The 72,089-nt window shown below is 41.4% G+C and overlaps 2 protein-coding genes across 3 annotated transcripts; both read left to right on the top strand.

The window, feature by feature from the left end:
• Positions 1-32,486: 32,486 nt before the first annotated feature.
• Positions 32,487-54,761, top strand: LOC137287313 (transmembrane protein 50A-like). Of its 2 annotated transcripts, XM_067819552.1 has the most exons (7): positions 32,505-32,822; positions 38,827-38,908; positions 39,068-39,092; positions 45,622-45,695; positions 46,272-46,364; positions 46,582-46,642; positions 52,399-54,755. In XM_067819552.1, exons 1-7 carry the CDS (start codon positions 32,724-32,726, stop codon positions 52,442-52,444), a joined length of 480 nt encoding a protein of 159 aa, XP_067675653.1. In that variant the 5' UTR covers positions 32,505-32,723; the 3' UTR covers positions 52,445-54,755. The 2 variants fall into 2 exon arrangements, with proteins under 2 accessions (XP_067675654.1, XP_067675653.1); XM_067819553.1 differs by lacking the exon at positions 39,068-39,092 and having other exon boundaries at positions 32,487-32,822; positions 38,827-38,939; positions 45,628-45,695; positions 52,399-54,761.
• A 10,376-nt stretch (positions 54,762-65,137) lies between these two features.
• LOC137286148 (oligodendrocyte transcription factor 2-like) lies at positions 65,138-65,803 on the top strand. The gene has a single exon (XM_067817823.1). It carries the CDS (start codon positions 65,138-65,140, stop codon positions 65,801-65,803), a length of 666 nt encoding a protein of 221 aa, XP_067673924.1.
• The last annotated feature ends 6,286 nt before the right edge of the window (positions 65,804-72,089 follow it).

Below are 72,089 nucleotides of genomic sequence, written 5' to 3'. Positions count from 1 at the left end.
TTCTCTATGACCGGTAAAGCTACATCTCCGTAATCACATACCGTGACGCACTCCATCCTCTTTGACCGGTAAAGCTACATCTCCGTAATCACATACCTTGAGGCACCCCATCCTCTATGACCGGTAAAGCTACATCTCCGTAATCACATACCGTGACGCACTCCATCCTCTATGACCGGTAAAGCTACATCTCCGTAATCACATACCGTGACGCACTCCATCCTCTATGACCGGTAAAGCTACATCTCCGTAATCACATACCGTGACGCACTCCATCCTCTATGACCGGTAAAGCTACATCTCCGTAATCACATACCGTGACGCACTCCATCCTCTATGACCGGTAAAGCTACATCTCCGTAATCACATACCGTGACGCACTCCATCCTCTATGACCGGTAAAGCTACATCTCCGTAATCACATACCGTGACGCACTCCATCCTCTTTGACCGGTAAAGCTACATCTCCGTAATCACATACCTTGAGGCACCCCATCCTCTATGACCGGTAAAGCTACATCTCCGTAATCACATACCGTGACGCACTCCATCCTCTATGACCGGTAAAGCTACATCTCCGTAATCACATACCGTGACGCACTCCATCCTCTATGACCGGTAAAGCTACATCTCCGTAATCACATACCGTGACGCACTCCATCCTCTATGACCGGTAAAGCTACATCTCCGTAATCACATACCGTGACGCACTCCATCCTCTATGACCGGTAAAGCTACATCTCCGTAATCACATACCGTGACGCACTCCATCCTCTTTGACCGGTAAAGCTACATCTCCGTAATCACATACCTTGAGGCACCCCATCCTCTATGACCGGTAAAGCTACATCTCCGTAATCACATACCGTGACGCACTCCATCCTCTATGACCGGTAAAGCTACATCTCCGTAATCACATACCGTGACGCACTCCATCCTCTATGACCGGTAAAGCTACATCTCCGTAATCACATACCGTGACGCACTCCATCCTCTATGACCGGTAAAGCTACATCTCCGTAATCACATACCGTGACGCACTCCATCCTCTATGACCGGTAAAGCTACATCTCCGTAATCACATACCGTGACGCACTCCATCCTCTATGACCGGTAAAGCTACATCCCCGTAATCACATACCGTGACGCACCCCATCCTCTATGACCGGTAAAGCTACCCCTACTTTCCTCTATATAATTAAGAAAGTAGCTTTCTCGACCCATAACCTCTAGAGTACTGTGTATTGTATCTAGTGTATAGTGTATTGTTTAAAGTATATTGTTTATTGTCTATATAGTGTTTAGTGAAATAGTTCAGTGTCTAATGTATTGTGTATTGTGTCTAGTGTATGGTGTGTTATGCATTGTGTCTAGTGTATTGTGTCTAGTGTATGCTGCGAACTGTTTAGTGTATAGTGCAATAGTTCAGTGCCTAGTGTATTGTTGTTAGTGTCTAGTGTATTGTGTCTAGTTTAATTTATAGTGTATTGCGCATAGCGTAATAGTAGCGTGTCTAGTTTATTGTGTATAGTGTGTAGCACGGCATGTTATAGTTTATAGTGATACAGAGCATCACATTAGATGGTGTTGTAATACATCGTGTTATTGTTGAAAGTGTTATGGTGCAGCATGTTGGAGTAAGTTGTAGTTTATACTGAATAGGGTCGAGTAAATTATGATCAGAGCAGCATGTTGTTTCGTTGCTGTGTAAAGTGTCTAGTGTACAGCGTACATTGTGCGTACAGGGGATGATTCAGACAATAAGGATGACGCAGACACCTCTAGACTTTATAGCCAGTGGTGCGATTCATGCGACAGTAGTGGTTTGGTGCTATGAACACTGGTAGAGAAGTTCTGTGAACAGTGGTGGTTTGGTTCTGTCAACACTGGTGGAGTGGTTCTGTCAGCAGTGGTGGTTTGGTTCTGTCAACACTCGTGTAATGGTTCTATCAACACTGGTGGAGTGGTTATAACAGCAATGGCGGTTTGGTTGTGTCAAAACTGGTACAGTTGTTCTTTCAACAAGGGTTGTTTGGTTCTGTCAAAACTGGTAGAGTGGTTCTGTCATCAGTGCTGGTTTGTTTCTGACAACAGTGCAGGTTTGGTTCTATCAACGCTGGTGGTGCGGTTCTGTCAACAGTGGTGGTTTGGTTATGTCAACACCCATGTAGTGGTTTTATCAATACTGGTGGAAAGGTTCTGTCAACACTGGTAGTTTGGTTCTGTCAACAGTGGTGGTGTGCTTTTCTCAACACCGTTGGCTTGGTTCTGTCAACAGTGCTGGTTTGGTTCTGTCAACACTGATAGGGTTGTTATGTCAACAAAGATGGGTTGGTTCTGTTAAGAATGGTAGAGTGGTTCTATCAACACTGGTGGAGTGGTTCTGTCAACAATGGTGTAGTGGTTCTGTCAACACTGGTAGATGTTTTCTGTCAATAGTGGTGGTTTGGTTCTATCAACACCGGTGGAGCGGTTATGTCAACACCGGTGGAGTGGTTCTGTCAATAGTGGTGGTTTGATTCTGTCAACACCAGTGGAGCGGTTCTGTCGACAGTGGTGGTTTGGTTCCGTCTACAATGGTGTAGTGGTTCTGTTAACACTGGTAGTTTGTTTCTGTCAACAGTGCTGGTTTGGTTCTGTCAACAGTGGTGGTCTGGTTCTGTCAACGCTGGTGGAGTGGTTCTGTCAACAGTGTTCACTTGGTTCTGTCAACAATGGTGTAGTGGTTCTGTCAACAGTGGTGGTTTGGTTGTGTCAACACTGATGGAGTGGTTCTGTGAGCAATGGTGGTATGGTTCTGTTGACAGTAGAGGTATGATTCAGACAGCATGGTAGTGTGATCAGGCAGCACGGTGGTGAGGTTCAACCCATACTTGTATGGTTCAGTCATCATGCCACAAACCTATCTCCAACTCAATGAGTTGAAAGAAGCGGCAGTAAAATAAATGTGCGTGTCCGTCAAAAAAGGGCGATAATTAATCATAGCAGGGTAAAGGAACACATTTTTGTAAGAAATGTAATCATTGATCGCGATGGAACAGTTCCTGGTGAACATCTTATTTGATACTTTTTGAGTGACGCATATACACCACAGTAGTTACAGTTACTGTACATACCTACACAGAGCGTGTAGCCACTGTCACACATAAAAAGAATATGAATGGAGGCAATGCATACAGACATTGTAAGAGAATACAACCGTACACGCAGATCACCTACATAGGGCGTGTAACCTCTGTCACACATAAACAGAATATGTATGGAGGCAATGCATACAGACATTGTAAGAGAATACAACCGTACACGCAGATCACCTACATAGAGCATGTAGCCACTGTCACACATAAACAGAATATGTATGGAGGCAATGCATACAGACATTGTGAGAGAATACAACCGTACACGCAGATCACCTACATAGAGCATGTAGCCACTGTCACACATAAACAGAATATGTATGGAGGCAATGCATACAGACATTGTAAGAGAATACAACCGTACACGCAGATCACCTACATAGAGCATGTAGCCACTGTCACACATAAACAGAATATGTATGGAGGCAATGCATACAGACATTGTAAGAGAATACAACCGTACACGCAGATCACCTACATAGAGCATGTAGCCACTGTCACACATAAACAGAATATGTATGGAGGCAATGCATACAGACATTGTGAGAGAATACAACCGTACACGCAGATCACCTACATAGAGCGTGTAGCCACTGTCACACATAAACAGAATATGTATGGAGGCAATGCATGCAGACATTGAAAGAGAATACAACCGTACACGCAGATCACCTACATAGAGCATGTAGCCACTGTCACACATAAACAGAATATGTATGGAGGCAATGCATGCAGACATTGTGAGAGAATACAACCGTACACGCAGATCACCTACACAGAGCGTGTAGCCACTGTCACACATAAACAGAATATGTATGGAGGCAATGCATACAGACATTGTGAGAGAATACAACCGTACACGCAGATCACCTACATAGAGCGTGTAGCCACTGTCACACACAAACAGAATATGTATGGAGGCAATGCATACAGACATTGTTAGAGAATACAACCGTACACGCAGATCACCTACATAGAGCGTGTAGCCACTGTCACACACAAACAGAATATGTATGGAGGCAATGCATACAGACATTGCAAGAGAATACAACCGTACACGCAGATCACCTACATAGAGCATGTAGCCACTGTCACACATAAACAGAATATGTATGGAGGCAATGCATACAGACATTGTAAGAGAATACAACCGTACACGCAGATCACCTACACAGAGCGTGTAGCCTCTGTCACACACAAACAGGAGGCAATGCATACAGACATTGTAAGAGAATACAACCGTACACGCAGATCACCTACACAGAGCGTGTAGCCTCTGTCACACACAAACAGGAGGCAATGCATACAGACATTGTAAGAGAATACAACCGTACACGCAGATCACCTACACAGAGCGTGTAGCCACTGTCACACATAAACAGAATATGTATGGAGGCAATGCATACAGACATTGTAAGAGAATACAACCGTACACGCAGATCACCTACACAGAGCGTGTAGCCACTGTCACACATAAACAGAATGTGTATGGAGGCAATGCATACAGACATTGAAAGAGAATACAACCGTACACGCAGATCACCTACACAGAGCGTGTAGCCTCTGTCACACACAAACAGGAGGCAATGCATACAGACATTGTAAGAGAATACAACCGTACACGCAGATCACCTACACAGAGCGTGTAGCCTCTGTCACACACAAAAAGGAGGCAATGCATACAGACATTGTAAGAGAATACAACCGTACACGCAGATCACCTACACAGAGCGTGTAGCCTCTGTCACACACAAACAGGAGGCAATGCATACAGACATTGTAAGAGAATACAACCGTACACGCAGATCACCTACACAGAGCGTGTAGCCTCTGTCACACACAAACAGGAGGCAATGCATACAGACATTGTAAGAGAATACAACCGTACACGCAGATCACCTACACAGAGCGTGTAGCCTCTGTCACACACAAACAGGAGGCAATGCATACAGACATTGTAAGAGAATACAACCGTACACGGAGATCACCTACACAGAGCGTGTAGCCTCTGTCACACACAAACAGGAGGCAATGCATACAGACATTGTAAGAGAATACAACCGTACACGCAGATCACGTAAGCTGCACAGGCAGAACAGAAGTATAGGTAGAATACCCCACACAGTATAGGTGGAATAGCCATAGCAGTATATTTACAATATCTGCTGCAGTACAGGGTGAATATCTACACTAACATAGGTAGAATATATACAGTAGTATAGGTAGAATATCTACAGCAGTGCAGGTTGAGTATCTACAGCAGTATAGGTAGAATATCTACAGCAGTATAGGTAGAATATCTACAGCAGTATAGGTAGAACATCTACGGAAGTACATGTAAAACATCTACAACAACATAGGTTGAATATCTACAGCAGTATAGGTAGAATCTCCACGGCAGTATGGGTGGAACATCTGTAGAAGTATATTTCGAATACCTACAGCACTACATGTTATACGTAGCAGTATAGGTAGAATATCTACGGCAGTACATGTAGAATATCTACAGCAGTATAGGTAGAATATCTACGGCAGTACATGTACAATATCTACAACAATATAGGTTGAATATCTACAGCTGTATAGGTTCAATATCTACAGCAGTATAGGTAGAATATCTACAATAGTATAGGTAGAATATCTACAGCAGTATAGGTAGAATATCTACAGAAATATAGGTAGAATATCTACAGCAGTACATGTTGAATATCTACAGCAGTATAGGTAGAATATCTACAGTAGTATAGGTAGAATATCTACAGCAGTACATGTTGAATATCTACAGTAGTATAGGTAGAATATCTACAGGAGTATAGGTAGAATATCTACGGCAGTACATGTTGAATATCTACAGCAGTATAGGTAGAATATCTACAGCAGTACATGTTGAATATCTACGGCAGTACACGTTGAATATCTACAGCAGTATAGGTAGAATATCTACAATAGTATAGGTAGAACATCTACAGCAGTATAGGTAGAATATCTACGGCAGTACACGTTGAATATCTACAGCAGTATAGGTTGAATATCTACAGCAGTACATGTTGAATATCTACAGCAGTATAGGTAGAATATCTGAAGCAGTATACGTAGAATATCTACAGCAGTATAGGTAGAATATCTACAGCAGTACATGTTGAATATCTACAGCAGTATAGGTAGAATATCTACGGCAGTACATGTAGAATATCTACAGCAATACATGTAGAATATCTACAGCAGTACATCTTAAATATCTACAGCAGTATAGGTAGAATATCTACGGCAGTATAGGTAGAATATCTACAGCAGTATAGGTAGAATATCTACAGTAGTACATGTTGAATATCTACAGCAGTATAGGTAGAATATCTACAGTAGTACATTTAGAATATCTACAGCAGTATAGGTAGAATGTCTACGGCAGTGCAGGTTGAGTATCTACAGGAGTATAGGTAGAACATCTACGGCAGTATAGGTAGAATATCTACAACAGTATAGGTAGAACATCTACAACAGTATAGGTAGAACATCTACAGCAGTATAGGTAGAATATCTACAGGAGTATAGGTTGAATATCTACAGCAGTATAGGTTCTAGATCTACAACACTATAGGTTGAATATCTACAACAGTATAGGTAGAACATCTACAACAGTATAGGTAGAACATCTACAACACTATAGGTAGAATATCTACAGCAGTATAAGTTGAAAATCTACAGCAGTATAGGTTGAATATCTACAGCAGTATAGGTAGAACATCTACAGCAGTATAGGTAGAATATCTACAGCAGTATAGGTAGAATATCTACAGCAGTATAGGTAGAATATCTATAACAGTATAGGTTGAGTATCTACAGCAGTATGGGTAGAATATCTACGGCAGTACATGTAGAATATCTACAGCAGTATAGGTAGAATATCTACAGTAGTATAGGTAGAATATCTACAGCAGTACATGTTGAATATCTACAGTAGTATAGGTAGAATATCTACAGGAGTATAGGTAGAATATCTACGGCAGTACATGTTGAATATCTACAGCAGTATAGGTAGAATATCTACAGCAGTACATGTTGAATATCTACGGCAGTACACGTTGAATATCTACAGCAGTATAGGTAGAATATCTACAATAGTATAGGTAGAACATCTACAGCAGTATAGGTAGAATATCTACGGCAGTACACGTTGAATATCTACAGCAGTATAGGTTGAATATCTACAGCAGTACATGTTGAATATCTACAGCAGTATAGGTAGAATATCTGAAGCAGTATACGTAGAATATCTACAGCAGTATAGGTAGAATATCTACAGCAGTACATGTTGAATATCTACAGCAGTATAGGTAGAATATCTACGGCAGTACATGTAGAATATCTACAGCAATACATGTAGAATATCTACAGCAGTACATCTTAAATATCTACAGCAGTATAGGTAGAATATCTACGGCAGTATAGGTAGAATATCTACAGCAGTATAGGTAGAATATCTACAGTAGTACATGTTGAATATCTACAGCAGTATAGGTAGAATATCTACAGCAGTACATTTAGAATATCTACAGCAGTATAGGTAGAATGTCTACGGCAGTGCAGGTTGAGTATCTACAGGAGTATAGGTAGAACATCTACGGCAGTATAGGTAGAATATCTACAACAGTATAGGTAGAACATCTACAACAGTATAGGTAGAACATCTACAGCAGTATAGGTAGAATATCTACAGGAGTATAGGTTGAATATCTACAGCAGTATAGGTTCTAGATCTACAACACTATAGGTTGAATATCTACAACAGTATAGGTAGAACATCTACAACAGTATAGGTAGAACATCTACAACACTATAGGTAGAATATCTACAGCAGTATAAGTTGAAAATCTACAGCAGTATAGGTTGAATATCTACAGCAGTATAGGTAGAACATCTACAGCACTATAGGTAGAATATCTACAGCAGTATAGGTAGAATATCTACAGCAGTATAGGTAGAATATCTATAACAGTATAGGTTGAGTATCTACAGCAGTATGGGTAGAATATCTACGGCAGTACATGTAGAATATCTACAGCAGTATAGGTAGAATATCTACAGTAGTATAGGTAGAATATCTACAGCAGTACATGTTGAATATCTACAGTAGTATAGGTAGAATATCTACAGGAGTATAGGTAGAATATCTACGGCAGTACATGTTGAATATCTACAGCAGTATAGGTAGAATATCTACAGCAGTACATGTTGAATATCTACGGCAGTACACGTTGAATATCTACAGCAGTATAGGTAGAATATCTACAATAGTATAGGTAGAACATCTACAGCAGTATAGGTAGAATATCTACGGCAGTACACGTTGAATATCTACAGCAGTATAGGTTGAATATCTACAGCAGTACATGTTGAATATCTACAGCAGTATAGGTAGAATATCTGAAGCAGTATACGTAGAATATCTACAGCAGTATAGGTAGAATATCTACAGCAGTACATGTTGAATATCTACAGCAGTATAGGTAGAATATCTACGGCAGTACATGTAGAATATCTACAGCAATACATGTAGAATATCTACAGCAGTACATCTTAAATATCTACAGCAGTATAGGTAGAATATCTACGGCAGTATAGGTAGAATATCTACAGTAGTATAGGTAGAATATCTACAGTAGTACATGTTGAATATCTACAGCAGTATAGGTAGAATATCTACAGCAGTACATTTAGAATATCTACAGCAGTATAGGTAGAATGTCTACGGCAGTGCAGGTTGAGTATCTACAGGAGTATAGGTAGAACATCTACGGCAGTATAGGTAGAATATCTACAACAGTATAGGTAGAACATCTACAACAGTATAGGTAGAACATCTACAGCAGTATAGGTAGAATATCTACAGGAGTATAGGTTGAATATCTACAGCAGTATAGGTTCTAGATCTACAACACTATAGGTTGAATATCTACAACAGTATAGGTAGAACATCTACAACAGTATAGGTAGAACATCTACAACACTATAGGTAGAATATCTACAGCAGTATAAGTTGAAAATCTACAGCAGTATAGGTTGAATATCTACAGCAGTATAGGTAGAACATCTACAGCAGTATAGGTAGAATATCTACAGCAGTATAGGTAGAATATCTACAGCAGTATAGGTAGAATATCTATAACAGTATAGGTTGAGTATCTACAGCAGTATGGGTAGAATATCTACGGCAGTACATGTAGAATATCTACAGCAGTATAGGTAGAATATCTACAGCAGTATAGGTAGAACATCTACGGCAGTATAGGTAGAATATCTACGGGAGTACATGTAGAATATCTACAGCAGTATAGGTAGAACATCTACGGCAGTATAGGTAGAACATCTACGGCAGTACATGTAGAATATCTACAGCAGTATAGGTAGAATATCTACAGCAGTATAAGTAGAATATCTACAGTAGTGCAGGTTGTATATCTACAGTAGTATAGGTAGAACATCTACAGCAGTATAAGTAGAATATCTACAGTAGTATAAATTGAACATCTAGAGCAGTATAGGTAGAATATCTACAGCAGTATAGGTAGAACATCTACAGCAGTATAGGTTGAATATCTACAGCAGTATAAGTAGAATATCTACAGCAGTGCAGGTTGAATATCTACAGTAGTATAGGTAGAACATCTACAGCAGTATAGGTAGAATATCTACAGCAGTATATGTTGAATATCTACAGCAGTATAGGTAGAATATCTACAGCAGTATAGGTAGAATATCTACAGCAGTACATGTTGAATATCTACTGCAGTATAGGTAGAATATCTACAGCAGTATATGTTGAATATCTACAGCAGTATAAGTAGAATATCTACAGTAGTGCAGGTTGTATATCTACAGTAGTATAGGTAGAACATCTACAGCAGTATAAGTAGAAGATCTACAGTAGTATAGGTAGAACATCTACAGCAGTATAGGTGGAATATCTACAGCAGTATAAGTAGAATGTCTACAGCAGTGCAGGTTGAATATCTACAGTAGTATAGGTAGAACATCTACAGCAGTATAGGTAGAATATCTACAGTAGTATAGGTAGAACATTTACAGCAGTATTGGTTGAATATCTACAGCAGTATAGGTAGAACATCTACAGCAGTATAGGTTGAATATCTACAGCAGTATAAGTAGAATATCTACAGCAGTATATGGAGAACATCTACAGCAGTATAGGTAGAATCTCCACGGCAACAAAGGTGGAACATCTATAGGAGTACATTTATACATATGGAAATTAATTAAGCAACACCAAATTCAAAGACACATAAAAACTTAACAAAGTTTAACGAAGTAATTTTGATGATTGATTATTCAATTTTGATGTATTGACATACAGCATGAGCTTTTCATGGGTTGATATGACGCGCGTGAAGCTTGCACAGCGCACGTGCATTGCTTTAACCTCAACTTTCGAAAAATGCACTTTTTCCCTGGGGTGTTTACAAGCGCAGGTTGTCGATTGCATTCGGTTTTTCATTCATTTCAATGTCATGGCACGTAGGAAATTATCAGAGGCCACTCGTTGGCAAATAATCGGCATGAGGAATGCTGGTATGTCTCTAAGACAAATCGGGACTCAAATCGGACGACATCATTCCATAATTTCAAAACTTTTGAAAAAATACCGGGCCACTAATGAAGTTAAAGACCTGCCTAGACCAGGAAGACCCAGGAAGACCACAGTCCGGGAGGACAGAGCTTTACTGAGACTTGTACGGCGCAGGTCCTTCGACTCGAGCTCTCGGTTGAGACAGGAGTGGCTTCCAGGGAGACCCATCTCGAACAGGACTGTTCGGAATCGTCTGAAAGCTGCAGGATACCGGGCAAGGAGGCCAATCAAGCGACCCAGACTGTCCCCAGCCCATAAGGCAGCCCGACTGGCCTGGTGTAATGACCGTTTGCACTGGAACATTGCCTCTTGGAGGAAGGTTCATTTCTCAGATGAGAGCCGGTTCTTGCTGCACATGGTGGACGGTCGTACTCGGGTCTGGAGGCAGAGGAACACAGCAATGGCTCCACGGAACATCCAGGAGACTGTGGCCTTTGGGGGAGGTTCCGTTATGGTATGGGGGTGCATTTCCATGAACTGCAAGTTGGATATCATTACCATCCGTGGCAACCTTAACGGTGTTCGTTACCAACAGGAGGTTCTTGACAGGGCTGTGGTACCTCATTTTGAGAACCATCCTCTGGCAACGAGACCCATATTTATGGACGACAATGCTAGACCTCACAGGGCGCATGCTGTAAATGATGTTTTGCGGCAAAATGCAATTGACAGAATTCCATGGCCTGCCATGAGCCCTGACCTCAACCCCATTGAACATTTGTGGGACTTTATTGGCCGTCGTGTGAGGCAGAGAGACCCACCAGTCCATAATCTCAACGAATTGACGGCTGCCCTGCATGAGGAGTGGAACAGGATCCCCCAGAATCAGATCCGGAGACTCATCCAAGGAATGAGGAGGCGTCTGGAATCGGTGGTGCGTGCGGGAGGGAGGACACACTAGATATTGATGAAAGTCGGTGTGCAGACTCTCAGATGACTGTTCTTTCTTTCCATGTGACATTTGTGTTAATACACCTGACAACAACGTCTGTGGATGAATAGTAAATTGTGTCCATTTTTTCATGAATTTAAGACAGTTTTAAGAATTTGGATTTCGTTGCAATAAAGCAAAGTCTTGATACTTTTTCCCTTTAAGTTGTTTGTCAGAGATCGTCTGTTGAATAAAAAAGTGTCAAACTATATCAACCCGGCATATTTTGATTGTCAGAACACTTCAAAGTTGCTCCAATAGAAAAAATTGGGGTGTTGCTTGATTAATTTCCAGGTGTATAGAATATCTACACCATTATGGGTAGAATATGTACAGCAGTAGAGGTAGCATATCTATATTAGTATGAGTAGAACATCTAGGGGAGGATAGGTCGAATACCTACAGAAACGCATGCAGAGCAACTGTACAGGCAGAACCTATACAATTGTTGTACAGGTATAGCATCTCCAGCAATACACGCAGAGCCTCTACGGCAGTACACGCTGAACATGTACAGCAGACGTGAGACGTACCGGATGACGTGAGCAAGACCCCTGTTCCATAAGTCAAAGAGAGCCTGTTGAAGTTCCTGTCGGTTCCTTGGTGATGGTACACGCTGATTACTTTAATCCCAGAGTTGTTCAATGAGATTCATGTTTTATTAAATGGCTGACCAAGTCAATGTGTGGATGTTAACGTTGTGAAGGCATTCTCGAACTATTCTGGCAGTGTGAGTCCTTTCACGATGATTGCTCTAGGCACCTTAAAAGGTATCCACTCTTCAGGGCTTTCAGATTTCCTCGGATGATAGATAACCAGTCTTGTTGTTCTCTGTCCACAGATGACGCCCTAAGCCTAACGTCTCCTCTGGATGAACTTGAACCAAGTTTGGCGCCAGTAGCTCTCCTCCACACTGAAAACCACATGCCCTTGTTTCCGGCCAGATTGAACCGAGTTTCACTTGTCAAGAGCACTTCCCCCGTTCACGTCGCTGTCCATTGCAGCTTGCGTTGATGGTTTAAATGAATCAAGGCCATTTCATGGAAGAGGCGATGGGTTCGTATACCAACCGTAACAAGTCATCGAAGGATTCGTCTGTTGATGACGTGTCCTAATCGCCTTCACGAATCCGTGGATCTGCCAGATGTGGCGATCTTCGCTCAGTAGCCCTCCCGATTTTTAAAGTTCTCTAGTCTGGATTGTTGGAAGCTATCAGTTTATCAGTTTTCTAAAAGCGACCTGGTTGAAGGTAAAGGTTAGAAGCCAGCTGACGCTGCGAAGCCTCCATGTTAGTCACACCGATCGCCCTCTCTCGTTGCGCTTGCGACCCGGACGAACTTTTCGGCCAGCTGGTTTTATCGGGACCTTGTTGGGTTTTGGCGAATGTTTTCTACATGCGTTCAAGCCTGTGCCAGCGTGTTTAAGTTTCGAACAATTACTTTAAATGTGATAACTTTCAGGTGCCCATGGCTTTCCGTGCTTGACGTAAAAATGTACAACCACATGCTACCGCTTTAATAAATACATTTTCTACAGGTTTTTGATAATTTTAAAGACGACGCATCACAATAGCGGCGCACTTACCCCAAGGGGAACACATCTTTGGACAAAAAATAGTGTTGGTTTTTCCAGTGAAATCGAAAGAGAAATCGAACAACGTAACCAGACTAACAGCTGACACATTTGGCTGATACGTAGAAAAAACATGGCTGAGAATCAATCCAACATACACTGGAAGCACAGTCTGCTGAGTAAAGCACTTGATACAGTTCCAACACCTGTGGAACATCAGACAGAGCCTATAGATGCACTACAGTTAGTGGGTGACACATCAAGGAGCAACACACAGCGCTAAGAGATCAGGAGGTAACAAACCAAGTGCACCGAAAACAATGGGAAGTGTGTCGACAGTGTAGTTGGGATGCAAGCAAGATATTTCAAAGGCAAGTTTCACATACTTAGCTTGCTTTTCCCGAATCTTGCCAGTTACATTGCCATTAATATTATTATTTAGTGGAATGACTTTGACGAGATGCACCAGACCTAATACAAGCATAGTGGACAGGGGTGGCAAGGCAGCATTCGGGATTGCGTTACATAAATACCCTGAATCAGAGGAATCGTATGCTACCAGGGTGACGTCATCAGTCAAGACAATCCTAAAGTCGGGTGCTGTCTCATTGACAGGAGACGCCTGATTTCAACCTTTCTGGAAGGATGGAAACAATTAGGTTTACCATTTTCTCTCGCTCCTCTTTCTCGATCTCTCTGACTCTGTATTTCACTCTCTTTTTCTCTCTTTCTCTCTTCTCTCTTTCTCTCTCTCTCTTCCTCTCTCTCTTTCTCTCTCCATCTCTCTCCCTCTTTCTCCAGTGATGAAACGAAGTGTCCAAGGAAACAAAAGCGCATCGTGTTTCAATGTAGGCACAGTCACAAACACATGCAAAGGCAAGCCAGTGGTTTCACCCACATAACGCTAGGGCTCTGGTGGGGATGGTGGTATATAACACAAAGACACATACATATATGGTGTAGGGGTGCACGTATGATGCAATGGGACATATGATGCAAGGGTAAATATATGATGCCTCGTGACGTAAAATGCAAGGGGACATAGATCTATATCCTTCCCATAAAAATTTAGACTCACTAATATAAAATAGCCAGTTGCTTCAGGCAACTTTTCTAAACTAAATTTGGCTAAATATTCTATATTGTTTACACATGAACTGGTGTATTGTAAAACAAATACGATACGTTGAAAAAAATATTGTCATGTTTTCAATTATGTACCAAGGGCGTCTGTTCACATGCAAAATATTTGCATATGCTTCTATGCAGTATGATGCATGATTCTCATGCACTCATCGGCATACGGTTTGCAGTTTGTTCTCCTTAGTCAGTGGAGAAATCAATCTTCGTTGTGTCCATCTATATATACTCGTACATAGCATATAGTGAGTGCTTAAAGTGAGTCTTTGCATGTATGATGCAAGGGGGTGTATATATGATGCAAGGGGGTGTATATATAATGCAGGGGGGGGGGTATATATGATGCAAGGGGGTGTATATGGTGCAGGGGAAAAATGATGCATGGAACATAATGCATGGTAACATATGACGTTGTTCGACAGGATGCATGTTTTATCCTTTTTATGAACGAGCTACCAACAGAATTCGAACCGATCAAGCTGAGGATATTTGTTTAGAAAAACTTCAGTTTGTCGATGACCATGCTTTGGCCGATGATACATTTTAAGGATTACAAAGGAAATAAGAATATTTTGGAAAGCTGGGATAAAACTGGAGTAAATTTGAATAAGTCAAATGTAGTAACATTTAGACACGGTGTCTCCTTTGAAAAGGATAGATCAGAGGTTTTAGGCTGGAACAGAACTGAAGTGTGTTCCATATTATAAATATTTTGGGCTTCTATATTCCTCAAGACTCTGTATATCCAGGATAAGACGGCGATGTTTCCTATTTACAGATTAATGATAATCTCACCCTTCGTTGCCATCGTATTCTGTTACTAAAGTATTTGAAACAACTCAGAAATATGGGGTCATACATTCAGACACTGAGTAGAAAAGGTTCAAACCGATTTTTCAAAAAAGTGTCTGGGGTCTCCAGACGAACATCAAGCAATGCAATTATGGTGATACGGGCAGAAGTTATTTGTGTGATATTTGTTATACTCGTTGTACTAGATACTGGTGCAAACGTATTCCAATGGATAGATCATGGTATCACAGCGTTGGTTATGAAGTGATGAAACATTTTGATGAAGGGATAAAGTATGTCGGTTTTCCCGTATTGGAATATTATCATTTGAAACTTGTGTTTCGTATGTATGGTCCATTCAGGAATGCTGTGGTATTAACAAAGATGTAGGGACATACAATTTCCAAAACGGCACTGAAAGATCTCAGGGTCATCATTTTTAAACAAAACATTATTGTGGTTTTCAATCTGCTTTGTATTTTGAAACGTATATCCTTGAATTGTTTCCCGAAAAGGGCCTGCCGTGTATATTGTATGTTTCACCGTGCATCTCAGAAATTGAAAGCTTAGTTAGATAGTATAAAATGTTACGATGACCCAATGCATCGTCATTTACATAATGTGTCATAGGCTATATTGATGACAAGTTTCACTTTTACATTTATTTGCCCATGAATAGTATTATAAGAATCAGTCTGCTTCAAATATGTATCAACTGCTACCATCCACTGGCACAAAAACGTATTAAATCTTTATCGTTGTATTTGAAACGAAACTTACCAATCGTTGACATCGTTGTGCACCTGTTCCTGATACCAGTATGTTAACGGCGTGCAGCTGTTTTTCGTATTGGCAATATGTGCCACATGGTCCCAAATACTAATAAACTTGCTACTTGTCACTTCTCATGTGATGGCAAGTAGCATATTTGATGCAAGGGGACATATAACAAGAGCGACATATATGATACAGCGGGACATTTGTGATGCAAGAGATCATATGTGATGCAAGGGGCATAGGCTGTAAGGATACACGTGGTTTATGATACAAGGGGACATGCATATTGTAAGGGACTATATATGATGCCTGAAAATATATATGGCAACGGGGCATTTTTGATGCAACGGTATATATATGATGCAAGGGGACATGTATGATACAAGGGACATATCTGATACAAGGGACATATATGATACAAGGACACACGGGGTACCACATGGTATGTTAGACCTCCATGTACACCTATATGTTTTGGTGCCCGGTTACATGGGCCAGGCCCATCAACATGTTGATGATGTGGGCTGTATGTTCAAGGTATTGAAATTGGTCACATCAATCAGCTGGTGTATTCAGCTCCATCCTTCGTCATATTTCCGCAGGATTGCCTTCTAAATACATTCTCAATAGCAAAGAAGGCGATTTGTGTCCAGGTACAAAAGCGTGCAGGCCGAGTCTTTGTCAGTACATAAACATGTGCTATGGCCTATTGCCTCTATACACGGGGCTGGTTACATGTAGTTAACTTTCCCCGAGTTAATATTCTGTGAAATATGATATCAAGATGAAAAGTCAGCGGTCTTTCATTTCTTCCCGATATTAGCCAGGGACATATTTGATCCTCCTTTAAATGTCCCCTGATCCGATACGGCATTTTCCTAATCAGTTGGCTGGTTAATGCTGAATGAAACGTGTACAGCAACATCACCACGACTTGAAAGAGCGATCCTTCTCGGCGGGGCACCCTGAAAACGCCGCATAATTTCACGTCCTGTCGAATCCTATGAAAAGCTTATTGGATTGTTGGGTAGCTGCCTCGATGGTGTCCGCAGGGGAATGGGGCTGGTGTGGCCAGCTGGGGGGACGGGGAGACTGAGAGGGAGAGGCTTTACCTCAGTAGGGACGCTCGTCTAGGAGCATGCTTCATTACGCTTCTCGACTTTTCAAGGGGAAAGTGAAACAATCTATCAGAGAAGTCGACTGGGAGTCAGCTTAATGTGCCGTCAGTCAGGGCCACAACGAGGTGAGCAATTGTTTGCGTGGACCTAAGAAAGCTCTGCTTGATAGTTTTATGTTGATACCTGCCATGAATTGTAATTGAGAGAAAATTGAAATGAGAAGAAATCAGTGTTAAATTAGACACCTTCCCCCCAGTGAGGGCTGTCAGAGTCATTCTCTACTGATCTAATTATCATCAACCTTTTACAGGCCCTGTTGCACTCTCGCCATGGGACAACGTGCTTCCAGTTGCTAATACAACACCTCCCTACTTGTGTCGTCACCGTATAGCTTAGGTGATGGGGCAGAGGTCATTTCTCATTTACTGAAGGTTAAACCTGACGGCCATCAGTGTCAAATATCGTCACAATCTGTCGACTCGTGTGTTTCATCACGTCCAGTTGTTGAACCAGCTGTTTTCTCCTCTATCACAAGGTTGCGTCTACCCATGAACGACCAGCGGCTCGTCACGTGGATGTACGTCATACACGTGTCGTGGTCAAGGACGCGTCGGTCACCGGGAACGGTTATCTTCCTCGATAAAAACCAAACTATCCACCTAACTTTGTACGTTTTACACAAGTAAACACAGGGATCACATTTCTAACTGGTGATCGGCTGACACACTGGTTACACATTGCATAACGACTAACTGGTGATAGGCTGACACACTGGTTACACATTGCATAACGACTAACTGGTGATAGGCTGACACACTGGTTACACATTGCATAACGACTAACTGGTGATAGGCTGACACACTGGTTACACATTGCATAACGAGTAACTGGTGATAGACTGTGTGTTTGTGTGCGTGCCCGTGTCAACCTCTAATGAAACTCATTTTTCGCGAGGCTGTCAATCCTGTTAGTACAAAATTTCAATGACATGAGTAAACAATATGATTTAAATAAACTGCAAACCCCAAACACGCACACGCACACGCACACACACACACACACAGAGAGAGAGAGAGAGAGAGAGAGAGAGAGAGAGAGAGAGAAAGATATGTGTGAATGTATGCATGCATGCATGCATGTGTGTATGTATATATTATATTTGAAGCATGGGTATCGGATCGTACACTTTATCCAACCTGTGTGAATCAAACGATTCAAATCTTGCATATTGCTGTTTTTCCCACAGGTAAGTCGCCGCTATGTAATTCACTTTCAAAATATTCCCAGGGACTACATTAGTACGTTTTGTCAAAATTTATTTATTGGAAAGAGAGTTTCCGTAGACATCGCGGGCGACACAAGAAAAAAAATGATTTAGAGTTACCTCCCTTCCATCGATTTCATTCGCAAAACATCGGTAATTTCCGTGTGAAAAAAGCCAAAAAAAAGTACCGAATGAACTGCTACTCGCAGCGGGATATATTGCAATGTAACTCGTGTGTAAGCGGAATACGTTGGAAATAACAGAAGAGCGCTAAGCCAATCAGAAATGTGTGAGGTAAGATATATAGAGAGAATCTCTCCCAAGTGTCTACTGATATCAGATATATCAACACGAGTGGATAAAGTAACAAATATCCGAGGCTTACCCAGGAAACTTTTACCTTTTCAACGAGTGTTGATATAACCGATATCAGTAGACACAAGGGCAAGATTCTATTTATCCTCCACAATCATTCTTTATTAGTTTTCAGTGAAAAATGTACATCTCTGAACACAGCACTGGCATTGGATTTTCGGTGCAGCGATGTCACAGCATTGAGGCATCATGAAGTTCATTGTGCATTGTGCAAAATCTGCTGTCAAAGCAATATCTTCTAGGAGATATCGTCTGATCTCCCACAAGCGATATCTCCTGTGGAACACAGTGTTGGGTGTTACAGGTTCAGTCGAGTGGTGTCAAGATATCGGACAGCGGAGAAAGAAAATGACACAGTAAAGATTCATACAGACAGTGGTATCCCATTATATATGTATGTATGATATAGTGGATAGTGGTCGCCATGAGGCTTCGAATGGACAGTGTCAGGAGATAGTAACTATATGAAGTAGTGGGGAAGGTTTAACAAAGTTTGTGCTACGTATTATCTATATGCGATACGCATGTTCGTGTGTATTCGCGATTGTCGTGTGTGACGTGTTTCTGCACGTGTCTGAGTGACACTTAATATGTTCAACTATGTGAGAGGCGATGTGAGGGTAGCATTAGTATGGATAGTTTGATGGAAGGTGATTTTACTCTGTTCTTACGTGTGAGCTATGCAGGCGCTTACTGAGGCAGTAACAGTTAGCATAAAACTACCTGGGGACGAGCTGTGACCAATAGTTGATTCCAAACACCCTGTCACTTCAAAAAAGAACAGCTGACAGATGGAATGTCCTCATCAAGGGAGAGTACTCGCCACTTACGAACTCCCATTTCTCTACGCACTGTCCAAGAGTAAATGGCACGTAACAATGTTCAGCCCATGCCAAACACGGTCTAAATAGGACACGTGACCTTTGTTTTGTCATTGTCAGGACAGCCATGGCCACGTATATAGATACACTTGTACAGATATTTAATGTCAATCCTACCGATGCCCAGCCCTGCCTGTAATGACTGTAGTCCATGCTCCAGCTTACAGGTAACATATCCCGCAGCCTTGTGTTGTCCCACGTCCAATGTTTCTCACTGCAGAAACATCCGGTGTGGTTTGCCATTACTGATCCACGGACAAGACATATCCCCCACGAACATGCCGCGGTGTTTCAGGAGATAAAAGCTACTTTTATCGAGATAAAGATAATGTTTTTAGATGAAATGACATCGTGTCGATCATGATACGTGATGATATCTGAGGGGTGAAATACTGTCGCACCAATATTCATCATCATCATCATCATCATCATCATCGCGTTATCATCATGTTAGCTTACCGAACATCATTGGCTGATTAATGTGATAATGAATTACCTTACCGAACATGCATGTGTCATTAAAGAGTTACCCTACCACATTACAGAACATCATTGGCCGATTAATGAGACATTATACTAACTTGCCAAACATACTTGGTTGATTATTTATATAATATGCCAGCTTACCGAACATCCTTGGGTGATTAATGGGGTAATGTACGAGCTTACCAAACATACTTGGGAGATACTAGCTTACCGAACACCCGTGGGTGGTTAAAAGAGATAACATACCAACTCACCGACCTAATTACAATTAATGAGATAATATGCTAGTTTATGGAACATGGTAAAGTCAGGCATGACATGGTATGCTACAGTCATTGATCAAGGATATGTAACCTGTCCATATATATATATATATATATATATATATATATATATATATATATATATATATATATATATATATATATATGTGTGTGTGTGTGTGTGTCAATCTGTATCTAGTTATCTATATTCATCCATGTAGTGTTGATCCCTCCCATTCAACCGTCACTTCAAAGTGGAAAATAAAATAATACTGTCTTTGACAGGGACATTTTGAAGATTTTGTTTTTTTGAATTCAGCTTAGGTTTCAAAAGTGTCATGAACATATGTTCCTGGTGAAGTGAAACTGCCGTTCAAGCACATGGGGATCTGGAATTTGTATATTGGCTCAGTCCTTTAGCTACATTTCCCCAATGTCATGCTTACCACATGCGGCGCAAGCTGAAACACAGATAACATCACTGGCAGTACATAGTGTGTTTTCTCAAAAAGTAACTTCGTATTTTGTTAGACAAAAGATTTCTCAGAGATTTCAGGCAGCCTGGGGTTGTATACATTTATATATCTCGTTTCTTAGCTAAACGAGATACCTCCTGGGATGGAAGAAGGTACATTTTGATACATGAAGGAAGATGGAATCAAGACAGTCCAGTAAGTCAGCCTCTCGTCTCTCTACCACTGTCCTACTATGGACATTAGCACGGGAACAGGTCAGCTATACCGACGTAGCTTTAGTTCCCTTGATAAATTTAAATTTTAAATTTTCTTTCAGAGAGACATTTAACCGTATTTTATATCCAAATCTCTCTAATTCCAATTATTCACGGCCCACGTAAGCGAAGCGCTGAAAGTGATATATTTCCGTTTTATTAATGAGGCGTATGGCAAGTTTCCCTACTTCAGATGATTGCGATCCAGGCCCCATGCGGCGCCCATACATAGCTGTACTCGTGAGTTTACATAGAATGTCACTTGTGCCTGACCAGGTTGACCAGTATTAACTATGCATGCCCTATACTGCTTTTATACGTCAATGGTATATTGTGACGATATGCGTCATTTACTTAATGTGCCTGCAATACACTGTGTGACTAGTGGGACAATTAAAGTATAAAGACTAACACAGGAACGACACCTCATGTATCCCTGGCTACACAGGAAGAGCAATGTCGCTATCATAAACACCATCTGAACAATCTGGTCAGAGACGACTTACATACAAAGGGGACATCACCTTAATCCACAGAGCCGGCCCATTAACAGCAGACTTACACAAGTGAAATGTAGAGGTATTCGTGAATCACAAAGGAATGCAGGCCTCGTGATGTTGTTAGTATAATAGGCCTGAAATAGCAGAGTTGTTTACAAGTTGTATCGCACAGCCGACAGAGCGTATAAATAGCTGATTCCCTTGTGGAAACTAAAATGTAGACCTGAATCGTTCCGTAAAATAACTAAGGTTGAAATCAACAAACAACTGTAATTAAGGAGTGTGTTCTAAATTTAAGCAATGTCACAAATCTCTATACAGGTCTTACTATTGCAGTCCAATAGAGAGCTGTGGGACAAATTTAAGTAAGGGTACAAATCACTATACAAGTCTTCCTATTGTAGTCCAATAGAGAGCTGTGGGACAAATTTAAGTAAGGGTACAAATCACTATACAGGTCTTCCTATTGTAGTCCAATAGAGAGCTGTGGGACAAATTTAAGTAAGGGTACAAATCACTATACAGGTCTTCCTATTGCAGTCCAATAGAGAGCTGCAGGACAAATTTAAGTAAGGGCACAAATCACTATACAGGTCTTCCTATTGCAGTCCAATAGATAGCTGCAGGACAAATTTAAGTAAGGGCACAAATCACTATACAGGTCTTCCTATTGCAGTCCAATAGAGAGCTGCAGGACAAATTTAAGTAAGGGCACAAATCACTATACAGGTCTTCCTATTGCAGTCCAATAGAGAGCTGCAGGACAAATTTAAGTAAGGGCACAAATCACTATACAGGTCTTACTATTGCAGTCCAGTAGATAGCTGCAGGACAAATTTAAGTAAGGGCACAAATCACTATACAGGTCTTCCTATTGCAGTCCAATAGAGAGCTGCAGGACAAATTTAAGTAAGGGCACAAATCACTATACAGGTCTTCCTATTGCAGTCCAATAGAGAGCTGCAGGACAAATTCATAGTTAATAAAACACGAGTAGTGATTATAACAACAAACCCAGTGATGTAAGATTTAGCTCTCCGCAGCATGTCCAGCTTGCTGGAGGGGAGGGGGGGGGGGTGCTTGGAAATCCTCGTCCGCATTGTAGTACATTGCAAAACAGTTTCTAAATGTAGCACAAGTCTACACACTAACAATACCACTGCCCCCACTGAGTGTCAACTGCCCTACTGTATAGAACAAAGGACAGGAACAGCAAAACAGTAAGTGCATGAGACATGGAAACACGATAGGCGATATGATATAGACAAACAGTAAGACATGACAACAAGATATGGAAAACAGTAAGACGTGACAACAAGATATGGAAAACAGTAAGACATGACAACACAGTATGACCATACTGTAGGACGCATCAACACCATGTGGATAAACAGTAGGACATGACAACAGAATATGGACAAACAGTAGGACATGACAACAGAATACGAACAAACAGTAGGACATGACAACAGAATAGGGACAACCAGTAGGACATGACAACAGAATACGGACAAACAGTAGGACATGACAACAGAATATGAACAAACAGTAGGACATGACAACAGAATACGGACAAACAGTAGGACATGACAACAGAATATGAACAAACAGTAGGACATGACAACAGAATACGGACAAACAGTGGGACATGACAGCAGAATATGGACAAACAGTAGGACATGACAACAGAATATGGACAAACAGTAGAACATGACAACACCATATGGACATAGTAGGATAGTAGGACACTATATGGGCATACAGTACGACACGTGCACGTGTACATCAATATAATCAAGGTGTTTAACGTCTGGGGATGGCTGGCCGAACAGATAGTACGAGTCAGACAGTAGATCGTCCACATGATTACTTGAGAGCTCGTAAGGTAATAACTTGTACATTTATCAGCGATTAATTCGTGGCTGGCCCCAGTGGGCTGACGCATCCTACACTTGGGTAGGTAGCAGTAACTACAGCAACCACACCGGAAGTAAAATGACATCAGAACATGTATTCTTGCGAGAAACAATAGAAACGTGACTACAGACACACCCCATCCAAAATCCCCTCTACTATCACCAATCTAGACCGCTGACTTAGTGTCCTGGCAGTTAGGCGCCTGACTCTGAGAGCGTGGATCCGAATCCTGGATTGGGTAAGAGTTTGTACTTTTTGAGAAAGTGTAATCCCAGAATATAACATGTATTACAAAGAAGGCTGCAGGATATTGTCCGTGTTGCCTCCACTACCAGTGTGGTTGCTGAATAGTGCCCCCGTTGTAATTGTGTCTTTACCACAACTGGGACTGCAGAATAGTGCCCCGTTTCTCCACTACCCGTGAGGTTGCTGAATAGTGCCCCCGTTGTAATTGTGTCTTTACCACAACTGGGACTGCAGAATAGTGCCCCGTTTCTCCACTACCCGTGAGGTTGCAGAATAGTGCCCCGTTTCTCCACTACCCGTGAGGTTGCTAAATATGACCGTTGCTGTGTCTCCACTACCAGTGAGATTGCAGAATATGATCCCTGTTTTTGTGTGTGTTTTCACTATCAGTTGGGTTGCTGAATATGCCCCCCATTGTGTGTCCTCCATCAATAAGGTTGTGGGTTAACTGGCCTTTTACAGAGTTGAGGAAAACAGGACTCAATACAGCTTTTCAACAGGTGTTTAATTCTGTACCACTGAATGAGTAACAAAGTCCTTAATGCCACATCGATTTCTCCTAAATCCGGTTACTGAATACCCACAACAAGTGTCTGGGCCATTAACTTTGCATGAAGGATGTAGGCGGGCCCTTGACAGCACCTTTTCCAACAATACAGCTCCAGTTGAGTGTCCAAGTGTAGGCAGTATATCACACCCTCTCGTAGGTTATACAACCACACACACTCGCTCCTCTTTCACTAACTCCTGCTTGTCGTCAGCAGATTAAAAACAGATCACTGGATCATCGCGGAGGGAGCACGTTAATCCCCAGCCTCTACTCCCTCTTTATCACTTTGTCCGACATGGACTGCTAGTCGATAGCTACATGGTCTAATTGTTGTGGTGCTCTCACTTGCCTTCACTTAACTTGCTCACGCAGAACCCGGTAACAGCCTTCTGGTGTGTGCGTTTGCTTGTGCGCGAATGCATGCGCGCGTGCATGCGTGCGTACGTGTGTGTCTGCATCAAGTTCCATGAAACGTGCATTGACACCGCGTGCATGTAAGATGTAGCTGTGACATCTCACAGTGAGCATGCGTGTTTCTGAAGCCCAAGGACATGGTAGTATGCCTTTAACCGTGAGACAAGCGTTGGCTGAGGTCTTCGGGATGGTCAGCAGTAACTGAGGCTATACAATCAGCCCGCACGTTGTCGACTGGTGTAAGGAACACAACACGTTATCAGCTGGTATAAGGAACACGACACGTTGACCATATGTTTAGGAAACGTGACACGTTGTCGACTGGTATAGGAAACACAAACACGTTGAGCACTTGCTTAGGAAACACAAGACGTTGTCGACTGGTATAAGGAAGACAACGCGTTGACTACTGGCATTCAAAACAACACGTTGATTACTGGTGTAGAGTGAGTGGGTTTGGTTTGGCGCCGCTTTTAGCAACATTCCCGCAATGTCAGGGCGGCTTGACACATTGTAACTATACGGAGAATCGAATCTTCGGCGTGGTGACCAATAAATTAACCCACCGCCACTAGATATAGTCTGGTTCATAATTATTGAGAATTTTTCTTCTTACTTTGAGCTATCCTAACACCTCAACTGATTCACTGATACTTAAAACTAAGTAATGGTATAAGGGAGGTAACTCATCTTGGCCTACTGAGTATAGTACAATTAGAGTTACCTCCCCTGAATGTGTAGCAGACGTCATTTTCCTCAGCACTGTCAACAATGTCTGCTGAAGATAAAAGAAGGTTGATTTTTGAGTTGTGTAATCAAGGAATTGATGATGTAAATACATTGGCAGAGAGAACAGGAACTCCTCTTTCTACTGTGTATAGGATTAGGAAGAATTCTAAAGAGGGAAAGGATTTGGGGCACCAGAAAGGAGCAGGGAGACCCAGAAAATTGGACTTCTCAGATCGCGTCCGGCTGGGAATTTTAGCGTCTAAAAAGCAAAGGGCAAGCATCTCCAACATCAGGTATGAAATGATAGAAAGGGGATCAACAGTTGTATCAAAATCTACAGTTAGAAGAAATTTGATTGATCTTGGGTGGGAGAAACAGACTGGAATTCCTTCTCCTCTCATGAAACAAGAACATAAAGACAGGCGTGTTGAGTGGTGTTTGGCACATGAAAACTTTGACTGGGAAAATGTGATTTTTACTGATGAAAGCTCAATATGGGTATATCCCAATAATGTGAAAATATGGACAAAGTCTGCGTCAGCACCGTTGTATCACGACCTAAATACAGCCCAAAGTTTCATGTATGGAGAGGGATATCCTTATTAGGAACGACCCTGCTGTGTGTGTTTGAGGGAAATCTGAGAAGTCAACGCTACACTAACATATTAGATAATTTTCTCCTTCCAAGTGCACATGTGTTTTATGGAAATGACTGGATTTTGCAGCAAGATAATGATCCTAAACACACCGCAAAACATGCCAAGCAGTGGTTTCAGGAGAAAAATGTGACTGCATTACCATTTCCTGCATATAGTCCTGACTTAAATCCCATTGAGAACATTTGGGGGATGATGAAGGAATGTGTGAATCAAAAGGGGTTGACAAAAATTGAAGACATGAAGAGAGAAGTGGTCCGATACTGGGACAGCATAACTCACGAGACACTAACCTCTCTGATAGGAAGTATGCCTACCCGTCTTAGACAGTGCCGTGAAGCTCATGGAGACTTGATAAAATATTAAATTGTTACCTACACAACATGAAAAGGTCAGTTCACTTTCACAATACATTCAATTTTATCTGATTTGTTCTCGTTTAATAATATGAAATGCTTTAGCTATTCTCAATAATTTTGAACCATACTGTAATAGAGGAAACGGCCATATGGTTTTGATCTCTGTAGTACCTTCTAGACCTCCTGCTAAATATAGCACAAATCTAAATATAGCAAATGCATTGTCCATTGCCCATCACTTACTATCCACATATAGAACATTTACGACTTGGAACGTTCTTACACAATGAATGTCCCTGCCATACAACACTAAATCAAATAGTCATGACTAAACATTCTGCCTCGACATTCCGGGAAGGTGGATCATTGATGTTACAAAGATCCGATAGCAAATAAGCTCGGTCCAATGTACTCGTAGTTTCAGATATCGCTGATCTATGATAACGCTCAAACCAGTATACAAATCACCCAATCTTCCAAGCTTTGAATGTAGTGTTCGTATTTGGGATGAGAGCACTATTGAGCAAAGCCAAGAGCTTGATAAATAGCGCTTGGGCACGTTGTTTAAAATGACAGTGCACAACCCGACACCAAAGTTCTTGGGAGATGATATTCCTTGAAGCATTTTCCACTTCGAGGTGCGGTGGGGTAGCCTAATGGTTAAAGCGTTCGTCCGCCACGCTGAAGACCCGGGTTCGATTCCCCACATGGGTACATTGTGTGTAGCCCATTTCTGGTGTCTCTAGCCGTGATATTGATGGAATACTAGTATTGCTAAAAGCGATGTAAACCCCAATTCACTCCAGATATAATTATGGAATTACATGTCATTAGTGTCATCAATACCAGTGGTTTACGCCGCCTTTATTAATTCCAGCAATGTCCTGTCGAGGGACAACAGAAATGGGCTGCACACCCTTTACCCATGTGGAAAATCGAACCCGTGTGTTCTGCATGACGAGCGAACGCTTTAACTACCAGGAAACCCAACCGCCACAGTATCTGTGTTGAACAAAGGCTGAATTCACCCTCAAGTCTACTCGGCGTCATTAATGAAGGGCCAAGCTATTGGTAACACCAATTCTTAAAAGTTGTAAAATCTTCTTTTTTGTTCGAAACAAATACAACTGTATTTTTTTTTACAAACCTTCTTAACAGTATAGAAAACACATTACGTTCTTTTGCGTACGAGGCATTCTGTTTCAAAATCACATATTTTATTCGAACTGTCGATATGGAAATCCATTTTTCACACTTGCTGAAAGGGGTCAGACCTAGCATAAGGCTTAGTCTCTGAATAGATATAATTTTGATAGCAACAAACAAACCTATTGTACATTGAAAAGGAGACCAGAGATTCTGAACCTGGGGAAATTTAGAGTTGCTTTAGCATCGCTGGGAAGGCTAGGCTGTAGGGAAAAAATGTGGTTCAGGTACTGTGAGACAGACTATGGTCAGACCATAAGCCTTTTTTAATCTGATCAAACCCAGCGGTAATCTGCTTCTCGCTTTTATGTGCGCTCGAGTCAGAGTGCTATTGGTAGACTGTGGCACAGATTTCAAGATTTCAAACCTGTGACATCAGTCTGAGATGACAGGAACACGAATAACTCTGCGTTACGTAACCGATTCCTTAAAGCAGCAAATCTTCAGACAGAACACTTCTATGTTAATAGTGTAAGAATATTCAGGAGCGCCGGTCGTCGGACAGTCGGACTCTGCTGTAGGCGACTTGCATTTCGTCCCCGACTAACACCACGTCACAGGCACGCACGTTTGAGATGAACTCGTGGCAAATGATCTCGTGTCCTCTTAACAGATGAAAGCAGTTCCAGTTTGTTCTTTCATGGTGGTCGCCAGAGGACAGACAGACAAGACATTGACTATATCCCCAGGATACTAAACCCATGCAGACACCTCCTACCACACACACAACAGAAGTTGTTGACTGGCCAAGGGGGGCACATGGGTTGATGTACCCTCGATGTTTGTTTGTGTTCTCTATGGTAACGTTGAATTGGATGAGGCATGGGTACCATACCTTTAGTAGCCATTGGTAGATTTAGCGGACAACTAAACCAAATTTAGAATTATCTCCCTTCCATCGATTTGCGTTCGCAAATTATCGGTAATTTCCCTACATCATACGTGATTCAATGTTATTCGAGATAAAGAATTACTACAACGGGGTACATAGACGATTTTATCCACTTGTAAGCGGGGTACATTGAAAATAATAGAAGAGCTCTGAACCAATCAAAAAGCGACATTTAGGTGTAAGGTATAATAGTAAACATTATGATGACACTCTTAGTTCTATCATTTCTAAGAAACGTTTCTAAGCAAGTGGTAGGCTATATATCATTTGACCTTTTTTTAATGACTAGTACATACACTCACTCACTCACACATTCACACGCCCGCGCGAACGAACACACTTCGCGGTCTAAAGAGGACAATTACACCCTATTCCAATGTATCAGTACAGTTTCAATTTGGCCAGTAAACATGGGTGCATACTCCCTTCTGTCCTATTGATAATACAATGGCTTATTCATTACCATTTTCAAATTGATTCGATGTGAATGTGACTTCAAAAGGCATGGTGAACATTTGTATTACACAAAAGATCACTAGGTGGGTAAATGAAGTCAAAAAGTTGTACTGCAGAAAACTACTGTGATTTATGCAGCCGCGTCATGTTTACATGTTCGTAGGGAATCGCGCGACAAATACACTTTCGCACACACTTAATAAAGAAACGTTTTCCCCTCTTGCTTTTCCATGTGAGTTTATGTTCGTACGACCTGTTGTATGAATCACATTTGAATTTGGATGATGTTTGGTGATACTTGATGTGCCGTTGCATGGATACAAACATTTGGCACTGGATTTACAAATGCTGCAAGAAGTTGTGCTTGATGAATGCCGAGAAGCCCAATCAAAACTTACGCTTGAAGTGCTTGCTACAGAGTTAGTTGACTTCAACAAAACAATAGCAGGGACGAAATTTCTGACTCTACGTTAGTAAAACTTAGATCCAAGCGATCTATTTCAGCCATTTTCACCTCTACGTGGTCCATGCGTATGTTTGAAAAGACTGTACGATAGAGGTCACTGCAAGAAAAAAGACGATCACTGTAAGCATGCACAGTGGGTGTACAGTCCTTAATTGGTCACTTCACGATCACGTTTAGATAGATTACATGATTATTATGCATTCATTCGGGCAAAAACTTCCACTTATATGTGGAAAATGCATCACTAACAATATCGGCTCACAGAAATGCTGCAAAGTCAAACCAGTAGGAAATAAACTTAGTACTTGTCTGCGTGAAAAGAGTGATAAACTTAGTACTTGTCTACAATGTTCTGCCGATAATCGATGATCGCTTTCATCATGTTTAACCTAGCAACTTGAAACTTTTTAAATATCGCCATCAGAACCTGTGCAGTCGTGAAATGTTAATGTTTAAACTATATTGTTCCGTCTTTCACGAATGGTGACTACTTGTTTAACAACGATCTTACAATACCAGCAAAATAAGCAACAAGCACGCGATCACGGCACTCTGCGGGACATTAACTCGATGTGAGCAGTGGGCAGCAAGACTTGAATGATGCTCGGAGCGTTGAGATTGAAAATGTGCTATACAAATGTTAGTATAATACTAGCAACAATAAATAATAAGACCTTTGGAAGTTATTATAGGTTGACATTTTCCCAGCAACGGCCGCCATAATCGGGCTTTGTAGCGCTTTGCGTTTTTAAAGTGAAAGTGAGAGTAGAATGTTGCAAAAATAATTGAACTCATTACGTTGCATGACCGTGTTAGGCAGGTACATTTGCGCCACCAGCTGTTTTGGAATTACTACCCCTTGATAATAATTGTCGTTTGCGTGAACATGGCACCGAGAGGGAAAGAACTGAGTGACGAAATGAATAAAACTAATAATACAATTGTCACATTATGATGTTAGCGGTCGTAAGATTTCTGACATATTAAAAATAAACACATCAACCACTGCCAAGTTCCTTCAGCGATACACAGTACGTGGTTCGAAAGAAAACTCACCTCGAAAAATGGCCGACAAAATGTGACGCCTGTGCAGATCGGCAGCTGTTACGGCTTGTTAAACGTAACAGCAGAAAAACTCCTGGTGAGATAACTGGCCCTTTCAATGAGCAGACTCCTGTGACGTCACAATCATCAGTTGAAAGACGCTGGAAGTTTCATGGAGATTAAAGAACAATCAAAAAGAAATTTGTTGATATCAAAGCAAAATCTTATTCGTCGCCGTGCGTAGTGTCCTTCAAGACCGCATAAGACTGTTCAGAATGACAGGAGGCAAGTGATATTCTCGGACAAAATTCAGATTGTGTTAGGAAAGACAGTAAGGTTCATATTTGGAGAAAAGACAACGAAGAATGGTCTCCTCGGTGTCTTGTTGAACGTGTCGACCCTACCAAACTAGTACCTGTGTGATATTTATGGGTTGCATCACATACGATGGTGTTGGCACTTTGATGCCTGTTGAAGGCAATAGAAATTCTCAAAAATAACTAGATGTATTAGAGGAACATTTGTAGCCTGTAGTTGCAAAGGTTTTCCTCAAGGCCAGTGGATTTTTCAGGATGATAATGCGACACCCCACACATCTAGATTCACGATACAGTGGAAAACTATCATGTACCCACGTTGATGTGGCCAGCCCAAAGCCAGATGACATTCATATAAATGAAAATATGTGGAGAATTATAAAAATTATCTTTCAATGGAGAATGCGCGAAATCCAAAGCAGAAATGACTTGATCGATGTTGTTGTGTTCTCTAACGAGGTAAATATGGTCCAATGTTAGCATTCTGAAGCCGAACTCATGTCAATTTAGTGGGGGCGTCCCGGGTATTTTAGGTGCGCTTCATTGAGTACCTCCTGAGCGATTCCCCTGCACAGCCTGTTTCAACATATTTGAGAGATTGACACTACGTTCAAAAGTCTGAACGTTTATTGTTTTCTACTGTGTTTTTATTTTTATTTATGCAATATCTATGCAATATTGGATACACCTGATTTGTTTTCGTTTCTTGAAGTATGTACATGCATTGTCTACATTAGGTCCGCTTGTGTCATTCTAGTTGAGTTGTCCTGGCAAAACTTCTACAGTCCAAAACTTCTGCAGACTAAAACAACAAAATACTTGGCCCAGTGCACAGCTAATCCCCTGTCCCTTACCTCACGTGACCTGGATGGACTAGCCCGACTAGTTGGGCTTAACAGAGGCTTTATGTGCAGGATGAACTGTTTACTGACATGTAAATATCATAACATGCAACCCTCATCAACGTCAGTACTGGTTTCAATTTGAAATGTCAGAATATAATGTGTGATTGTTCTAATGTCAGTAGGCAGGTTTCAGGAAGTAGCCGAATCTAGACATACCAGTGGTGCTTTCTGCCTGGTGTGCAGCTTGAACTTCAGTCTCGCCAGTCGATTCTCTGTCTCGCTGTAGATGCGTTTTCTTGTGTCTGCTGTCTCAATGTTTTTAATCACTTCATTTTATCTGAAGATATCTGGATGACGTTGCCTTGACTTTTTGTAAAAGTTTTACATGTAGAAGTGTTGGCATGTAGAAGTTTTGGATGATAACCGTAGTTGACAAAATAAAAGGAAAATCCTGTTCACATAGAACAGGGATAATGAAAATGAAAGCCAGTGATGTATAACAGGCCGACTTGAAACATTTCTACAACTCTACTGTACTAATACTGACAACAGCTATTTGACTTAAACCGAATTGGCAAAATAGATCACTTCTCATCTTCTACATGTTGATTTTCAGTGGCCATAAAACTCAGCGAATTTAGTCAGCAGTTGAAAATAAATCGGGCTCAATTATTGGCGGCACTGGTTACGTAATGTAGATGTGGTTAAAGGAACTTTTTGTATTTCACCCATTAAAATATCATATTCCATGGACTATTTCTACTTTTTAAAATAACCGCATACCGGAAGTAATATGGCGGACATGTTTTGTGTTTGTAAATAGACTGCAAACACTGTCACAAGATTGTGTGTAATCGAAGCCTCGGTACCGTCTGTCTGCAAATCTGTTGGTCGAAGATCATTAGTCGAGGTGTCCTGAAACACAGATTAGACTAATCGAGTGGTTATTTAGACATCGGCGACCGGTGACTCCCACAAAGTTTCGTCTCTGTTTGACACACCTCAGCTAACCAGAATGTCAGGATTTTTAGACAACTGTCAAGTACCACGATGCGATTGCATAGAACTCGGCGAAAGGCGGAATATGGTTGCTTCTATCATATCTGGTATAATGGTAAGGCTGTGTCTTCGTATATCAAAAACACAATGACTCGCGTTTAGGTTTATGAATGGTGGACTTGGTAGTACTACACTACAGGCTCAGGTGGGTGATGCTGATAGTCGGCATCACGTATTTGTGCCAGTGTGGTCGACACTTCATTCTTGGATGCATTCAAACACATTTTGTTGCCGTAATTTTTGCTCAGAATAATACATGACAATCAAGAATCAGTGCCAGACTCGTTATCCACATACATAAAAAGTAAATAATTCCTACAATCATGTCAATATCGTCCATATGCGACTGCAAGCAGAAATTTCTTTTTTTCAGATATTGTTTTGAAAGAGTGTAACGTATGAATCTATGATCAATATTTGCAACCGATAGTTATATGTAGAGTGCCTAATTCATCAGAAATTGAGAGCATTTGTTTTGAGTATTGCCTTCTGTAGCCATGTTTTGTAAGGAAATGTGAGGTAACGTTGTTAAAGTGTTGAAGTTTATGACTTTAGTCAGTTGCCATTAACTTTATCATGATGACTGTTTACTTGTCTGTGGTCTCATGTGGTTGGTCTGACAAACAGGTGGGGACATGTCAAAAGGGCCAAAGGATAAAAAGGTCAAAACTGAAAATGTCAAAAGGGCCAAAGGAAAGTCAAATGGGCCAACAGAAAGTTAAAGGGACCATAGACGTAAGTCAAAAGGACCAAACATTTAGAAAACAGTAAGCTTGAAGGAAATTTATTACAAGTTTTCAGTGTTCATGAATAGCGCCTGACAATCTGACAAATCCAGATGATTCACAATGGTCATATAGAAGCCTACAACCTGCTGGCCCCAGTGTCTGACTGAATATTTCACAATGACATTGTCTGAAGATGTTATTTGTGGCATGTCACACTTATTTGCTATTTATAAATCTCATGTTTGTTATTATAAAATATTAATAATTTCAATGCCAATTATAAGAAGTGTACTGTTAAATCTGAAATGTGTGTAAAATTTTATTTTATGGGTCCTGTGAATAGACATCTGAAACTTATGGGACCCAATGTTCTGTGACTTTGAAACACCATTCATGAACACTGAGTGTTGTCCTAAACATCCTAAACATATCAAGAGTGTCTCAGTGTTGTTTATTTTTAATAATCTCAAAGTGGTTAAGTGTTTACTTGATACCATACAACTGTTTGTGTGATGATTACACAAAGTCAGTAATCTAAAGAAGATTAACAGTAGTGATTAAAGGGGCACTGATGCGAAGCGGATAATGTTTCTCGCCAACGAATTACGAAACCAAACTGCAAATTGGTCAGCGCCCGCTCCCTCGACCGTGACGGACAAAGGGACTGGGCTCCTGTCCATATTAACAGAATTTCTTCACCTAAACAGTCCGGATGCCCATCATATGCCATTATTTAAAAATATCCACGGTATTCCTTGCCTGGTCGTTACAAAATATCCTAGCAGTGTAGTTTTTTTCAGATGCTTGGATGGTATAGTGACTGATCCAATTTGATCCTATTTCTATCGTCAATATTTAATCATGTTACGTGAAAATATGATGTCTACGTATACAGGCACGTTTCAGCCATTTGTTTCAGTCCGAAAGATTGCAAAGCTTTATATTTAGGTAGTTTTGAGTGTTAGTTCAGCTGTGATAGCAAATATCATACGTATATTTGGTAGCTATGGTAGCTACCCTGGTTTATTATTTATGATAATAAAACCACACAGTTGATTTATTTGAATTCGTAAACTAAAAACGATGACTTTGCCTTTGGTAGAGAAATCTGAAAATTTTCTTACGTAAAAAAACCCAGCTTATTACACATATTTACCCAAGTACACAGCAAATGCCAGTATGTATTCCTTATGTAATGAAGTTCCATTGGTATCCTCAAAACAGTTTCGGCCCATAAGTGTTTTCAGGCTGCTTGCGACACAGAGATTACATCTTCCTTGCTGTAACTCGCGTTTGATGGTGTAAACCTACACATGTTATTTGTCATCATTCTTTGGATGGTCAGTTAATGAATTTGTAACAGGTGTAATTAGTAGTAACATCACTTCGGTTACTCAACAAAGGTTCCCATTTGGCATTTCTCCTGTCTGGTGTAAATACTCAACATTATAAATTAAGTGAGTGAGTGAGTGAGTTTAGTTTTACGCCGCACTCAGCAATATTCCAGCTATATGGCGGCGGTCTGTAAGTAATCGAGTCTGGACCAGACAATTCAGTGATCAGCAACATGAGCATCGATCTGTGCAATTGGGAACCGATGACATGTGCCAACCAAGTCAGCGAGCCTGACCACCCGATCCCGTTAGTCGCCTCTTACGACAAGCTGAGTCGTCTTTAATGGCAAGCATGGGTTGCTGAAGGCCTTTATAAATTAAGGTCTGTAATGGCAAATGTATTGTATGTTATGTAATATGTGCATCTTAGTGATGCAAGAGGATTTATCAGCTGAGTTACAAAAACAAACATCGATCAAAGGATAAACCAATAACACACTGATTAATTAACTACTTTTATCTTCTAGCGGATTTGTCAAAAGGCTGTGTGTGTAGATATACTAATTCATACTGACTACACCCTGTCGTAAAGTGTAAAAACAACATCCTCCCTTCAAAGAATTGATTGATTGCTCATTATTGGTTAACTAAATTACTTAGAATGGCAGACATCATACAATTAGTTGCCAGGTGTGCTGTCTTGGGTGACCAATGAGAGGTTTATCAGTTTTTCACCAATGTGAAAGACGTGAAACGATGTGTTACTTTTTCGCAAATTAGACTTGTAAGACACACGACACAGAGCAGGATTATTTACCAGCTGCAGATGAATGGAATACAATTTCTTTTATGTGGGTATTGACGAATACATTCCTGAACAAGGTAGTATCCTGACATTGTTGCTATAAAATTAGTCTGTTTTAGATTCATTATTTGCATTTTGTTTGAATTTATTTGTTGTAGCATTCTGTAGAATCTATATGACAGAAAACACACACTAGATCGCGTATGTGTGTGAAATAGGATCCACATTGGCAGTCTATACAATCAGGGAGCCTATATAGAGGTAGGGTATCCCTGATACAATGTATAAATGTTGCTGTCATGTTAGAAATGTACTATAAGTATAAGCAGACCATGTGTTCTTTTAGTAATTTTCAAAATCATACAAACATACAATAAACTAATTAGGGTTATGAGATAAAATATAGAGACGTACACTGGCTTCGCTATTTTTCCGTCCTAATAGTTTTTTACTATTTCTACCACTGGCAGATGATTAACCTTCAAAGTGTTTCATTTGTTTTCACAATACATTTGTAATGAAGTAAAAGTGACTTCACCTTAGTTGATCTGTCTATAATTAAACTATCAATTGCGCACAAGTACTGCGCAGCAGAGGTCACGAACCAGCCACGAATTCTGGGATATCATCCGGGTACTCACGGGAGAAAAACAATAACAAAAGTTTACACCAGTCCGCGGAAATTGTTCCGCATTAGTGCCCCTTTAAGTGTTTATGTTATGGGTATAGTCAATCATACAACTGTTTCTGTAATGACTACAAGACGTTTTAAACAGACACAAATGTCAGGCACTAGTCAATAATCTAAACAAGATTAAGGTTTTATTTTGTTGTGAGGTTTAACAGACCTTACTGCAAAGGTGAATATGTTACTATTTCTACCAGTAATACATTCAAATGAAATAAATCACATTTTTATATGCGATGAATTGTTTTCGCGTAATTTAATTAGGAGATAAAGGCATTCTGTTTTCATTTTTATCTGTTGATTTAAGACCGGTAAATGTTTCATTCTATTCTAGCATGACTGACACGCGTTTGAAATCCGGACACTTTCGCACGCAAGAGCACAGAGTTGTGATGGGGCGTTTTTCCAGGAATCGATATGGAATCGCCCAACTCAAGAACAGGATGTGCAATGATTTAGACAAAACATTTGCAAAGTACAAGAACTTTATTTTGGATGCTCAAACAACTTGTTTGTGTCTCTTACATATGGATACAATGCTGTCAGTTACATAGTGTAGAACCCCTAAACAATTTTATACAATTATATGCAACCGACAAATCACCTCACCCCTAGAGTACATTACTATAGACTCGCCCATGACCTACAAGTAGGACAACTGTAAAGTGTTGTCGCTTCGAACTTTCAAACTTACTCACGGAAGTAATTATTAATCACCACGCTGCTGTTGCCAATTTGGAATAGACCAGACATGCCAGTTTTAATATTGGACAGGTTTATAGTAGATGTGGATGGGGCAACAACTGACGATGCAGCGGGGACCAAAGGCATCAGGTCAGGGATAGGCCGAGTGTTTTCATTGCCGATGTGAATGATGGCTGAGTAATGGCGTTTCTGTGCTGCTGATGAATCAGTGTTGTAGGATGATAAACTTTGATGGTTTTTGTGACCTGTTATTTTGACAATTTCTCTAGCCTCAACACCTGCATGTGATAAGAGTTTTACAGTGGTGGACCAAACACAATGGTTTGTGTACTGCTTACTAAGATCACATTTAACAGAGATTTGTTTATAATAATAAATTTCATTTTCATTTTAATTCATACTGTTTTGTGCTTTGTTTTGGAGTGGCAACCGTATGCAGTACAGTCTTGTACGACTGTTTTGTAGGGCGGTGTCGGGTATTACCAAACAAGCGGCCGTCACTGAACAAAATTCCATCCCCGCATATATAGATCTTGTGAGGTTCGTTTTGTGTATTTATTTGTGTTACGAGTGATGAAACACCGGGAGAATTACTAACTTAGCCGTGATGTGATGTTAGCAGTTATGTAATACCCGGCACCGCTCTATGTGAAATCTAGCGTTAATTCAATGACACTCAATGTGTGCCGAAATTCTGTTGTTGAAGAATTTCATTCGTACCACTTGATTCCAGTAGGTCGTCACCGAACCATTCCGGTTTTAGATCAAATTTCTCTTCTCCGAATATCTCAGAGAAGGTACCAAGGTGAAAATCACCTATGTCTAATTCAAACGACATGTTTGTTTACAAACAAAAAGGTCAGCGAGTGCTATGTATTCATTCGCAGATGAAGTGGTCGACGTGTAATTAGCGGCCCTTTGATTTAGGTTTAAGGACGGTCACGTGCAGCAGTCAACCAATCAGAATCGAATATCTCAAAATGTTGTGCTAGAATTAGTTGTGATTGGTCTCATCACTCAGAATGCTATATAAGATGAGCATTTCAAATACAATGACCATATCGTAATATATCATGGTATCAAATATTGTATACTTTAATTTCAGGACTATTTCAACTGTTGAGTGTATGATGATCACACCATAAATTATTACTTTTGTTCCTATTTACTCATTGATACAAATATAGTGAGTGAGTGAGTTTAGTTTTACACCGCACTCAGCAATATTCCAGCTGTATGGTGATGGTCTATAAATAATCGAGTCTGGACCAGACCATCCAGTAACCAACAACATGAGCATCAATCTGCACAACTGGGAACCGATGACATGTGTCAACCAAGTCAGTGAGTCTGACCACCCGATTCTACCTGGAGACCTTCACGGGTGATACAAATATAAGGAATAATAATAAGTATTAATATAATCAAACATATGAATATATATTACTAGTTAGTTTGTATGACAGTGTTGTTTTTTACCTGTGGCCCTTTTGAGTTTTTCAATTTTGGCCCTTTTGTCCTTTGGCCCTTTTGACTGCATCCTGAAGAGATCCACCATTTTTTATTTCCTCAATTCCTGAGCAAATCCACAATTTACAGAAATATCCTTAATGTCAGGAAGTTTGTTCATCATGTTCTTGCGACATTTTGATTTTTCTCCTTTTAACTTTTCAATGGAGTGATGGGTAAAATGAATGAAACCTAGAAAGTCTTGTAATGTTGAGTAGGTATCAGAATATCAGTAGTACTCAGTTCAATATTCATTCACAGTGGTTCCTAATTGTGTCCTGTCTTGTCAGTTTTTCAGTGGTTGGTGGATTGTGATCGATGCGGCTGCCGTATATCCTGACATGAAAGATTTCAACCATGCATACCACACACCTGGGGTCATCGGCACTGTGGCCTTTTTCCTGTAAGTATGACGTAACACACACCTGTGGTCATTGGTACTGTGGCCTTCTTCCTGTAAGTATGACGTAACACACACCTGTTGTCATTGGTACTGTGGCCTTCTTCCTGTAAGTATGACGTAACACACACCTGTGGTCATTGGTACTGTGGCCTTCTTCCTATATGACGTACCACCCACCTGTGGTCATTGGCAGTGTGGCCTTCTTCCTATATGACGTACCAACCACCTGTGGTCATTGGCACCTTGGCCTTCTTCCTGTATGACATACCACCCACCTGTGGTCATTGGCACTGTGGCCTTCTTCCTGTGAGTATGACGTAACACACACCTGTGGTTATTGGCACTGTGGCCTTCTTCCTGTAAGTATGACGTAACACACACCTGTGGTTATTGGCACTGTGGCTTTCTTCCTGTAAGTATGACATACCCCACTGTGGGGTCCTTGGCACCATGGCCTTCTCTCTGTTAGTATGACCTATCACACACCTGTGGTCATTGGCACTGTGGCCTTCTTCTGTAAGTATGACGTACCACACACTTGTAGTCATTGGCTCTGTGGCCTTCTTCCTGTAAGTATGACATACCACACACCTGTGGTCATTGGCACTGTGGCCTTCTTCCTGTAAGTATGACATACCCCACTGTGGGGTCCTTGGCACCATGACCTTCTTTCTGTAAGTATGACGTACCACACACCTGTGGTCATTGGCAGTGTGGCCTTCTTCATGTAAGTATGACGTACCACACACCTGTGGTCATTGGCACTGTGGCCTTCTTCCTGTAAGTGTGACATACCACACACCTGTGGTCATTGGCACTGTGGTCTTCTTCCTGTAAGTATGACGCAACACACACCTGTTGTCATTGGTACTGTGGCCTTCTTCCTGTAAGTATGATGTAACACACACCTGTGGTTTTTGGTACTGTGGCCTTCTTCCTGTATGACACAACACACACCTGTGGTCATTGGCACTGTGGCATTCTTTTGTAAGTATGACATACCAGCCACCTGTGGTCATTGGCACTGTGGTCTTCTTCTGTAAGTATGACATACCACACACCTGTGGTCATTGGCACTGTGGCCTTCTTCCTGTAAGTATGACATACCCCACTGTGGGGTCATTGGCTCTGTGACCTTCTTTCTGTAAGTATGACGTATCACACACCTGTGGTCATTGGCAGTGTGGCCTTCTTCCTGTAAGTATGACGTACCACACACCTGTGGTCATTGGCACTTTGGCCTTCTTCCTGTAAGTATGACATACCACCCACCTGTGGTCCTTGGCACCATGGCGTTTTTCTTGTAAGTATGACGTAACACACACCTGCGGTTATTGGCACTGTGGCCTTCTTCCTGTAAGTATGACGTAACACACACCTGTTGTCATTGCTACTGTGGCATTCTTCCTGTAAGTATGACGTAACACACGCCTGTGGTAATTGGTACTGTGACCTTCTTCCTGTATGACATAACATCCACCTGTGGTCATTGGCACTGTGGCCTTCTTCTGTAAGTATGACATACCAGCCACCTGTGGTCATTGGCACTGTGGTCTTCTTCCTGTATGACGTACCACCCACCTGTGGTCATTGGCACTGTGGCCTTCTTCCTGTAAGTATGACATACCCCACTGTGGGGTCCTCGGAACCGTGACCTTCTTTCTGTAAGTATGACGTACCACACACCTGTGGTCATTGGCACTGTGGCCTTCTTCCTGTAAGTATGACGTACCACCCATCTGTGGTCATTGGCACTGTGGCCTTCTTCCTGTAAGTATGACATACCCCACTGTGGGGTCCTTGGCACCGTGACCTTCTTTCTGTAAGTATGACGTACCACACACCTGTGGTCATTGGCTTTGTGGCCTTCTTAATGTAAGTATGATGTACCACACACCTGTGGTTATTGGTACTGTGGCCTTCTCTCTGTAAGTATGACATACCACCCACCTGTGGTCATTGGCACTGTGGCCTTCTTCCTGTAAGTATGACATACCACCCACCTGTGGTCATTGGCACTTTGGCCTTCTTCCTGTAAGTATGACATACCACCCACCTGTGGTCATTGGCACTGTGGCCTTCTTCCTGTAAGTATGACATACCACACACCTGTGGTCATTGGCACTGTGGCCTTCTTCCTGTAAGTATGACATACCCCACTGTGGGGTCCTCAACATCATGGCCTTCTTTCTGTTGGTATGACGTATCACACACCTGTGGTCATTGGCACTGTGGCCTTCTTCTGTAAGTATGACATACCCCCATTGTGGGGTCCTTGGCACCATGGCCTTCTTCCCGTAAGTATGACGTGCCATTCTCTAGGGTCATCAACACTGTGGTCTTCTTCCTGTAAGTATGGACCAGTGAGGGCAGAATAGGCCTTCAGCAACCCATGATTGCCATAAAAGGCGACTATGCTTGTCGTACGAGGTGACTAACGGGATCGGGTGGTCTGGCTTGCTGACTTGGGTGACACATGTCATCGGTTCCCAAATGTGCAGATTGATGCTCATGTTGTTGATCACTGGATTGACTGGTCCAGACTTGATTGTTTACAGACCGCCGCGATATAGCTGGAATATTGCTTAGTGCGGGGTGAAAATAAACTCACTCACTCACTCCTGTAAGTATGACATACCCCACTGTGGGGTCCTTGGCACCGTGACCTTCTTTCTGTAAGTATGACGTACCACACACCTGTGGTCATTGGCACTGTGGCCTTCTTCCTGTAAGTATGATGTACCACACACCTGTGATCATCTGCACTGTGGCCTTCTTCCTGTAAGTATGACGTACCACACACCTTAGGTCATCGGCATTGTGAACTTCTTTCTGTCAGTATGACGTACCCCACTCTGGAGTCATTGGCACTGTGGCCTTCTTCCTGTATGACATACCACCCACCTGTGGTCATTGTCACTGTGGCCTTCTTCCTGTAAGTATGACATACCCCACTGTGGGGTTCTTGGCACCATGGCCTTCTTTCTGTAAGTATGACGTAACACCCACCTGTGGTCAATGGTACTGTGGCCTTCTTCCTGCAAGTATGACGTAACACACACCTGTGGTCATTGGTACTGTGGCCTTCTTCCTGTATGACATTACACACACCTGTGGTCATTGGCACTGTGGCCTTCTTCCTGTATGACATACCCCACTGTGGGGTCCTCGGCACCGTGACCTTCTTTCTGTAAGTATGACGTACCACACACCTGTGGTTTTTGGTACTGTGGCCTTCTTCCTGTAGGTATGACATACCGCCCACCTGTGGTCATTGGCACTGTGGCATTCTTCCTGTAAGTATGACATACCACCCACCTGTGGTCATTGGCACTGTGGCCTTCTTCCTGTAAGTATGACATACCACACACCTGTGCTCATTGGCACTGTGGCCTTCATCCTTTAAGTATGACATACCCCACTGTGGGGTCCTCGACATCATGGCCTTCTTTCTGTTGGTATGACGTATCACACACCTGTGGTCATTGGCACTGTGGCCTTCTTCTGTAAGTATGACATACCCCCATTGTGGGGTCCTTGGCACCATGGCCTTCTTCCCGTAATTATGACGTGCCACTCTCTAGGGTCATCAACACTGTGGTCTTCTTCCTGTAAGTATGGACCAGTGAGGGCAGAATAGGCCTTCAGCAACCCATGATTGCCATTAAAGGCGACTATGCTTGTCGTACGAGGTGACTAACGGGATCGGGTGGTCTGGCTTGCTGACTTGGGTGACACATGTCATCGGTTCCCAAATGTGCAGATTGATGCTCATGTTGTTGATCACTGGATTGTCTGGTCCAGACTTGATTGTTTCCAGACCGCCGCGATATAGCTGGAATATTGCTGAGTGCGGGGTAAAACTAAACTCACTCACTCACTCCTGTAAGTATGACATACCCCACTGTGGGGTCCTCGGCACCGTGACCTTCTTTCTGTAAGTATGACGTACCACACACCTGTGGTCATTGGCAGTGTGGCCTTCTTCCTGTAAGTATGACGTAACACACCTGTGGTCATTGGTACTGTGGCCTTCTTCCTGTAAGTATGACGTAACACACACCTGTTGTCATTGGTACTGTGGCCTTCTTCCTGTAAGTATGACGTAACACACACCTGTGGTCATTGGTTCTGTGGCCTTCTTCCTGTATGACATAACACACACCTGTGGTCCTTGGCACTGTGGCCTTCTTTTGTAAGTATGACATACCAGCCACCCCTGGTCATTGGCACTGTGGTCTTCTTCCTGTATGACGTACCACCCACCTGTGGTCATTGGCACTGTGGCCTTCTTCCTGTAAGTATGACATACCCCACTGTGGGGTCCTCGGCACCGTGACCTTCTTTCTGTAAGTATGAGGTACCACACACCTGTGGTTATTGGTACTGTGGCCTTCTTCTGTAAGTATGACATACCACCCACCTGTGGTCATTGGCTCTGTGGCCTTCTTCCTGTAAGTATGACATACCGCCCACCTGTGGTCATTGGCACTGTGGCATTCTTCTTGTAGGTGTGACATACCACCCACCTGTGGTCATTGGCACTGTGGCCTTCTTCCTGTAAGTATGACATACCACACACCTGTGGTCATTGGCACTGTGGCATTCTTCCTGTAAGTATGACATACCACACATCTGTGGTCCTTGGCACTGTGGCCTTCTTCCTGTAAGTATGACATACCACCCACCTGTGGTCATTGGCACTGTGGCCTTCTTCCTGTAAGTATGACATACCCCACTGTGGGGTTCTCGACATCATGGCCTTCTTTCTGCTGGTATGACGTATCACACACCTGTGGTCATTGGCACTGTGGCCTTCTTCTGTAAGTATGATATACCCCCATTGTGGGGTCCTTGGCACCATGGCCTTCTTCCCGTAATTATGACGTGCCACTCTATAGGGTCATCAACACTGTGGTCTTCTTCCTGTAAGTATGGACCAGTGAGGGCAGAATAGGCCTTCAGCAACCCATGATTGCCATAAAAGGCGACTATGCTTGTCGTACGAGGTGACTAACGGGATCGGGTGGTCTGGCTTGCTGACTTGGGTGACATATGTCATTGGTTCCCAAATGTGCAGATTGATGCTCATGTTGTTGATCACTGGATTGACTGGTCCAGACTCGATTGTTTACAGACCACCGCAATATAGCTGGAATATTGCTGAGTGCGGCGTAAAACTAAACTCACTCACTCACTCCTGTAAGTATGACATACCCCACTGTGGGGTCCTTGGCACCGTGACCTTCTTTCTGTAAGTATGACGTACCACACACCTGTGGTCATTGGCACTGTGGCCTTCTTCCTGTAAGTATGACGTGCCCCACTCTGGAGTCATTGGCTGTGGTTGTCGGCAGTGTGGTCTTCGAGGGGTAATCCGTTTTACTGTACCTCCACAACAGCTGGGTTCTGAGAGTACTGTCACTATCAGTGTTATACATGTGACTGTTATATCCGTCGCTGTTTTAAGTGTTAGCATCATATCTCTCAGTCTTGTCTGTCACTCTCATACCTGTCAGTGTTAAGTGTGTCTGTCAGTGTCATATGTGTTAGTGTTATATCTGTCTGTGCTTTACATGCCAGTGTTATGCGTGTGAGTGTTATATGTGTCAATGTTATATTTGTTGGTGTTATTTCTTTTAGTGTTACATCTGCCACTGCTATACGTATCATTGTTATACCTGTGTTGTATATGTGTCAGTGTTTGTCAGTGTTATATCTGTCAATGCTATACAATTTAGTGTTATGCCTGTCAGTGTTATATATGTCAATGTTATATCTCTCAGTGCTATACATGTCAGTGTTGTTCATGTCCATGTTTCCTGTCGTTATGCAGATCTGTCAGTGTTATACCTGTCAGCGTTATACTTGTCAGTGTTATATTTGTCAATGTTATATCTCTCATTGCTATACATGTCAGTGTTGTTCATGTCCATGTTTTCTGTCATTATGCAGATCTGTCAGTGTTATGCCTATCTGTCATTGTTATGCCTATCTGTCAGTGTTATGATTTTCTGTCAGTGTTATGCCTATCTGCCACTGTTATACCGGTCAGTCTTATGCCTATCTGTCAGTGTTAATCTCCTCAGCAATATCTCATGTACCTGTATATAAACTGTTAAACCTACTCCTACCATATGCTTGAAAATGGTATGAGAATCCATATCGAAACGTCGCTATTGTGAAAATAAAGAAGTTGATCATCCATAAAATTTGTTCTGTCACCTTCAATGTTATACCTGTCAGTGTTTTGCCTATCTGTCAGTGTTTTGCCTATCTGTCAGTGTTACACCTACCTGTTAATGTTATGCCTACCTGTTAGTTTTATACCTGTTAGTGTTATGCCTATCTGTCAGTGTTATGCCTATCTGCTAGTGATATGCCTATTTGTCAGTGTTATACATGTTAGTGTTATGCCTATGCCTATCTGTCAGTGTTATAGCTGTCAGCATCATATGTCAGTGTTGTACTTGTCACTAGTGTCAGTGTTATATTTGTTAGTGTTATGCCTGCCTGTGTTATACCTGCCAGTGTTATGCCTCTCAATGTTTTTCATCTCAATGTTTTGCATGTCAGTGACCCAAAGATCCATGGATGATTGTTGTTGTTTTCCTAATTCGGAGCCTGGAGTACAATTCAAGGACCGAACATCTCGTGATTCTCACTTCTGTCTCATGATTACTTTCAGGATAAACTCGGTGTCAAATGGTCAGATTCGTGGGGAGAGCTACACGAACGGCTGTATGGGACAAACAGGTAGGACCTCAATATATAGATAGAATGTGTGTATTAACTTGTTATTGACAGATGGGATGTATTCTGTTTATGGATTGCTGGTTTTCAACAGATGGAGTGTCAGTGTGTTTATGAATTGACAGATTTCTGACTAATGGTATGTAAATGTGTGTGTATTCTTGTGTTAGTGACAGATGGGATATCACTGTGTGTGTGTATTGCAGGTTTCTGACAAGTGGGATGTTACGTGTGTGTGGATTGGCTGGTTTCTGGTGTGTGTGCGTGTGCATGTGCGTGTGTGTGTGTGTGTGACTTCCCTTCACTGACAGATGGGATGTGAATGTTCGTGTGGATTATCTGGTTTCTGACATTGGTGTGTGTGTGTGTGTGTCTGTGACTGTGTGTGTGTGGATTGGGTGGTTTCTGATGGAAGGGATGTCAATGTGTGTGTGCATTGGCTGGTTTCTTACAGCGTGATAGTGTGCCTCCCACTCATTTATTAATTTCCAAGACATGGATCCCTGTACTCAGTCCCTTCTTGTTCTTTCCGTTATTCCTTGGCCCCACTCACTGACTGAAGGTGTATCATGTTTACAGGAGCTCGCATCTGGTTGTTCTTTGGTTTCCTACTGGGCTTTGGTGCTTTGATTGCTGCATCCTGGATCTTGTTTGGCTTCTACGTTGTCCAGTGTAAGTCCTGCTGTGACCCTCAAGAAACATGGCACTTAAGATTAGTTGTGATATGTCTTGTCATTAGGTTGCAGCACAAATATGTATGTATATAAATCTAGTATCTGACAAGTCATTGATTAGTACAGTATAAATGTTGATGACATCTGGCAAGGACTACAGGAATGTGTGGTGATGATTCTTGGGGCCTTCTCAATAGGATTCTTTTGATTTCCAGTTGCAACTCCTGACTGGCCTGGCATTGCTGTCTTCCTACAAAATGCACTCATATTTTTCAGGTAATGTTTCACTAACAACTAATTTTCTGCCACACAAAACACAAAGGGCTTATTCTTATCATCATGTTGAATTGTTTGATTTTTATTCTAGCAGTGTGTGATTACAAGATTAAGCATACAACTTTATACAACTTAGTGCCTACTGTTTGTGTTGAACTGAAGACTTACTTTACAATACATGACGGGTAAAACATACTGTTCAGCTAGAGGGAGACAACTCTTCCAACCCAAATGTAATGAAATGGCATGAAATTAGACACTTGACAAGAACCTAGGATTTGTTTTGATATAAAATATTTAAACTGAGGCTGAATTATATATATTTTCCACAGTGGCTATGCGTTCCATCTTCATTCCTTTGCCACACAAGTAGACCAGGTGCTGGTTGTAGACACATGTGAATTATTGTGAATTGTTGTTATTTTTTTCCTACATTTAGAATACAGCACCACAAATTTTACAAACATGTCGTAATACTCTTTTACGTAATTATAAGTGATTTTGGTCCAAAGCACATTCTCAAAACAATGCCCTGTGACGCCGGCATAGCAACAAGATAGTCAAGTTCAGCAAGTGCATATAAGCTCCACACACTGATGTTTCATCTCTACTAGCTATGTCATTGCCTGTTGCGAGTTTCCAATACAGTGTCTTTCTCGGATTGCTGTAAAAAGGAAATTGAATCATTACACTGAAATAGAGATTTTGAATTTTATCCTCTCTCTCGGTATACTCTTCTGTCTCTTGATTCCACACTGAGTGGAATGATGTCAACTTTTCTCTCACTAAGCCTCTCTTGTCCATCCACCCATCACTTTCTGTCTTCATTTTAAGACAGCTTCCCAACTCTCATGTAAGGCATTCAACATGCATCCCAAAATAACCATGTGATTACCTTCAAGTCATTATTCTGTTTCTTGTCGTGCACTAGTGTGGATGTGTGTTATTTTCGCATCAACACAGGGAACGCCGAACTATAGAAGAGGAAAAGGTGTACACATTGAAACTTGTTTTTTTCTGCTAATGATCCACATACCTAGTGTCGATTGCGTGCGTCAGTGCAAATGGGAATCTAGATGTGGGAAGTGTAAAGAAGAATTTGGTGTCCATACGAAGGCTTGTGCTCATTGTTTCACGGATCGGGCTTGTCATTCTGGGGCAGTTGAAGGTCCTAGTCCAAGCAAGAAGGGGAAATTCAAATGCCTAGTGTTATCAGCTTGATGTTCTTGTTCTCCACTGTCAAACAATGAAGATTTTATGCAAGCTTCATTGGATTGCTATCTTTCTGACATATTTACACAACTTGCTGGGACAACCTGATCATACCTTCACCATACCACCGTTGTCCACAATTCTTGGGCCGTATGAAAAGGAATATTTGCAGCTTTTCCCAGTATTTGCTGCCTCAAAAGATTGCCGCAGTCTTTGCAAATGCCTTTTCATTCCACTTTCCTCTACATCCTGAGCAGAAGTGTCTCGGACCACATGATCCTTTTGGATGAGAACCACCATCCTATGGGCTTATACCTTTGCTGGATCACCACCTCTGACTGCTTCCAATACCCATGAGACTCAGGCGTTGGCATCTACGATCAATCTTCACAGCAACTGTTCCCTTCATTCCATTATGGAGGGAAGCTTCTGGCGAGACGGTGTTCTCTTCCCACTACCTGCATGACCTCTTGGTCATAGATGTTCAAGGCCTGCACCAGTTTGGTCCTGTCATCCTTGCACAGCAGCTATCTACAGTCCAACAACGCCGATAGGAGATAGTACCTTGTGGTCATTGATCTACTTGTAATTTTGAGAATATAAGTCTGAACCTGGCCTTATGCTTTTCTTTGTTTATGGGTTAGAATTCCTTCACTTAAGTTCTAGCACTGAGACACAGAGATACTACCTCCGCGGGGGTTAAATAAATCCTGAGCATGATTCTGTATCACGATGTGGAAGGGTTCGATTTTGAAACAGTCCCTGACCTCTACTTTTCAAAGCAGTTGTGTCAGTAGAGTGTGTCATTCCCGAATTCCAGTGGTTTTCGTAGCGTTCTGACACCAAAGTTGCCAGGCATATCCTTTGATAAAGTTTATTTAAAGGAGTGAGGGTCAATTTGAATTTTGATGGTCTTCTGGAATGGAACGTTAAAATTTGGAGTTTTCCGAGTTGTACTTCTTTTTCACCAATCCTTGGTCATTGTCTCTGGGGGTTTTCTCGAAGCAGGGTCTGGCCCAATTTTTGTCTATGACTTTAATTTACTGGGTTACATTGAATAGTAAAGAATGCATTACACTAGACACGTGAGCCATTTTTGTGCCAATTCAGTCAGTGTATTCTAGTTATTAGAATTATTTCAAGGGGTTAGGGTTTAGGATTTGGGTTAGGGTAAGGGTAAGGGACCTAATCCAGTATAGTAGGGTTAGGTTAGGGTTAGGGTAAGGGTAAGGGACCTAATCCAGTGTAGTAGGGTTAGGTTAGGGTAAGGGTAAGGGACCTAATCCAGTATAGTAGGGTTAGGTTAGGGTAAGGGTAAGGGACCTAATCCAGTATAGTAGGGTTAGGGTAAGGGTAAGGGACCTAATCCAGTATAGTAGGGTTAGGGTAAGGGTAAGGGACCTAATCCAGTATAGTAGGGTTAGGGTAAGGGTAAGGGACCTAATCCAGTATAGTAGGGTTAGGGTTAGGGTTAGGGACCTAATCCAGTATAGTAGGGTTAGGGTAGGGGACCTAATCCAGTCAGGGTTAGGGTTAGGGTAAGGGTAAGGGACCTAATCCAGTATAGTAGGGTTAGGGTAAGGGTAAGGGACCTAATCCAGTATAGTAGGGTTAGGGTTAGGGTAAGGGACCTAATCCAGTATAGTAGGGTTAGGGTTAGGGTAAGGGACCTAATCCAGTATAGTAGGATTAGGGTAAGGGACCTAATCCAGTATAGTAGGGTTAGGGTAAGGGTAGGGGACCTAATTCAGTATAGTAGGGTTAGGGTTAGGGTAAGGACCTAATCCAGTATAGTAGGGTTAGGGTTAGGGTAAGGGTAAGGGACCTAATCCAGTATAGTAGGGTTAGGGTAAGGGTAAGGGACCTAATCCAGTATAGTAGGGTTAGGGTTAGGGTAAGGGTAAGGGACTTAATCCAGTATAGTAGGGTTAGGGTAAGGGTAAGGGACCTAATCCAGTATAGTAGGGTTAGGGTTAGGTTAGGGTTAGGGTAAGGGACCTAATCCAGTATAGTAGGGTTAGGGTAAGGGTAAGGGACCTAATCCAGTATAGTAGGGTTAGGGTTAGGGTAAGGGTAAGGGACCTAATCCAGTATAGTAGGGTTAGGGTAAGGGTAAGGGACCTAATCCAGTATAGTAGGGTTAGGGTTAGGGTTAGGGACCTAATCCAGTATAGTAGGGTTAGGGTAAGGGACCTAATCCAGTATAGTAGGGTTAGGGTTAGGGTTAGGGACCTAATCCAGTATAGTAGGGTTAGGGTAAGGGACCTAATCCAGTATAGTAGGGTTAGGGTAAGGGTAGGGGACCTAATCCAGTATAGTAGGGTAAGGGTAAGGGTAGGGGACCTAATCCAGTCAGGGTTAGGGTTAGGGTAAGGGTAAGGGACCTAATCCAGTATAGTAGGGTTAGGTTAGGGTTAGGGTAAGGGACCTAATCCAGTATAGTAGGGTTAGGGTAAGGGTAAGGGACCTAATCCAGTATAGTAGGGTTAGGGTTAGGGTAAGGGACCTAATCCAGTATAGTAGGGTTAGGGTAAGGGACCTAATCCAGTATAGTAGGTACATGTCTGGTGTAATGCATGAGTACCATTTTTTGTTCCTCCTTTTGCATTTTTAAGTTCCCTTTCACTTGCTACATTTGTTCTGTAATGATTCGAAGTGTAACTCACACTTGTGCCGTCATTAGACATGCCATTCCTCAGCATGATCCTCAGCGTGGTCCTTACTATGTTCCCTTACAATACTTTTCTGTCACAAAAGCACCAAATGATTTTTATACAAGCATGTCATTCATACATGCACCATGAAATCGACGTCTGAGGTCAACAACTGTTTTCAGATCGAGCCATATCAGCTTATTCCACGCCACATTGTATCTTGTAGATTACAGAATAAGGTGACTGTCCCAAATGGCATAACGGCCATTCAGCAGCCATCCATAGATTATTATCATGAGACACCATGTCTATTCGTAACCTTCGAAATAGTCCGTAACCTATTTGACTCTCTCCGTTAATTTCTGTGACATCACAGGTATGACTCACTAAATGTACATATTGTGCAACAGTGTGGACATAGTTCAGTCTGGCTAACAATCCGAAGGTCACGGGTTCATGTCCGAGGTGTTCTCACAAACTAGTTGCCTGTCTCAATAACATGTAATCTACAACAGAGATTGTCCTCGAAGTCATGGTGCTGTATTCTAAAGGTGCTCCGTTATTTGATTTGTCTCTAGTAATGGAAAATAGTATTTCTTTGTGGAAGCTTAGTAGTAATTATAAAAATACAAGTGATCCCAGAAGTCTTTCTTGACACAGGTGGACTTGACATTGTTAGTTGACAGAGATGGACAAGGTATTGTTGGTAGTCACAGGTGGACTTTGTTCAGTTAGCAGACACAGGTGGACTTTTTATTACTAGTAGTCACAGGTGGACTAGGCATTGTTAGTAGACACAGATGGACTGGGTATTGTTAGTAGACAAGATGGACTTTATATTGTTAGTAGACACAAGTGGACTTGGTATTATGAGTAGACACAGGTGCCCATGGTTTTGTTAGTAGACAAAGGTGGACATGGTATTGCTAGTAAACACAGGTGGACATGGTATTGCTAGTTGACACCGGTGGACATGGTGTTATTAGTAGACACAGGTGCCCATGGTTTTGTTAGTAGACACAGGTAGACATGGTATTGCTAGTAGACACAGGTGGACATGGTATTGCTAGTAGACACAGGTGGACATGGTATCTTTAGGACATTGATAGACTTGGTATTGTTAGTAGACACAGGTGGACATGGAATTGTTACCAGACATGGATTTGGTATTGTTGGTAGACATAGGTGGACTCAGTATTGTCATTAGACACATGTGGACATGGTATTGTTAGTAGACACAGGTGGATTTTGTATTGTTTGTGGACACACATGGGCTTGGTATAATTAGTAGACACAGGTGGACCTTATGTAGTTAGCAGACACATGTAGACTTGGTATTGTCAGTAGACGCAGGTAGAGTGTGTCTTTTTACTAGACAGAAATAGACTTGGTATCATTAGTAGACACAGGTGGATTCGGTATTGCCATTAGACACATGTGAACTGTGTTTTGTTATTTGACACAGGTGGAGTTGGTATTGTTATTAGATACAGGTGGGCTTGGTATTGTTATTAGACACATGTGGACTTGGTATTGTTTTTGGACACAGGAGGACTTGGTATTTTTAGTAGACACATGTGGACTTGGTATTGTTTTTGGACACAGGAGGACTTGGTATTGTTAGTAGACACATGTGAACTTGGTATTGTTTTTGGACACAGGAGGACTTGGTATTGTTAGTAGACACATGTGGACTTGGTATTGTTTTTGGACACAGGAGGACTTGGTATTGTTAGTAGACACAAGTGAAACCCATACTGTTTTAACATTAAGGTGAATTGTGACATGCCTATTGGCACAGGAGAACCCTCTATTGTTTATGCAAAATTATGAGTAGGAGAATGATAAAGCTTTCTTCTCACTGTGAAAATATTTCTTTTGTTTTTGCAGTTCAATTGTATTCAAGTTTGGTCGCACTGAGGACCTGTGGGGGTGAGTTGTGTGTCTGTCTGACCAGCTGGACAAGAGATAGCTGCCAATGGAGGCTGAGACCACAGATTCAACCATGAATCATTGTTTACACTGAAGCCCACAGAAACAACCATTACTTTGAACTGCTTATATATGATGTTACCGAAATGTCTTCTTCAGCTGATCTGGAAATTGAATGTGAATAATTTATGGACATTTCATGATATTGATGAATATTTTCAAATATTCAGACAATGTTTTGTAGGATTTCCACATGTGTTGCTTGTTCATTGTATTGAGAACCTCCTGGATTCGTCAGCAGTTGTATGAAGACATAACCAACAGAGGAAAATACAATGACATCACATCTGTGACATGCCTTTGTCTTCTCTGATTCATGTTGTGTGATTGTGAAATACTTCTCTGTGTGTTTTTTATCTTCAAAGATTCTGTTCCCATAACTCATGTCTGTATATAGTCTGATCCTATTATTACTGTTTCTCCGCACAACCCAGTGTATCCTGTACCTTACTTATCTGCTTGTATCTATCTGATGTGCTGCTTCTCTCTCTTGTGTCTATATGGTCAATCTACGTGGTTGGTCTACATGGTCAGTCTATATGGTCAATCTATGTGGTTGGTCTACATGGTCAGTCTATATGGTGTGTCTACGTGGTCAGTCTACGTAGTTGGTCTACGTGGTCAGTCTATATGGTCTGTCTACGTGGTCTGTCTACGTGGTTGGTCTACATGGTCAGTCTATATGGTCTCTCTACGTGGTCTGTCTACGTGGTCTGTCTACGTGGTCTGTCTACATGGTTGGTCTACATGGTCAGTCTACGTGGTCTGTCTACGTGGTCAGTCTATGTAATAGGTCTACATGGTCTGTCTACGTGGTCTGTCAGCGTGATCAGTCTATGTAATAGGTCTACATGGTCTGTCTACGTGGTCTGTCTACGTGGTCAGTCTATGTATTAGGTCTACATGGTCTGTCTACGTGGTCTGTCTACGTGGTCAGTCTATGTAATAGGTCTACGTGGTCTGTCTACGTGGTCAGTCTATGTAATAGGTCTACATGGTCTGTCTACGTGGTCAGTCTGTGTAATAAGTCTACATGGTCTGTCTACGTGGTCAGTCTATGTAATAGGTCTACATGGTCTGTCTACGTGGTCAGTCTGTGTAATAGGTCTACATGGTCTGTCTACGTGGTCAGTCTATGTAATAGGTCTACATGGTCTGTCTACGTGGTCAGTCTATGTAGTAGGTCTACATGGTCTGTCTACGTGGTCAGTCTGTGTAATAGGTCTACATGGTCTGTCTACGTGGTCAGTCTATGTAATAGGTCTACATGATCTGTCAAAATGGTTGGTTTACATGGTTAGTCTTCATGAACTACCTGTACTTTGTGTCTGTATCTGCTGTATCTATATGAGGTCTGCCTGGTTTTGTTCATCAGGTCTGTCTACCTAGTTTAGTTTATCTGGCTATGTTAGGAGCTGGTTTATGTATTTTGTCAATGGTGAACATTGTTTCACCATCAGAAACAAGAATCCTATTGGTAAACTAGCAATATAGGTTGTTCACTGGTCACGAGGGGGACAGGGGTTGAGGTATCCTCAATGTTTCTTTATGCCCAAGTCCTTCCTCTTTGAATTGATCTGAGAAATGTTAAACGTAGTCATTTTCCAACAGACATTGTGTGATTCTCCAAGCCAGTGTCAAATTAGAAATGTGACATGCCATACACAGATTTAGTCCATGTGTGAAACAACATGAAGAATCAACTGCAGGCATCACAAGACATGTTCATGACTTGGGGCCCCTTTCACAAAGCTCTCATAAGCCTAAGGTCTCGTAACTTCTCTCGTAGCATTCCTACTTCTATGTTACAGTATAGGAGGTACGAATGTTACGAGAAAAGTTACGAGATCTTAGGCTTACGAGAGCTTTGTGAAACGGGGCCCAGGTCCCTGCTTGTATCAGTAATTGCGTCAGTGCTTGTGTCAGTTCTTGTAACAGTGCTTGTGCATGTCCTACACTGGATTCACACCTGACAGAATGTTTGTATCCATGGCAACACCTGCAGTCAAAAGATGTAAACGACATTCATCAACAGAGTTTGTGTCCATGGCAAGATGTGGAAATGACCTGATTCTGACTCACCAGTGCTTGTGTCTGTGGCCTTGCATGGGTAGAGATGGACCTCATGTCCTCTGTGTAGCTGAGCTACAGTGGAATTATGTTTTTTTTTGTAATTTTGTCTTAAAATATTTGTAATATAAAAAATATAATAAAAGTTGTTTCATCAAAGCATTTAGCTCCAAATGCTACTGTCAATGTGAGTGTGCGTTACAGGTGTCAATCTGTCATTCATCTGTGATATGTGAAGGTATGGGTTAGAATTGGCCTTCTGTATCTCATGTTTGTCATGAGAGGGGACTATCAGGATCAGGTGGTCAGGCTCGCTGACTTAGTTGACACATGGATTTTCTGATCCTGACTCGATTATTTACAGACCACCGCCATATTGCTAGAATAATGTGACGCAAAACTCACTCACTCACTCATTCATCTGTGAGTCAATTTCTTCTCTAAATCTACTGAACACATCTGAAAGTCCAGCAGTTTCTTCTCTACATCCACTGAACACATCTGAAAGTCCAGCAGTTTCTTTTCTACATCCATTGAACCATTGATACTCTACAGCATACAGCCTCTATATAGGCTCCCTGACTGAAAACATCTGAAAGTCTAGCAGTTTTTTTGCATCCACTGAACACATCTGAAAATCAAGCAGTTTCTCCTCTACATCCACTGAACACATCCGAAAGGCCATCAATTTCCTCTCTATATCTACTGAACACACCTGAAAAGTCCATCAGTTTCTCTTGTATATCTACTGAACACATGTCATGTTCACAGTCTAGTATTTTGAGTTTAGGAAACCAACAAGACGTTATATATTGCTTTATAAAAAGGACAAAAGAAATCCATATCTTACACTTATATCCAGAGGGACTTGGGAAGAGAACAATCTGTCCAATTATCAAGAGTGGTAATAAGATTTAACCAGAGCCTCGCAGAAGAATGTGTAAATAGAAGTTGTATGTCGTTTTACAAATTGAGTGCACAGATCATTTGATAAATATGTATGGAATTAATACGTCGGTTGTCACTGAAACTGACGAGACACTTCTGGATGTGTCATGTTCTTCAACAGATTATATGGACTCTGCTGTCAGGTATGTTCACTCGGTTACTTCGGGATAATTCAGGAATATCCGGAATAACACTCTTCGTATTTTTGCAGGTGCTCTTCAGAAGGGAGCAGACTTTCAGATGACGCTGGAACGGCGAATATTCCAAAGACACAATATACGTAAATATCGTGATAATGAAAGTTGGTGGTCATCTCCGAGCACTGATCATGTCGATGTTAATCCTGAGAAATCTGAAAACCAATGACAACCCTGGCCTTTTTTTACTACAGCAGTCAATTAAAGGTTAATCTTGAATATATCCATGGACACTTAGTATTTAATTATTAAGCGTGCCCAATGTTATGATAACAACAACAAGCTGCTGTATGTTAACAGCCAAGGGAGACAGCCGACTATTTTACCTGCGATTCATTTACTCTGGGTGAGGAGAAACTTAACCATTATAACCATTATAAATGACATACATTAATTGTGACTTGTCTCTACAGATAGAAAACGTAACCATTATAAGTGGCAATGATATATGTTGTGACTTATCTATGCAGATAGACAACTTAAGCATTATAAATAGCAATGGTAAACATTGTAACTTGACAAGAGACTGAAACCCCTCCCCCTTTTTCCTAATGTCACCCTCCTGTGTTCAACTCCGCCAACCTGCCCAGTAAGCACTGCCCAGGTAACTTTATGTTAACCCGTATGTCAAATATGCCTCGATAATGTTAGAGGTGTATGGGGCATTTTTAATAAACTTGTACAGTGTTCCTACAATGGAAACAGACCCGTAAAACACTCTGGACATCTTGGAATCATAGGTATCCATTACTCATTTAACAATAACTGGTGAATATTACTGATTTCGTGTGTTTGAGCTGTAAGTCGACCATTTGGTTTAGTCCATACTTTATGTACAATAGAGGAATACGTATATCTTGAGCAACATTCTTACATTACTGATTTCATGGATTCTTACATTGCTGATTTCATGGGAAAGTCAGACTGAAACTTTCTGGGCTCAAATGGCATCCCTAACGGGTACATGTGTACCAACATTACCGACGGCGAAAGAATCCATCAGTCCTAGTACACTCCGAGGTCAAAGATGGCGTAACGGTAAAATACGTCTTGGTATTTGAAACATATTATGCACGTAGCTGCGAAAGTAAAATATATCATTGGTGGATTATTCTGGTCTGAAACCTGTCACACCTGGACTAGAGACGACTGTTCAGAATAAAAAAAACTACATAAAATGTCTAAACTGAATGAAAGTGTGGTATCTGAGACTACAGTCTACAGTCTCAACTCTTGAGACATCATAGTCTCAGCAGTCTAAGTAAACTTATCCTCAGTACTTTTCGTTACACTCCACCACTGAGTCTAGCAGAAACCTTATGGGAGGTCGCGTCAGGTAACCTTTGAGACTGACCAATCAGAGCACAGCTTACCAAATCGCGAAAGTGCACATTCGCACATACTTTTTGAACTTTTTATCTCGAAAAGGTTCGTACCCGAACGATTCCGAATGCTATCGCTTCCAGGTGATATACACGGCGTACGTACAGCCATGACAATGGTGAGTAAACAGTCGCTGAAATAAGTGTTTTTAACAATAATAAAGGATGTTATCTGGCGGAAATACTACCTAAGGGTAGCCATGTCAACAGAACCCCCAAAGCGTATATACTGCAGGTCAAATAACTGTGTTATATGCTGATTTTTGTTTGTGGAGAGATCTCTGTCAGTGACCTGAATATTTTGAAAGTCCCTCCGATCCCTAAATAGTAGCCGTTGTCGGATTGGTTAAATCTATTTAACCGTCTCGCATTTGATTGGACTGTCATTGGTTGCTCAAAGGTTACCTGACGTGACCTTCTACTAGGTTTTTTTAGACTCAGTGGTGGAGTGTAACGAAATACACTGAGACGAAGTTTACTTAGACTGCTGAGACTATGATGTCTCAAGAGTTGATCCTTTCCAGGCGCTGCAATGTGCTAGTCTAGATAGCCTCAGGCTTGTAAAGACTGATCAGACGTTCTCTGTACCATCAGCTCATCTGTACTCATCCATGAACCAATTGACTGCGTTCACTGAGTCACTCTTAAACTGGCTATTTTCTGCATCCACAGGTACTCTAGACTGAATGGCATATTTCCATTTTTAACGAGGTTTAGTATTTGTGGGCACGTACCTGGAGAACATGAATATTATTAAAGATGGAATTTCTTTTTTTAGTTCACCCCTGTGACTGAATTAACAATGGCTCAATGACTCCTATTTGCTGAAGTAATCTGCATTTAAAAATATGTTAACACAACTAACAACGTTGTAAGCAGTGTGGAATGGCTTGAGGGTCCACTGTTTGGACATTCGCACAATCGTTAGTTGTGTGTTGGAGGTCAAAAGTCCTGATCTAAGAAAATGTAAATTTCAGCCTATTTGTTGTGCCGTACGAACCAACGCCTCTGAAAATGGTGGTCACGCTAATAAGTTCAGGCGTTCTTTGAAATAACAATGTGAAGTAATTCATAGTTAAATGAATTTGTTTTCGAGCTCTAGTAAGGTATCATGTTAAAGGATCCAACATGTATGGATGTGGCTATGTTGTGAACCTACTGTCGGTTGTGGCTGAATGTGGCAGGGTGTAAATATGTTCTTACGTCAGTCGTGTCAACCTCAACACCGCCAACATACAAACACACGCTGCAGACATCAAGCTCCGGCCAGCGATGTGTGGTAATCTGATTGAGTCAAGCTGTCTCAGGTAATCGTGTTAACGCGCTATGTAGAGTCAGTGGGCCGATTAACGCGTTTCAGCTAGTGTCAACAGCTCCTTCCAGCCAACTTCACCTTACGTGTGATTAACGTGAAGGGTTTAGGTAAAAAACATAAATACGTATTTTGACCATACAGTAACCGTTTGACCAACCAATAGCCCTTCCAGCTCAGCGGGTGGCTTCACACCCAAGGTGAAGACTAGAGGCTATCCGCACCTGCACTGACGAGAAATCAGGCCGGCGAGATACATGCTAGGTTAAACATGCATAAGTATATCGGGGAGATTACAGCGGGGCCGATTGGTATTAGCAGCTCTCTGTTACGCTGGTGCTCCAAAACAAGTCTGTTTATCGTCAGGAGGAAACAGGTTGTGATACAAGCACGATCAGGCAAACCAAAAACAACGTTCAAGAGCGGGACTAATAAATATTTGTAATTCCTTGTTGATTGCAAGAAATATATATTTGATATCACAGGTTTCACTTAATAACAATAATCACCCAAACCCTCTCTGCTACATTTCATTTGTAATCTGTAAAACATAATAATAATAAACACAAAGGACCGACAAATCTGCCCAGAGTCTGTCCTTTGTGGAGAAGCTGTCTGAGAAACCACTGCATCGAGTGTACATGCAGTGTGTGGAACAGAACAGCAATCCAACCGACTCCTTCGCCTGGATGAAGTCGGCTGGTCTCAAATGTGAAACTGAGGGCTTCCTTTTTGCTGCTCAGGACCAGTCACTTCCCACTCGCAATCGCCAGAATGTGATTCTTAAAGAGAATATCAATATGAAATGTCGTCTTTGCAATAAATTTACAGAGACTGTCCAACACCTTGTCAGTGGATGCCCTTCCTTGGCACAAACAGCATATCTTAAAAGACATGAAGGCATGGCTCGCTGCTTTTATTATCGTCTCCGCCATGCCTGTGGCTTTGACTCCGAGGTCCATTCATGGTACGACTCTAAACATGTCCAGGGCGTCCTGGAAAATGCCAGCTACAAACTTCTCTGGAATAGGCCAATATACAGCCTGAGGCGAATTCCAGCCAACAAACCTCATCTTGTCCTTTTTGATAAAGCCAATGAAATTATTTATATCATAGAATTTTCTGTCCCTTTTGACAGCAACGTGATTGGCAAGATTCAGGAAAAGCGTGATAAATATGCGGACCTCGCCTTTGAAATGTCTCACTTGCATCCCAAGTACACTGTCGTCAGGCTCCCCATTGTTCTCGGTGCCCTTGGTTTGGTACCTCCTGATCTCTTGGCGCAGATGAGGAGAGTGCCCGGGTTCTCCACCGGGAGCACAGCCCTTCTGACAATCTGGGCAATGCAGAAGGCTGCAGTGTTGGGGAACTTCCATATTCTCCAGAAAGTTCTTGGTGGGTTCGACTAGGCAGTGTTTCCTGGGAGAAGTCCCATTCGCTGTCTGGGCTGCGTGTAGAGGGGGCGAGGGCCCTGAGCTGATGATGAGCTTGACCAGCCTGACTGTGCCAGGATCGCCCGAACCCTCTCTGCTGCATTTCTATCTCAATCTGTAAATAATAATAATAAACAACTTTTATTGTCGTCACCTACATACCTTGTGTAACTCACAGGTCAAGTCGGCATTCTAACACACCTGTCTAATGTCATTTACATATCTTCTGTATGTCACAGGTGAAGTCTGTTGACACACCTGTACAATGCCATTTACATATCTTCTGTAACACACAGGTCAAGTGGGTATGTTAACACACATGTCTAATGTCATTAACATATCTTCTGTAACACACAGGTCAAGTGGGTATGTTAACACACATGTCTAATGTCATTTACATAGCTTCTGTAACACACAGGTCAAGTGGGTATGTTAACACACATGTCTAATGTCATTTACATAGCTTCTGTAACACACAGGTCAAGTCGGCATGTTAACACACCTTGTCTTATAAGTGGTGTGTACTCATGATGACATGGCGGTGACGGTTGTATGGACGATATTTACTGATGTGGACATGACGGTGAGTGTGTTATAATTGGTGTGTATTCATTGGGACATGACGGTTAGGGTGTTATTAATGATGTTTACTATCTAGGACATGACGGTGAGGGTGTTATCAATGATGTTTACTATCAGGTACTAACAATCGAAGTAAAACTACCAATTACAAAACCTTATCTATTAACAAAACATCTCTATCAAAATCTCTTTTAGATAAAAGCAATGATCAAATGATAATTAACGTTATTGAGAAGGTTCTACGTTGCTTTTATATTGGAATATTTATTCCTTATGATGGAGAATGCAACACAGTCAAGTACCCAAGTAGTATATGCTTGACAGTGACTCTGTCATCAAAAGGGATACAAAACTGAGGATACTCGCCTTTCAATAGCTGTACATGGGTATAGCTTGCGTGGCCACTACGACATCGTCCCATGATGACCTCTTCAAATCTGGACTGACAAGCCAAGTAGGTATAACCAACATAGGATTTTATTTCATCTAATTTATTAATACCTACCTGGGTGTCCGCTTTTTGCATCAGATCATGGATGTACGATCTATTCAGAGCGTTGTAATCAGAGTATGGAATAAGAAGTGGTGTGGCAGACTTGTTAAGAGCTTTTGAGTTGGGGAAACGGCCCAGAATTGCAAGCACATTTCTTTTAACCTTTGTTTTATAGATTTAATAATACACTTGAGAAACTAATATAATCGGGTTCTTTCCAAAGCATAACCAAATCCACAGGTTTCAGATATGCTGAGTAACGTGTTCCTCGTTTTATTTCTCAAGCCAAGTGCTGAAAAAAATCATCTATGATTTATTTCTATTAACGGTCGAAGGCTTTAGTAAAATCACCAAAAAGGGACATAAAGCTTCGAACCTTTACAGGAAAGATATCAATGTCCACATCACAATTAAAACCATTAAATGAACAATCTATGCCTGTATCGCCATCAACATTTATAACAAATAATCCCTTAAAATAAGTGGACCAATCTCATCTACGTATACTTATCTCAGTGAAGTTATGATTTACGAAACTTCGTAAAGCTTCCCAGAATATTTTGGGCTTAGCAAATGAATTTCAGAGAACTTTTAGCCTTTCACTTTTGCAATACAATTTGTTCTCAACGACATACATAATTGTACCTATTTCTAGCAGAGTTGTAATTTTGTAAGGATTGTTGATCTTTAAGAAATCTGAACTCATTTAAAGTTTCACATATTTCCTTCCTTCTAAGCTCACATTCAGCGTCACTGACTATGGGATCAGCACAAACATGTCTCTGCATACACGGAGCTGCCTTACATAAGCCTTGGGACATATACTCTCATACTCTCATCAATATTTGTGAAAAGAATATCTAATATATATCTAACACATTTTGAAAACACTCTGGCCAGGTTAATACTGAATATGTGTGGCTTATTATCATCACACTTAAACTTATAAATGAATATTTTGGATGTCCATGACACTCGCTATTTGAAGCGTACGTAAACCCTCACCGTACTAGAGATGGGCTGATTCTGCGCTTGAATACACATCAAAAGTGTTACAGACGAAACATATGGTGCATATAGCATAATCAATTAGACTAGCCCCATTATGCCCAGTAAATACATAGCCACCTAGAACGTGATCACCGCCACATCTAACATTTATTGAGTGGATATTTAACATTGGACACATGTTCAACACCTTGGGCAGTTATTTCTATTTAAAAAATACAATTGTGCTTACATACATTTCAATAATCATCATTATGCCTAATACATTACACTCGTATTAAATAAGTCTTCCCTCGCTTGAAACCGTTTAGTTACCGCCACTGCGGTAGTTATATCTGTGCTTGGACAAATCACGTGCAGAGTCTAGTAAATATAGTCTTTGTCTATAGTCTTTGTTGACTCAAGAGCGGACTGATGAATTGCAGTCTAACTTGAAAACTAATAAATATAAAATACTCAATGAAACGCTGATCCTAATCAAAACAGCATGCCAACGCTGTGAGACTTTTACATAATTTTTGTCGAGAAGTACGAGCACATTTGCCGATTTATTTATTTATTTATTTATTTATTTATTTATTTATTTATTTATTTATTTATTTATTTATTTATTTATTTATTTATTTATTTATTTATTTATTTATTTATTATTTATTCATTAAGCTGTGCTGTGCCGTCACTATGGCTCGCACACCTGGCTGTTCCTTTCTTTGCACCCATCCCTCGTAACAAATATAGAGACCTGTGTCAATATTTTAATGATTGTTTGTTAAATAACTTTCTAATTTTTACGACAACAATTCCGTAAAAGCGTCACAAAGTTTTTATGATGTTTTGATTACGATTCATTGAGTATTTTGCGTTCATTAGTGTTCGAGTTAGATTACAATACTTCCGTTAGTACTATCAATACTTCCGTTAGTACTATCAATACTTCCGTACACTTTTGAGCACATTTACAACAGAGAGAAATTATCTAAAAGAAAATCCCAAAGACAAATTCATCATTCTCAACATATTCAATACTATCATCTTCTAAAAACTCGTCTAGCAATCCCGTGTTTAAACTCACCACCAATATAGACAAAGACATCATCCTCATCACAAGGGAATCACAGATCTGCCATGGTAGGAAAAGTATACCATTTTAAGATCTCTGTTCGCATTAATCAGGAAGTACCCCGATGAGCCCCCTGGATGTATGTAAACACATGAAGTCAGTCGGGTTTATAACACCAGAATGAAATGTCAAATAATAATATTATGGCAGAACCAGTACCCGTGATGTGTCTTGTGACAGGGCAGTCAGTAGTGTCCTCATGTCTTTTGAACATGTGACTATAACCATTCTTAGTATCATTTTGTTTCAAGGAAAGTAAAATAAACGATTTGTAATTGAAAACAGAAAAACATTTCAAGTTTACTTTATGTGTTTGCACTTATTCCTTTTTATGAATGCAAATCACGGTGCAGATGCTAGTGTACATACATGTTAGGACATCACGATACAGGTGCTAGTATATACATGTTAGGACATCACGATACAGGTGCTAGTATATACGTGTTAGGACATCACGATACAGGTGCTAGTATATACATGTTAGAACATCACGATACAGGTGCTAGTATATACATGTTAGGACATCACGATACAGGTGCTAGTATATACATGTTAGGACATCACGATACAGGTGCTAGTATATACATGTTAGGACATCACGATACAGGTGCTAGTATATACATGTTAGGACATCAAGATACAGGTGCTAGTATATACATGTTAGGACATCACGATACAGGTGCTAGTATATACATGTTAGGACATCACGATACAGGTGCTTATGTACACAGCTGAAGAACGTCCTAGTTGTTTTCGGCGTCAGGTGATATGCACGAGACCATGTCCGTTTTCTGGCCAAAAAGACAGCCAGAAGTATACTCTTCCGCTTTGTCGATAACAGCACATAACATGTGACCTGTACCCTGAAAAAAGGTACAAATAACAAAAAAAAAAAGAGAAAAAGAAAAAGACAGCGGTCAGCACGACGAGGTACTGTATTCTTGACCATGGAATGCAATATCAGCTGTGCAATCGGTCAGTCGTGTGAATATCACTACTGATGAAGATGAACGAATTACAAGCACATATTTCTATTCTACGCTCAGTTCTTGCAATGGTAATATGAGTTCCTTTTTTTACCTAGAACTCAAGGTGCGCTCTGGGTATGCACACTGATGCAGAATTGTAAACTCCACAGCGGCATGCTAGTGACCAGGTATGGAGGCTGGTCAATTTAGAGTCACTTTCTGGTATCGAGGTTGATCAGTTTAGGGTCACTTTCTGGTTACAAGACTGGTCAGTTTAGTGCCACTTTCTGGTATCGAGGTCGGTCAATTTAGAGTTACTTTCTGGTATCGGGCTTGGTCAGTTTAGGACTGTTTTCAAAGTTAGAAGAGCTGTCGAATGAACAGACACACATACCAGCTCTGTCAATATTCAGTATGTTTCACACAGCGCGTTCCTCCTGCTGTCCAGCCTAGACTAATGACGGGTACAACCACTTAGGACAGGTAGAGAAGTTCTTACCGTCTACTGCACTTGTGTCAGTAAAATCACTTCTGTAGCAGCAGTAGGACGACAGAGAAAGATTGAGGAAAAACATGAGTAAAGTTCCATAGGATGAATACACTCGTTACGTAGATTCAGTTATTGTTAATTATCAGTTTTTTAATTGTTAACTGTCTGTCATTGACCACGCTCCGCCCTCATCGTAATCTCTTCACACAGCGACCAACCAGCGTGATGCGACCGATTGGCAGAACCAGTCTTCTGTTGTTCGTTGGCCGCCTGCTCGGCAGGGAGAATGTATTAGTAACGGCTGGCGTGTCCCCCATTGTCCTTCTAACACCTTTATTCCAGGTGACTTGCTCCTCCTCCTGCCCCGGGGGTGCAGCCCCAAGTACAAACGTCAGTGCGAAAGCTACAACTTCAGTGTTGACGCTACCACCGCACAGATCACATCATCCGGACAACGTGCGCCACTGACGACGTTGCAATTACTGTCAGCGGAGAAGGTCGGAAGCTGAGTGACAGTTGATAAAAGGAGTTTGTTCAGAGGATCTTCAAGAAGTGACACTTGCTCGTGCGAGACACTAATGGACATATAGTTCTGAGAGTGGAGAACTGCAGGGACTTATCTGTCTTATAAAACATGTCGTCGGAGACACACAACCACAACTCGGAACAGGGAGATGACGGGAGGGATTACATCGACATCATCGGCGAGGACGACTGCCTCTCCGCCGGTGACGACAGGAGCGAAGACGGATGTCCCCAGAGTAAGGCTAACTATTCCCTCCGTGGTCTCAGCAGTGGCGAGCTGAAGGAACTCCGTTCAAAGATCAACGAAAGAGAACGGAAGCGCATGCATGACTTGAACTCCGCCATGGAGGGTTTGCGAGATGTCATGCCGTACGCCCGTGGACCCGCCGTGCGTAAGCTTTCAAAGATAGCAACACTGACACTCGCCAAGAACTACATCACAATGCTGACCAAGTCTGTAGAGGAGATGAAGGCGCTGATTGATGACATTTACCGCTCCGGTCACCCCCGCCGTGCTCCAGGCCACCCTGCTGCACATATTCCACCTGTATCTACTGCACCCCCACTCCCTGGGTACCCATATCCCCAGCACCACATCACCCCGGGGTCCATGGTGCATCACCCTGTCCAGTCACCACCCTGCACGTCAATGTCCTGTGGATGCTCCGTGTATCCGTACCCCCCAGGACATACCGTTATGACGCCCATTGTGTCATCTGCTAGCAAGTTTTATACACATACGACTAAAACGCTTGATTCAGTACCGAGAATCTGACCTCACAGCCTTTCAGTCAAACACGGAGAATGTGAGGCAATGGACATTTGATTCAACACAGAAAATGTGAGTTTACTGACACTTAATTCAAGTCTGAGAATGTGAGGTTATGGACCCAGTGCTGATACATGTCCGTCGGTATATTGCCAGACAATTTACAATCACTGTATATGTATTTGCCTCTGTGTAGGAAAGTTTAAAGCGTTCAAAAAGTCTGCTTACCCGGGATGAGACGTGATATAATCAGGAGGTGTGCGGGCAGGTTTTGACAGACCAGTGTATTTTAAGGCAGCACTTCAGGGAAACTGTGTTTGACTCTGTTTTACGGCCCAGTGTATGCAACACTACAGGGGAGGAATGTTTGACATCTTGGACATGAAGTGTGATCATCGTAGTGCCGCTATACAGAGTGCTGATGTTTTCACTTGTTTGTTTTTCGTTTTAAGATTTGTTTGTACATAAACAACATACACCATCACATAGTGCCTGAATGAACATGGGGTATTGTGAATAAATTATTTTTACAGATATATGTATTGTGTTTGAGTTATAGTGTTGGAGGTGATGTAGCGGTACACGCTGTGTACGGGACCTCACTGGTAACACAGGTCTTCCAACAATGATACAGTCAACAACTGTCTACGTGCAGCAAACATTTGTGCCATGGTCACAATGTTACAGTCAGGTTAGTTCGTTGACATCAGTATTGTAGTCAGCATTGTAGCACACTGATCTGTTGACATCAGTATTGTAGTCAACATTGTACCAGACTGATCTGTTGACATCAGTATTGTAGTCAACATTGTAGTAGACTGATCTGTTGACATCAGTATTGTAGTCAACATTGTACCACACTTATCTGTTGACATCAGTATTGTAGTCAACATTGTAGCAGACTGATCTGTTGACATCAGTATTGTAGTCAGCATTGTAGCAGACTGATCTGTTGATATTGTAGCACACTGATTTGTTGACATCAGTATTGTAGTCAACATTGTAGCACACTGATCTGTTGACATCAGTATTGTAGTCAACATTGTAGCACACTGACCTGTTGACATCAGTATTGTAGTCAACATTGTAGTAGACTGATCTGTTTACATTGTAGCACACTGATTTGTTGACATCAGTATTGTAGTCAACATTGTAGCACACTGATCTGTTGACATCAGTATTGTAGTCAACATTGTAGTAGACTGATCTGTTGACATCAATATTGTAGTCAACATTGTAGCACACTGATCTGTTGACATCAGTATTGTAGTCAAGATAGTAGCACACTGATCTGTTGATATTGTACCACACTGATTTGTTGACATCAATATTGTAGTCAACATTGTAGCACACTGATCTGTTGACATCAGTATTGCAGTCAAGATAGTAGCACACTGATCTGTTGACAGAAGCATGTTAGTATGTGGAACACACGTGCACGCTGACCTGTTAACATGAGGATTGTAGTTTATGGAACACACACGCGCACGCACGCACGCACGCACGCACGCACACACACAGTGATCCGTTGACAGTAGCCACAAAAGACGGACGTTCATTTTACAATATATTTTCATATACATGACAGGGTGTGTATGTACCACTGAAGTGAATGGTTACACATGGAACACTGGCCAGCAGCCGGGAATGTCGACCTTCACCTTTTCACCTTCAGTGAAAATTCTGTAATACATATTTTCAAACATGAGTTTCATGTTCTGTAATATTATACAGCATGTAAATCTTGCCCTCGCCGTCCGTTGGTCTCATACAATCCTGTAAGTGTTTGAATGCATTTTTGAAGTCACCAGCGGCTTCATTTAACGAATTATTGTAGGGAGCTATTAAATTAATTTGCCAACCTAACTAGAATAGAATTGATTTTAAAACCACCGTCCACAGCTTCTGACATTTCGTCTCCTCAAAGCCACAGTGGTCTCGGTCCAAAAAATCTATTTTCGAGAAATTCGATCTGGAAGTTTAGAGCAAGATATTCAAAACTATTCGATCAAATTCTTTGGAATTGTGCACAAGCATGTGTTACATCACAAGATGTTGTGAAATAACCATAAGCATGCTAAAGCATATGAAATCAATAAAAAAAAAAACGCTTGGAAATCAAACACTCGGCAAAATAAATTTGTAAATTTGTTGAGAACCAGAGTGTTCTGTGCATCAGAAATGTGTGAAAATCATTATTGTATGGCGTAGGAATGTTCTATTTTGCATGCCTATAGTGATGATACGAACCTCAAGGTTGTTCAATGGCAAGGAAAAAGAATTTGAAGTTTTAGGAATTGAATTTACTTCTGACTTCAATGATCTGTTGGTTATCAACACAAGAAAAAGACTAGAAGATACTAATAGATTACTAGCGTCATGGCGAAAAAGAAAACTGACATTGCTTGGCAAAATTACTGTTATTAGGGAGCCTATATAGAGATGTGTTGTCGATTATCCCTGTTGTTATTAAAACATTAGCTCTTTCAAAGCTGGTACATATCTTTAATACTTTAATTAACCCACCATATGAATTTATTGCTTCCCTTGAAAGAATAGTTTTCAGATTTGTCTGGGATAATAAAACTGACAAAATCAAACGGAGCGTTTTTAAAAAAAAGATTATAGAGAAGGGTGGTTACGTATGATTGATATCAAAACCTTTGCTAATGCCATGAAACTCTCCATACTCAGACTATATATCAGAAAACAAATGTAAGAAATCCATGCGACTTTCCATTCAAGGATATACTAAAATATGGCGCTAACGTTCATAATGTTGTTAAAATCGAAAATCCGTTTTGGAGAGATGTATTGAAAACATGGGATAGCTATTGTATTAAAACACTATTCAAGACAATAACATAAATGAAATATTATCCCAACTTTAAGAAACCCAAGCCACTTTATCAGACACTGGGCCAACGAAGGAATTTTAACTGTTAAGGACTTGTATGATGAACAAGGTGTGGTTTCTTATGAAGATTAGGGAAATACATATGGGATAAGGGGTACATATTTAGATCTTGAATATATTCTATACATTTTACCTGAATCATTGAAAAGGGGAGTTTAAAAGGCTACAAAAATAGGTATATAAATGACCTCAATATAAACTCTCTACAATGGTGTTTCATGATTTCATCTAAAGGTTAAAAAATGTTTTATGATAAATTGCTGATGGTGTTTTACCACATTGTTAATATTGATTTTGAATGGCCCGTGATCTTTAGTCTATGTAAGAAAAATGTAAAAGATGTTTAACTTTTAGATTTTCAATATAAATTTTTGCATGGAATTATTTATACTAAAAAGTGAACTTTTCAAGATGAAATCGGTTGACAATTTTAAATGTTTTTTCTGTAACGAAGCGTATGAAAACATTTGTCATATATATTGGAAATGTGAGGAAACCAAACAAATTTGGAACGAACTGTGAATTTGGATTAATCAAAACATACAGGAACTACAACTGACAAAATTTCACGTTTGTTTTGGTACTCTAAATGTTAACTCACTACTTTATCGCACGATACTTTCTGCTAAAAGAATTATCTATATTTGCAGCCTGAAAAAAATAATACCCAACTTAGAAAACTACATAAAGATTTTAAAAGACTTGTTCATGGTGGAAAAAAATATTTCCAAAAGAAACAATGTTTTCGATAAATTCTAAAAAAAATGGTCTCCTATATTCCCACTATTTGATTTACAATGACCAATGTTGACCGCTGAACTATTATGTGCAATATACCTGCTTATATATTTCATGTTTCAGCATTGTAAATTAACACATTACTACAAGTATCAATACCCTCGAACCTTGTATTGGTGGGAACAATAAAAAGATCCAAAAAAATTGACAAAAACCCCCAAAAACCTACCTCAAGGCTGCTACATTGGTCACGTCACGCGATCAAGATCAAACTGGATTTGATGATTGATTCAAAGACTACTTAAAATAGTCTTAAACTATTAATTTGTGTTATTTTTGGAAACAATGCAAAACCTCTTTCTTGGTTCTCTCTCTCACTCTCTCCCCTCCAACCCCCCCCCCCCACACACACACACACACCCCCCCCACACACACACATAGGCACACCACAGAGAGAGGGAGGGAGACACTTAGTCCCACCCCCAAAGCGGCGACACCATGCAACTATTCAAGCGTCTAATTGTCCTTTATGTCGAATGGCGATTCTTCATGGGTAACATGTCCGTTCCACACTCTGGCGTGCGGTGTAGGTGTAACACCCATCTTTATGCTTTTCTCGCGGTACAAGCGGTCGTCTGCTGAGTGCGGATTACAAGATGGGATTTTCTCCCCACTACATCCATTCATAGAAGGTGTTCACTTGTGCACTTAATCCATAAAAACCCTCAGGGGAAAGCTTGTTAAAACCTACACTTGAGCTGAATAAAATGTTCACACATCAAAGCCGATTTCCCTGATATCAATTACCATGTCTCCCTGGCTTCGCTCCAGAAGTATTAGCCTCGTAAATTTCACTTAGCAATATCCGTGTAATCGTATCAAGTTGGATTGATAACCAGGCCTGCTCCGTGTGATAATCCCCTGGCTCCCCCGGCCACTCTCGCTGATACTGAGTATAAAAATCAACGTACAGTGACGTATTGATGTCGACAATTCACCGTACAGTGACGTGTTGGTGTCGATAATTCACCATACAGTGTCGTCTTGATGTCAATAGTTCATCCTACATTGACGTATTGATGTCGACAGTTCACCATACAGTGTCGTATTGATGTCGACCGTTCACCATACAGTGGTGTAGTGATGTCGATAGTTCACCGCACAGTGACGTATTGATGTCAATAGTTCATCGTACAGTGGCGTACTTATGTTGACAGTTTACCATACAGTGACGTATTGATGTCGACAGGTCACCATACAGTGTCGTGTTGGTGTCGTAAATTCACCATACAGTGTCGTCTTAATGGCAATAGTTCATCCTACACTGACGTATTGATGTCGACAGTTCACCGTACAGTGTCGTATTGATGTCGACAGTTCACCATACATTGACGTATTGATGTCAATAGTTCACCGTACAGTGGCGTATTGATGTCGACAGTTCACCATACAGTGACGTATTGATGTCAATAGTTCATCCTACAGTTTCGTATTGATAGAGACGGATCACTCCATTCAGCCCAAATGCATCTGATTCCGAAATGACAAGATGCTGTTTTATATTGTTTGGCAAACACTTGTGTATTGGCTGACAAGCTCTTCTATATTGTTTGACAAACTTTTCCATATTGCCACCTCTTGTCACGTCACAGAAGACTTTCGCTCTTTGTAGACAGCAGGGGAAGGCGACATGTCGCTGTATAGTGTTTCCTCATAATCGCTGGAACGTTGAATATGTCATTTCATGTATAAATAAAATAATCACAGGGGGGTTGTTTCGTGCTTATAATCAGGAAAAGTCATCCCGCTTATTTAACGCAATAGGTGTCGCACAACCCACCGACCTACTGTGTTTAAAGTATGTTTAGTGCTGTTCCTCTGCAAGGGTACCTGGTATGTCTACGGATAGCCTGTATTTACCCAGAAGAACCCCAAGAGCGCTGGTCCTGTGTTTGATATGAAAGCGGCTTGTCTCCATCGTGTTCTATAGTGAACTATAGGAAAGCAGCAAAGCTTGTATTAATGATCATTATCAACAAACGCCTTGCTTCCTTAGAAACCCGATACGGATCCCAATTATCTACCAGCTTTTCTAACACCAAACTGCCTCTTGTAAATCCGCTTTCTGTGAATTCATCTGGTATAAGATGTGTTATTGGGCGTATCATGGCGAAAGGGTTCTATGGTTGTCATTGAACGCGTTCTTGTTCCCCTCCCCCCGCCCCTCCCTCTAGGCAAGCGTTTGTTTTAAACACCATTAGTCTGGCGTGAGAAAAACAGAGGAGTTTGCGGCTCTACTTGAGGTGGGTGTCAGTCTTACGGACCCAGTGAGGTAAGAGGACATAGTCGGGGTATTCTAGTCCCGGCCTGCCTCGGGTGGACGAGGTGTTAAGCGGGGATCACATTTCTCTCCTTTCTCCTTCCTGCCGGCACCTCGCAGCTAATTGCCCAGGCTTACTTCTGCACTGGTTAACATGTAATCACATGTGAAATTCCTCATTACCTCCGCCGACTGTGGATCAAACGAGAAGACGACCCTCACTACATCAGGCTCCACACATCAGATGCAACTTCACAAGTAATATGGAGTTCGGCAGCTGTCCGCCACATCACAGACGGGTGTTTCAGAGAGAACCA

This window comes from Haliotis asinina, chromosome 6, assembly GCF_037392515.1.
Source record: "Haliotis asinina isolate JCU_RB_2024 chromosome 6, JCU_Hal_asi_v2, whole genome shotgun sequence".
Taxonomy (NCBI): domain Eukaryota; kingdom Metazoa; phylum Mollusca; class Gastropoda; order Lepetellida; family Haliotidae; genus Haliotis; species Haliotis asinina.
The sequence above is the reverse complement of the archived record's forward strand: the minus strand, read 5'-3'. Positions and strand labels throughout refer to the sequence as shown.

Bases quoted from the DNA above. Each gene is read 5' to 3' on its own strand.
- LOC137286148 (XM_067817823.1), top strand. From the start codon at position 65,138: ATGTCGTCGGAGACACACAACCACAACTCGGAACAGGGAGATGACGGG.
- LOC137287313 (XM_067819553.1), top strand. From the start codon at position 32,724: ATGTCAGGATTTTTAGACAACTGTCAAGTACCACGATGCGATTGCATA. The intron at 46,365-46,581 runs GTAAGTCCTGCT...TTTGATTTCCAG, and splicing joins TGGCTTCTACGTTGTCCAGT to TTGCAACTCCTGACTGGCCT. The intron at 46,643-52,398 runs GTAATGTTTCAC...TTGTTTTTGCAG, and splicing joins AATGCACTCATATTTTTCAG to TTCAATTGTATTCAAGTTTG.